At 38.4% G+C, this 72,089-nt stretch overlaps 2 protein-coding genes, 1 long non-coding RNA gene and 1 pseudogene across 3 annotated transcripts; 1 reads left to right on the forward strand and 3 right to left on the reverse strand.

Moving 5' to 3' along the window:
* The first annotated feature begins 17,990 nt into the window (after positions 1–17,990).
* On the forward strand, positions 17,991–18,158 carry LOC122003169 (annotated as a pseudogene).
* Positions 18,159–18,340: 182 nt separating this feature from the next.
* On the reverse strand, positions 18,341–24,641 carry LOC122000126 (guanosine nucleotide diphosphate dissociation inhibitor 2-like). The gene is made up of 13 exons (XM_042554655.1): positions 24,459–24,641; positions 22,680–22,742; positions 22,264–22,347; positions 21,784–21,891; positions 21,502–21,674; positions 20,262–20,373; positions 20,082–20,162; positions 19,946–20,008; positions 19,701–19,802; positions 19,453–19,577; positions 19,147–19,357; positions 18,994–19,068; positions 18,341–18,663 (listed from the first exon to the last, which is right to left on the reverse strand). The coding sequence occupies exons 1-13, from the start codon at positions 24,543–24,545 to the stop codon at positions 18,613–18,615; spliced, it is 1,335 nt and encodes a 444-aa protein (XP_042410589.1). The 5' UTR covers positions 24,546–24,641; the 3' UTR covers positions 18,341–18,612.
* Positions 24,642–36,728: 12,087 nt separating this feature from the next.
* LOC121999386 lies at positions 36,729–38,306 on the reverse strand. Its single transcript, XM_042554074.1, has 5 exons — positions 38,111–38,306; positions 37,935–38,016; positions 37,453–37,797; positions 37,207–37,314; positions 36,729–37,097 (listed from the first exon to the last, which is right to left on the reverse strand). The coding sequence occupies exons 3-5, from the start codon at positions 37,759–37,761 to the stop codon at positions 36,729–36,731; spliced, it is 786 nt and encodes a 261-aa protein (XP_042410008.1). The 5' UTR covers positions 37,762–37,797; positions 37,935–38,016; positions 38,111–38,306.
* A 678-nt stretch (positions 38,307–38,984) lies between these two features.
* On the reverse strand, positions 38,985–40,105 carry LOC122000127. The gene is made up of 3 exons (XR_006116960.1): positions 39,844–40,105; positions 39,151–39,359; positions 38,985–39,045 (listed from the first exon to the last, which is right to left on the reverse strand). It is a non-coding gene; the product is annotated as an uncharacterized LOC122000127 (long non-coding RNA).
* Positions 40,106–72,089: the final 31,984 nt, after the last annotated feature.

A 72,089-nucleotide genomic window follows, 5' to 3' on the forward strand; every position in this document is an offset into this window, starting at 1 on the left:
CTTTCCTTTTTATAACCATGATTTAAAAGAGAAGCTTTAATTTTAACCTTTCCTTTTTTGTAGTCATCTACAATGTTTAAAAGAGAGAGATTAATTTTAAAACTTTCCTTTTGTAGCCATCACAATAGGAAATTTAAAAGAGAGAGATTTTAATTATTATTAAAATTTTTATTTTTTGTCATGACCAAGTATTATAAAAGAGAGGTAGAGGGTGCCTTATAAGAGGTAGAAAAATTTCTCAAAAGCTCCTCTCTTTTCCTTGGTGGTTGGCACCCTTCTCTCTATTTTTTCCTTGCTTGTTCTCCTAGGGTCGGTCACTATTTTTAGCTATTCTTCTTCTCATCTTGCTTGGTGGCCGAAACCTTGCTTGGAGGGGAAGAACATAAGGGACGGCAGTTGCTTGGAGAAGAAGGAGAAGTGAAGGAAGTTTCCTATTTTGGCATTTTTTGGGTGGCCGAAACTTGTAGGTAAAGAAGAAGGTTTGGGTGGATTTCATCTTGGTAGATCGTCGCCCACATGACGTCCAAGAGGAGGAGAGGAATACAGCAGAAGATCAAGAGGTCTTTGTTTACAAAGAAAGGTATAACTAGTTCTTAATTCCGCAGCGAAACTAGTTTTTCTTTGTATGGATCCTGAAATACCAACACAAGAGGCTAGCGATTTCGTGTTTCATTTTTTTTATATTTTGATTTAGTGTTTTGATCTTGTGCTTCTATTGAGGTTTCTGTAGTTAAACCTAGGGTTACTGTAAAAAGTTTAAATATCCAATTTCTTTGAAAGGCTTTGTCTAGGAAGTGGTGGATGATCCCATACCCAAGAAAGCCAAGTGCCTCGCCATGTTTAACCTGGAAGCCAATCCTTGAAATAGATATTTAATTAACTTCTGTAACATGGGATGAACTTGGATTAATAATGTTAAATATCGTTTGTAATCTAAGTTTTAACTACTGAAGAACACATGGGTTGAACTTGAAGTAAAAAATGTTAAGTTCTGTTTCCAATTCAAGTTTAACTCATGAGGAACACATAGGTTGTTAGGAAAGTTCTGTGCTTGTATAAATTTTTGTAAAGGGGAAGCAGAATAGAATTCTGAGTAGTAACTAATAATTGGTATCAGAACTAGTTTTCTGCCTCCGTGTGTTTGGTTTTTAGTTAAATTATGTACGGTTCGTACATAAATTTAGGCAGGATAATAGTAGGATGTACAAATAGATTTACTCTGTGGTTGCAGGCATCCTAGTTCCTACTATTATGGCCCTATTATATTTGTGTGTGATTGGACCCTCCGGCATGTCGAGGGCATTTTATGTGTGTGCATGATTGTAATTATTAAATATAGCAGAAGATGTATTAGTTTTAGGATTTTACATTTTGTTCGATCTAGATTACATGTACATTCCCTTGTAGAGCATAGGATCGATAAATGTAAAATTTTATTTTTATCGCGGATCGTATCCTTGCGAGGTGTGGTGCTATTTGAGGACCAGAGGCGCGGTGGAAAAGGAAGTAAGATAGACACGACGACATGACCCGTTGGCGGTGGCTAGGGTTGATGGCACACGAGGACAGCTATGAATGAGGCCATAATAGTTGGAAAATTATTTTTCATATTTATTACCTTTTATGCTGTTTATATGTGTTGTGTGTGTATGCATGTTAAAATTCCTCGTATTAAATAAATAAGTGGGAGAGGAATTATTTAAATCTACGGTCTCCATTACTGGTTTATAAGTGATGCATTCAAACTTGCACGTTGCCTTTGAGTGCCTTCCTCCACATCGGATGAGTTTGTTTGTGGATCACTAGATCAAATTTCCTCTATGGATGATTATAGGAAATTATTTAGGTTTATGTAATCTTCTCCATCTGAAGCAACATAATCCTATTTAATGGACTAAGTATCAAGTAATAGTATACACTTAGGCGTATTTAATAGTATCCTCCCCATCAGAGTCACTGCTATTATTTGTGTGACCGAAGAAAAATCAACTATTAATTTTATTTGTCATAAAGTTATGTTGACAAGATAATAAAATTAATGGATAAAACCTCCTCATACAAATGTTTGAATTTGTATACGTCCACACTATCGTGGCATACAAAATTCATGGTGTTTAGAGGTGTTGGTGAATTTAAATAATATTGTTTGAGGAATCAATATTATTTTAAATTCTAAAGTTTTGACCAAATATTTTGTGATTCTTAGGAAGGCTTTCAATCCTCTTGCTGTTATATTGAAAGGAAACAAATTTACTGGTCCCAATTACATTGATTGGAAACAATTCTTGGGCATTGTCTTAACTGCTGAAAGTTACAAGTTCGTACTTCTTAATGTCTGTCCTAGCGTGCCTAATAGTGATTCTAATGAAGAGGAGATTGACAAGCATAGGAAATGGGTTAAGGCAGCTGAGATGGCGCGGTGTTACATTTTGGCTTCTATGTCAAATGTGCTGCAACATCAGCATTTGGCCCTACCCACTGCCTATGACATGATGCTCAATCTCAAGGAACTCTTTGGATACCAGAATCAGGCTACAAAGCAGGAGGCCATGAGAAACTTAATGACGACCACCATGACGGAGGGGACACCCTTAAGGGATCATATCCTCAATATGATAGCTCATTTAACGGGTTATCCTCGCAGAAACAAGAACAATGAAGGTATATTTTATTCATTAGTTGTTGAAATATATTTAGCGGTGTTATCTACCTGTACCTGGTGTGTAGATACGGGAGCCACTGATCATGTCTGCAATTCATTGCAGGGGTTCCAAGAAATCCGACAACTATATGAAGGGGAAATCACCGTCTACATGGCCAATGCTACAAAAGTGGCGGCTGTTGTAGTGGGAGATGTTTATTTGTCCTTTGATAGAAATAAAACATTGATTTTGAGAAATTGTCTTTATGTACCAAGTTTTAGAAAGAACTTGATTTAAGTTTCTAAACTATTTATGGATGGATATTCTGTTTCTTTTGATGATAAAGTAGTTGTCATGAAAAATAGGGTAGTTATCTATTCTGGTACATTGGTTGGCAATTTGTATACTCTAAATCCAATAACTCTCATGATGCGATAAATGGAAATTAATAACACATCTTCTAATTCTAATAAGAGAAAGCAGCCTTCGAAAATGAACCAAATATATCTTTGGCATCTAAGGCTTGGTCATGTTAACTTGAGAAGGATTCAAAGGCTAATAGTCGATGGACCATTAGGTTCATTGGTGGTGGAAGATTTTCCAACTTGCTAATCTTGCTTGGAAGGAAAAATGACCAAGAGACCTTTTAAGGCCAAGGGGTATAGAGCCAAAGATGTGTTGGAATTGGTTCATTCTGATTTGTGTGGACCTATGACTACCCAGGCGAGAGGTGGTTTCGAATATTTTGTCTCTTTTATAGACAACTATTCGAGATACGAGTACATTTACTTGATGCGCCGAAAGTCTGAGTGCTTTGATAAGTTCAAAGAATACAAGGCTGATGTGGAGAAACATCATGGTAAATTATCAAGACACTACGGTCTAATCATGGTGGCTAGTATCTCTTAGGAGAGTTTAGGAGTTACTTATCAGAGGCCGGGATTCAATCCCAACTGTCTGCACCTAGTATGCCCCAACAGAATGGTGTAGCGAAATGAAGGAATAGGATTCTTATGGAAATGGCTAGATCAATGATGAGTTATTCAGAATTACCAAATTCATTTTGGGGATATGCTCTTGAAACGATAGTGTACATTCTAAACTTGGTACCTTCTAAGTTAGTTGTAACGACCCGCCTTCTACTACTAGGCTATAAGGCGAATCGCTACAGTTGCTGCTGTACTAACTATGCGAAAAACTGATCTAATTTGAATTTTGTTCTAATCTAATTGCTGGGAACGCTGAAACTGAATGTTATACATGTACCTAATAATTGTACACATGCTAGGGAAGACAATCTATGCCTCCCGGATGACTTGCTAGCTGTAATTAAGCATTCCAATCGATCCATGGATCGATTGGGCTGTCGGATCGATCCAGGAATCGATCCAGCTCGACACTGGCACGGAAGGAGACTCTGGATCGGTCGGCTGACCGATCCATAGCTTCTGTATGTAGCTGGATCGGTCTACCGACCGATCCAGGAGCACCCTGATCGGTCGGCAGACCGATCCAGGTATGTCTGGATCGGTCGGCCGACCGATCCATACCTAAAACTCTCCTGGATCGCCACCGATCTCGTGACACCAACTCATTCCCGATCGGTCTGCAGACCGATCAGGAGTTTCTGATTTCGAATCGGAAACTCTGATTTCAGCACTGCTTCGTGCCAAAACCTCATACAACAACTACCTAATGCATAATAAACTATTCTAATAACATGTAGTAACAATTCTAAACTGGTTCATGGCATTTTACTCACTAAAACACATTTTAACAACTTAAAGTGCATGGAAGTATAGATTTCTAAAAGTTCTAATTGTTTAAACTTGCTAAGGTTCAAGAGTGCATAAAACATGAAAACTAGAACTAATAAATTGCAAAGTGCTAAAGTAAATGCTAGATCCCTAGAGGGTCTTTTATTCCAGTTCCTGCCACACACACCATCTTTGCATTGCCCTCCAGCTCCCTCTGCTAGTCCATTTTCCTTTTACCTGTATCTGCAGAATAAGGAAAATAGTATCTATAAGCTTAAAGCTTAGTAAGAAACCATCTACCTCACAAAAACATGCAACGATGCAAATATGATTTTAAATCATGCTGTATAAAACATATGCTGGATATACTGAATAAACTAGCATGGCATGGCATATAAGCATACAATCATGGCATATCTAAACCTGAACATAAAAACATGTATAACAACTGCACATAAAGTTATCATGCATATTCACAGGGAAAAAACTAAACTGGAGCATAATACTGAAACTGAGCTACGCTAATACTGAGCTACTGCTAGAGCTGTACTGAGTTCACGAACTAATTTGTGAAAGGTTGAAAACCGTATACATATAATAAGTGAAAATACTAAACATGCTGCTGAGGGGCCCGACAACTGTACGTGCTATGCGCGCATCTCTAACTAGACCCGGGGTTGCAAGTCCCGAATTTAGTAGAGCTACTAGGTTATCTAAACCTAGGGACCGACTATGGGAGCCCAGCCCAATGGATATCTAATCCAGTACAGTGCCAACTGAAAAGTAAAATACTGAGTATAGCTAAACTGTTCTAAATTGCTCTTTCTAGGTTATCTGAACCTAGAGGCTACTGTGGGAGCCCACCCATGGGACTGTAGTCCTACATAAGCTGAAATAAAACTAATTTGTTGTTTTAAATGCTTCTAGTGCATTTAATCAGTTAATTAAACTGTCTATTACTGAGTTAGACCTTTAATCGAGCACCTAGGATGCTCTAACTCTTCTCCTATTAGGAAGACCACCTCTAGGCACCCGACAACGTCTAACCTCCTATCTGAAGAGGGAAAACGTGTCCGGCCCGTCTAGAGGTGCTCAACTAAATCCCTAATCTGCGAAGAGAGTTAAAAACACCCTAGATATCGATAAAAAATCTGCATACATCCTAACTAAAGCATAAAAACTCAAACGGAAGCTATTATACTGCAGGTGAGGGGTTTCTTACCTCTTTTGCTAATTTTCTTACGGTTCCTTTCGCTAGAAATTCCGGTGGAGACGACTCCTCGACGATCTTCTCGCGTCTAAGCGTACCCTTCGCGAAGGAGAGCGTCCTCGTGTCGGAGTTATCGCCGGAAGGTGCTCCTAGGGCCCTAAGGGTGGAACCTTAGGCTCCTTGGTGGTTGGCGCCGAGAGAGGAAGGAGAAGAGGGGATCGGCGTGAGTTAGGGTGAGGAGAAGAAAGTTGCCGAACCAACACAAAATAAACCAAACCAACTTATGTTTTCCTATTTATACTAAATAATTAATTCGGCCAAACCAATTATAAATATAATTGATTCCCTTTCCTTTCAGCACGGCCCTGCTGGGTTCACTGGTTACTAACATTATCCCTAAACCATGGGTCTCGGGTTCGATTCCCGCCTAAGCTATTTTGCGGTTCTAATTATTTTTGCTGCTTCCGCTACTCGGAAAATTCCGGAAAAATATCTAAAAATTCCAGAAAAATCATAGAATATTTCTAAAAATAATTTGAGAATTTTCGGGCATTACATTAGTACCCTCTACTCCCACAGAATTATGGAATGTGCGTAAGCCAAATCTGAAGTATATTCAGATTTGGGGTAGTCCAGCACATGTGCTAAAGGGAGACACTGATAAGTTGGAATCAGATACAGAAGTTCGCTTGTTTATGGGTTATCCTAAAGGAATGAAAGTGGTTTATTTTATAGTCCTAAAGATCAGAAGGTCATTGTTAGCACCAATGCCCGATTTTTAGAAGAGGACTATGTAATGAACCACAAGCCCATGAGTAAAATTATTCTTGAAGAAATAAGAGAAGACACGTCTACCTTAGTACCAACGGTACAAGATGAGATACCACAAGAAATTACAACACATGTCACAAATGATGCACAATTACAAGCAGTGCCACGTCGTAGTGGGAGGGTTGTTCGGCAGCCTGATAGATTCATGTTTTTGGGAGAGTCTTCGGACTTGATTCCTGATAAACAAAACCTGATCCCTGCACATATGATGAAACACTCCAAGATAAAGATGCAGCATCTTGGCAAAGTGCAATGAACTCTGAAATAGAATCTATGTATTCTAATCAAGTCTGAGAGCTTGTAGAACCACCAAATGGTGTAAAAGCCATTGGGTGTAAATGGGTCTACAAAAGAAAAAGTGGGACATACGGGAAGGTGGAAACCTTTAAAGCAAGGCTTATTGCAAAAGGGTATACTCAAAAAGAGGGAATCGATTATGACGAAACATTTTCACTAGTAGCCATGCTTAAGTCTATCCAGATTATTTTACTATTGCCGCTTATATGGAGTATGAGATTTGGAAAATGGATGTCAAGACAACTTTCCTTAATGGAAGTATTGAAGAAAACATCCATATGAAGCAACCAGAGGGATTCATTGCGAATGGCAAAAAGCATCTTATATGTAAGCTCAATCGGTCTATTTATGGACTGAAGCAAGCTTTGAGATCTTGGAACATCTGGTTTAATGAAGTGATATAGTCTTATGGATTCATTCAGTGTCTGGATGAGTCTTGTGTATACAAGAAGAGTGACGGAAGCGTGGTGGTATTTCTTGTACTATACGTAGTTGACATTTTGCTCATTGGCAACAATGTCAAAGTATTGTCAGAAGTAAGGGTATGGTTGTCCAAACAGTTTGATATGAAGGACATGGGAGAGTGTGGACATATTCTTGGGATCAAAATAATAAGGGATCGCAAGAAATGTTGTGTTTATCCCAAGCTTCATACATCGATACTGTCCTAGCTCATTTTAGCATGCATAACTCCAAGAAAGGTTTTCTACCTTTTCGGCATGGAGTACCTTTATCTAAAGAGATATGTCCTAAAATATCAAAGGAGATAGAGGACATGAAAGCAGTTCCTTATGCTTCGGCTGTAGGAAGCCTAATGTATGCAATGCTATGTACGAGACCGAATATCTGTTTTGCCGTGGGCATGGTTAGCATATATCAAAATAATCCAGGACAAGGACGTTGGACTGTCGTAAAGCATATATTAAATTACCTTAGAAGGACTAGAGATTATATGCTGGATTACCAGGCAGATAATTTGCTCCGTGTGGGTTACATGGATTCCGACTTCTAATCAGATAGGGACAATAGTAAGTCAATCTCAGGTTATGTGTTTACTTTGGGAGGTAGAGCCATAGCATGGAGGAGTGTTAAGAAGAAATGCGTTTCAGACTCTACCATGAAAGCTGAGTATGTGGCAGCCTCTGAGGCAGCCAAAGAAGTTGTATGGCTCAGAAACTTCTTGATGGACTTAGATGTGATTCCAATAGAAAACTCGAAGGAACCATGAGCCTATAAGATAAATAAACCCATTGAGCGCAAGTACCACCTAATATGAGATATCGTAAAACGAGGAGAAGTTGTTGTCGCCAAGATTACATCAGCAGATAACCTGGATCATTTCACTTAGGCCTTTCAAACGAGAGCTTTTGATGGGCATGTTGAGGGGATGGGAATCAGATGTATAACAGCATATATGACAGCATAGTCTTTTAGTATAAGTGGGAGATTGTTAGGATGTATACTAAAAGCCTAACTTTTTGTATGAATATCACATTGGTCGAATGTCTCCATTTAGTTAAATGCAGTTGTCCATTTAATTTATATTATAGATAACATGGTGTGTGGTGTCACACAGAAGATCATGTTATCAGTTCTTATAAATTATAAATAGTAGCTCACAACCAAGATGAATTGGGGCAAATCATTGGAATGGTTGTAGTGTAATTTGGTACTAGTTTATCTTGACTATAAAAGTACACTAGTACACTATGTGTGTATTGAGTAGGACCATTTGAGGTTGTTCCTTTTATACTGACTGCGTAAAAGAACATAACCTCTGTTATTATGGATGTGTGTACTCTTAATCTCGATATAATAATAAGCACATACTTAGTATTTATTTCTTTAATTTATTAATAGGTGAGATTTATTCGTTAAATCAATAGGTCCGATAAGTTGAAAAATAATATTATTTATATAGTGTGTTGTTGATTATAGAAGGAAACTGTGTCCTAGTTATCTAGGTTGATGATGTCCCCTTGAAGAGCTTATAAGAATTGTCATGTAAACCCTGCAGGTGGATTTAGTCCGACATGACAATGAAGTTGAGTGGTACTACTCTTGGAGCTAGATATTAATTAAGTGAGTTGTTAGTAACTCATTTAATTAATAGCATTCAATATCTTAAACACAGGGAGATTAATGCATTCATGATAAGTAGGAGCTCATAATGTAATATGGGATTGGTGCGGTAGTTCAATAATAACTATTTAGTGGTATGAGTTATTATTGATGAATTTGAGTTGGGTTTTCAGGTCGAATACAGGAAGCTCAAGCTCATCGGGAGACCAAAAATAATTCCTCCTCTCGGTCCCTGTTGTAGCCTCTATAAAGCCTTGTATCCACAAAGTTCACTTCTTATCCAAGTAATGGGCTGAACACATCCTTGCTTGGTGCAAGGGGGCTGGCCAAGCATTAGCTTAGAGCACAGTAGTGGTCGGCCAAGCCTTTGCTTGGTGCCCAAGCAAGGGGCCGACCATAGCATGATAGAAAAGGAGATTTCATTTAAAATTAAATTTTGGTAAAATCCTTCCTTTTTTGAAGCCATCCACATGGTTTTAAAAGAGAGTTTTAAATTTTAAAATCTTTCCTTTTATAGCTATCTACAAAGGATTAAAAGAGAGATTTTAATTTTGTTAAAATCTTTCCTTTTTGTAGTTATCTATAATGTTTAAAAGAGATATTTCAATTTTGATAAGACTTTCCTTTTTATAACCATGATTTAAAAGAAAAGCTTTAATTTTAATCTTTCCTTTTTTGTAGCCATCTACAATGTTTAAAAGAGAGAGATTAATTTTAAAACTTTCCTAAAAGAGAGAGATTTTAATTATTATTAAAATTTTCTTTTTTGCCATGACCAAGGATTATAAAAAAGGGGTAGACGGTGCCTTACTAGAGGTAGAAAAATCTCTCAAAAGCTCCTCTCTTTTCCTTGGTGTTCGGCACCCTTCTCTCTATTTTTTCCTTGCTTGTTCTCCTAGGGCTGGTCACTATTTTTAGCTATTCTTCTTCTCATCTTGCTTGGTTGCCGAAACCTTGCTTGGAGGGGAAGAACATAAGGGCCGGTGGTTGCTTGGAGAAGAAGGAGAAGAGAAGGAAGTTTCCTATTTTGCCATTTTTTAGGTGGCCAAAACTTGTAGGTAAAGAAGAAGGTTTGGGTGGATTTTCATTTTGGTAGATCGTCGTCCACACGACATCCAAGAGGAGGAGAGGAATACAACAAAAGATCAAGAGGTCTTTGTTTACAAAGAAAGATATAACTAGTTCTTAATTCCGCAGCGAAGCTAGTTTTTCTTTGTATGAATCCTGAAATACCAACACAAGAGGCTAGCGATTTTGTGTTTCATTTTTTTTTTTTTGTGTTTCGATTTAGTGTTTGATCTTGTACTTCTATTGAGGTTTCTATAGTTAAACCTAGGGTTACTGTAAAAAAGTTTAAATATCCAATTTCTTTGAAAGGTTTTGTTTAGGAAGTGGTGGATGATCCCATACCCAAGAAAGTCGAGTGACTCGCCATGTTTAACTTGGAAGTCAATCCTTGAAATAGATATTTAATCAACTTTTATAACATGGGATGAACTTGGATTAATAATGTTAAATATCGTTTGCAATCCAAGTTTTAACTACTAAAGAATACATGAGTTGAACTTGAAGTAAAAATATTAAGTTCTGTTTCCAATTCAAGTTTAACTCATGAGGAACACATAGGTTATTTGGAAAGTTCTATGCTTGTACAAATTTTTGTACAGGGGAAGCATAACGAAATTCAGAGCAGTAACCAACAGAGACATAATGGGAAGATAAGTGAGGGAGAGTGATAATTGAAGAAAAAGGAGGAGAGATTTTGTGAGAAGAGGTACATCTTGAAAAGAGAAGGAGGAGGAAGAGGAAGAAGAAGAAGAAGAAGAAGAAGAAGAAGAAGAAGAAGAGGGATTATTATATTTGAATTTAGATTTGGGATTTATATCAAGATTTAGATCTTGGAGAAAGGGAGTCTAAGATCTAGATTTATGATGTAGATGAAGTAGGATTGAGGAGAAAAAGTATTGGAGAGAAGAAAGGGGTGGAGAAAGTGATTTTAAGGTGGTGGTGCGACGGACACGGCCTCAACACGGTCATGTCTTAAAGACATGATCCGGTCGAGGGTTTCTCCACATGGCTATGTCAATTGACATGGTCGGGCTCTTCTTCTTCTTAGCTGGATTCACACGGCCGTGTGAAGTCACACAGCTGCCCTCTTCTTTCTTGCTATTAGGTCAACACATCTATGGCAAATGACACAACCTAGTTCTTTCCCTTCTCTGCTAGGTTCACACGGCCGTGTGAGGTTATATAGCCACCTCTTTAAAGTGTGTAAGGGCTGAATTTTCTCCTATTTTAACTTTGTAAAAGTTGTACACAACCTGTAAACACAATTAAAAATAGCTAAGACTAAAGAGACAAAGTTGTAAACTGAACTAACTGAAAAGAACCCTTGGGTTGGCTCCTAAGAAGCGCTTATTTTAAGTCTTTAGCTCGACCCCGTCTCCATTGATAATAATTATACCCATGGAGGCATGACTTCCCCTCCTAGGGTTGGTGCTTCTAGCTATTCCTTCATCCTTGCCCTTACAGGGAAGATGTACTTCTCATTCTTGATTGGAGGTCTTCTCCTAATTCTTACCAGATCATGTACTACATTCAGCAACCTCCCATGAGGATGAAAGTTCCATTTCTCAATCTTGTGGGCATCTGCCCCATTATAATTGCTTAAAAGGGAAGAGACATGGTTAGAAGATTCAGATAAATCAAATTCTAACCTTTCCTTACCAATAACTAGAGATAGTTTATGATTTTTTACATCAATAATAGCTCCGGTAGTCGCAAGGAAGGGTCTTCCCAATTTTATTGTGATCTTGGGATCCTCCTCTATGTCTAAGACAACAAAATCGATGGATATAATATAACCATCCACCTCTACCAGCACATCTTCAATGATACCCATAAGGTACCTACATGAATGATCAACTAATTGAAGTGTCATAATAGTAAGTTTAAAGTTTTTATGACCTAGCTTATTACAAACAGAATATGGAATGAGGCTAACACTTGCCCCCAAACCACAAAAAACTCTATCTATAAATTCATTTCCTATAGTGCAAGGAATTGAGAAGCTTCCTAGATCTTGAAGTTTTGGGGGAGCAGTTTCCAAAAATAGAGCGTTGCACTCTTCCGTTAGTGCCACGGTCTCAAATTTTCCTTTTTTTTTTTCTTCTATTGGACATGATCTCCTTTAAAAATTTGGTGAACTTGGGTATTTGGTGAAGATAATCAATAAGAGAAACCTCAATACAAATCTCTTTGACCTTTTCTAAAATTCTACCAAACTCTTCGTCTTTCTTTGTCATAGCTAATCTTTATGGAAAAGGGAATGTTTGACTTTAGGGTGGTGGTGGAATAGTTTTTTCAACTTTCTTGGTAATCTCCTCATCATCCTGGATCTTAATTAGGTTAGGTGAGGGAGGAGAGAGCTCTTCTAAATTATCAATCCCTTTTGGAGCAATCACTTGAGGATCTCCCAAGATCCATCCGCTCTGAAGCTCTATTCTGTTGCAATGTTCAACTGGATTTACATCGGGCTTGCCCAGGAAAGCTCCTGGTACTCTTGAAGAAGATGAGGCTATCTGGATAATTTAACTATCTTGAATCTTTTGGTATTTTTAGTGTTATCCATTCTTTGAGTGAGTTGCTTAATTTCATTTTTCATTTCCTTTTGTTCAGTAAGAACTTCCTCAAGCATCTTTCCTATCCGAGATAGTTGATAGCCTTGTGATGGTTGTTATTAATAGCCTTGTTGTCTAGGTTGGTAACTTGGTCTTGCCCCTATAGATGGTCCTTGATCTTGATTGTTCCGATAAGAAAATTTTAGATCATTCTTCCATCCAGGGTTGTATGTGTTGGAGTACGGATTATTTTGTCTTTAATTATAACTTACTATTGCATCACATTACTCAAGTTGATCTATTTGTGTAGAGATGGGCCCCAAAGGATGAGTTTCTTGAGCATGGTCCGTACTTCCACACATGTCACATACACATACAATTGTACTGGTCGTACTAGTTCTCATATTCTCAAGCTTTTTAGTCAAAGCATTCAACTTTGCGGGCATAAGAGTAATTGCATCCATGTCAAACTTTTCTAATGCCTTGATAGGATTTCCAGAGAAGGAGCCTCCATATCTTTCAGATTCCCATTCATGATGGTTCTAAGCTACACTCTCTATAATATCTTCAGCCTCATCTAGACTTTTATTCATTAATGCCCCTCCAGCTGCAGAGTCAAGAGACACCTTTGTGTGTTAGTCGATGTTGTTATAAAAAGTGTGTAGAACTAACTACTTCTCAAGTCCATATGTGGGCATTGCCTAAGCATATTTTTGAATCTATCTCATACTTCAAATAATTATTCTAAATCTGACTATCTAAAGCTTGTTATAAGATTCCTCATGTGAGCAGTTTTATTGAGAGGATAGAACTTATTGAGGAATTATTGCTCACATTGTTCCCAAGATGTGATGCTATTAGCTGGTAAGGAATTAAGCCACTGCTTGGCTCTATCCCTTAGGGAAAACTTGAATAACAATAATCTTACTACTTCTGCTAGAACTCCATTCATTTTAATTGTACTACAAATTCCATAAAAAACTTCCAAGTGTTGGTTTTGGTCTTCATGTGGTTCACCTCCAAATTGATTTTGCTGAACCATTGTAATCACCGTAAGCTTAATCTCAAAATTATTGGCTTCAATAGGTGGTCTGGTATTGTTAGACCGAAGCCCACGTGCATAAGGTGTTGTGTAATCTTTAAGAGAGACTAGTTATAAGCACTAGTGATTTCTCACGGAGAATTAGCCAAACAATTGATGATTGAGTGTCACGTGCTAAGAGAAATAAGATCGAGAAGAGGAAAGAGAGAGAGAGAGAGAGAGAGAGAGAGAGAGACTTGATTTGGAAGATGTTATAGGGGATCAGTTTCATTGTGATATCTATCAATGTATAATGGTTCACCAATTGTCCATCCTCAATTTCCATGCACTAGTAGGAAGATAGATTCATTACCGGTTCTTTCCTGCAGTGGTCAAGCCGGAATATTATTTAGATTAATATGTCATGTTATTAAATAGAAATGATCCCTATGAAGTCCAGTAATAGGTAAACCTTGTCACTAGAGACCCTCGGTCAAAAATCACAAAAACACACTTATATTCAATACCCATAGAGATAGAGATGACAATTACGTACAATTCCCTTTCCTTGTGGAGAATTACTTCTCCTTTCAAGATAATGCCCTAGACGTTCCGAAACGGGCTACTCCTATTACTAGGGCCTCTGGGTCATACAATCTAGGACATTCCTTCTATGGGATCAATAATTCCATACAAACATTAAATCAAACATGAGAATTAAGTTCAAGTACAACACACTCACATAAGATCAAATAGATATGAGGCATGATAATGTCATATAGATAAAAAAAAATTGGTATATCCATGAGTTCTTACATTAATCCATATCACAATTACTCTCTAAATCTTAAAACAATAGATCTACTTCATGGCACAAAGGGAAGAATCTAAAGACATAAAAATTGAAAGCATCCAAACTCAACTAGAAGAGGAAGGGAAAAGAATGATTATCCGATTGTGTTGAGTGATGTTTGGATCCAATCCTTTGCTTCCGGAGTCGATAAGATGATGAATACGACCTTGGATCATCGAACGGAGAGCATAGAGAATGTAGATCATCACCAAGATAGATCTCCAGAAGGGAGAACCTTTCTCTCCTTGGAAAGGGGAAGAGATCCCCTTAAATAGTGCTGAGTACAGGCTTGGCACAGCCTGTGCCATGGTCGTGCGGCATACACACAGCCACGCTATGCTTGGCCTTTGGTCAGGTTGCATGGCCGTATGGATTCACACGGTCGTGTTCTACTTAGTCTCTAGATGATCTACACGGTCGTGTGGATTCACACGGCCACCGTCTACTCCTCCTCTGGAAGGTCACACGGTCATGTGGATCCATAGGGCTAGAGTCTTCTCCTTATCTGTTGGTTGGCACGGTCGTGTGGAATCACACGACCAGAGTCTTCTCCACCTTTGATAAGTGGCACGACCATGTGAACTTCACATGGCCAAGCTCGTTTGCTTTGCTTGTTCTCTGAATCGTCTATGAGTACTGTTTTCATACGAAAAGTGGCTCCTGTCAATAGAAAAATACACAAAGAGTAGATCTCCGACAAAGAAGAGTAATTATACTGAAAATATGATAAGAGGTGTAGAAATGCACAGATCAAGTGCAAATAAAGTACATGAATGTATGTCAAAGTATGCATAAAAGTGTATATAATCTACGTATATCAGCCTACTACCAATATCTGTTACCATATTACAAGACATGTGATAGCAACAGAAAGAATGATGGGCATTTGGGTAGACTTTTCTAACTGGTGATATAATGTTGCGGTGTCTAACTGATACTATGCTCATTGATTGTGCATTAATAGCAAAGAATCTCTTAGTATGATCCAAAAACCACTCCCATGCAGATCCACATTCAACTTCAGCGATTCTAAAGGTTACTGGAAGGACATTGTCATTAGCATCAATTGTTGTAGCTATCAACAATACACCCAGATACTTCCTTCTTAGATGTGTGGCATCAATTTCGATCAATTTGTGTAGATAAGACCTAAATACTCTTCGACAAACTCCAAAATCCCAAAAACAATGCTGAAACTAATTATCACCATTCCTTGTAGTGCCATATAGGTTTCAGGATCCTTGACTCTTAACTCACGCATATATAGTTGAAGATCTATATATGCTTAGTCATAATCTCCACTTTCTTCATCGCTTTCTCCCAAGCTATGTATGCTTTTCTATATAATATGGTCATTCCAAACCTAGGTTTTATATCTGATATAATCATAATTGGTTTGTACTGTTCATTAGTAATAAATTGCTCTTCAACAAAAGACACTACAAAGGAGAAAGAGCATGCTTGATGATCAGCACTTTCTCTAATAGTGTCACATTGGTGTTACTTTACATATTTTATAACAGTAAACTCTACATCTCCCCGGGCAACTACTCTCCATGTACATGGTTGATTGAAGTAGACTACTTTTACTTTATTTTTTCATGTGGCAACTGGGTTATATCTCCTATGTTTAACCATGCCATGTTTGATAAGTGCATTCTTGAACTCTTGTCGAGACAGAAACATCTAACACAAAATTCATGCTCATCTATTGCCTTTTCTTTTGGCCTTTGGAACAATCAAGAATTTAGAATATATAGATCATTGGCTATTAGGAACTCCTCCTCTAAATCACTATACTACTCTAGAGGAATTTCATATTGTTCAATCTGCATATTATTAGTTAAGAATTCTTATACATCTGTATTGAATTATAATTCCTCTCCGATTAAGGTATAATGCTCTTCCTCCTCACTCCAAGTAGGCTCAAAGTAATCAACAAGTGTTGTACAAGGATTCAGAACCTCATCTTCTAGAATACTTCTTCATTTAAATCAAATGTCAAATTGCTACTTGTATTTCTTTTTGTGTTCTTTATACCTCTATACTTAGAAAATGATGGAATATTTATTCTAGATGATTCTCCTACATTAGCTCCATGTCCCATGCAAGAATTTGCATCAAGTGTATTTCATATCTCAGATAGAATTTCTTCAGTAATATGATTGTCCCTTATAAATAAAATTACAAACTAATTTAGTAAACTTACAACTACATAATCAAGTGCTACTGTGCATACTAATTTATCAAATACCAAGTAACAATAGATATGGTGCACATATTATATTTTCATAATTTATTAGTGGTTGTGACACAATCCGACTGATAGACCTAGGGTTTTTATAATTTTACATACTTTTAACTACTAAAAAGGGTTGAGCGAGGAAAATGTATATATGGTGTAAAAGTAAAGTTTTAACCAAAGATCAGGTTGGACCTGATATGATCCCATATCAGGCCTGCATTGAAGCAAAACCTTCTCGTAATGTTGGACCACCACTGAGAACCCTAAATAAGCAATGGATAGCATAATTTAACTTCATGCACCACTCGAAACTCATAGCACATTAAATGGGTGTAATCAAACATGTTTAGGTCTATCAGTGGATTTTGGTCAAAATCTACTGATGGACCTAGAATAATTAGATTTATGCAAACTTTCAATCACTACGAAGGATTGAGCGAGAAAAAGGTAGATATGATATCAAATCAAAATTTTGATCAAGGAAGAAAGTGGGCCTGATATGATCATATATTAGGCCCAACGTGCTAATACCTACCATATCAACCTAATATGCATGAGCAAGGTCTAGTTGAAATTTAGCATCACAGTGGAGCACCTTGCAAACTGATTAAGTAATCATATTGCAGTTTAGTATCATATTGCATGTGTTGTTCAATATTTCTTCTCCACACATCCAATGACACCATAAACACGATTTTTGTCATCACCTTTTGCTACAAAACTATAGTTTTTTTATACATGACAACCCTATTTTACAGTAATAAATTTATACATACATCACTTAATCTTTATCTCTCTTCTTCTACTAATTGTACTCTTGCTAAAAATTTATCCTTCAACGCCGAGGTTCTTGATCGTTGTTATCCTTTGAACTTGTCTCTTAAAACTCTTACAACAATATCTCTAAACCCTAAATAGTCTTTTGCAATCCCGCGAAACAGCACGAGGAGGTGTGACAAGCGGAGGAGGTTCATGATCATTTCATGTTTATAAGACTAGGAAGAAGGATAGAGGGAAAGAGAGGGTAAGATCACGTGTATCTGAACCACAAAATGATTTTCAATTAAAAATGTAGTTTGGATTCTTAGAAAATGTTGAATAATAAGAGAAGGTTGGTGAGAGGGGTAAAAAAAGGAATTACATTTTTTATGTGCGCCTTTTGGTATAAACAGAACTATGATACGTCATTTGGTAAATACCATACTCAATGTAAGCCTTTTGGGAAAAAATCATTTACTTCATATTATCTTATTATTTTATTAAGAATATGAACCTTTATTAATATTAATTTTTCTTTTCACACTACAAATAATTTTAAGGCTTATTAATAATTTTTTTAATTATTTTTTATATAAAAAAATATGCATTCTCTTTAGTCTCATATCTTAGGAATGACAACACCGTGAGTAGAGAACTTTCAACGTTAGAAAGTATACCTTTCTTAGTCTTTTGACTAAGATCAAGTGTAGTGTTTGTTCTTATCAATTTAATATCTCATATAACAAATTAAATTAATTTTGTATGAGGGAGAGTTCGTTACAGTAGCTTGCTCTTAAGATTCTTGAGCATCGCTCTATTGCATAGGTTTGACGTACCCTTATGGGCCTAGGATACTAATTTATGCATATTTATATATTATATTAGACATACAACACGTGTGCACGATGACTAGTCTATATAAAACTTGCTATAGTTTTATTATAATAATCACCAAATCATGTTTGTTTCAATTCATTGAGATCGGCTAGAAGAACTATGTCAATACTAATTACTTTTGCCTCATTCGGTTAGTCCAATCAATCATTTCTTCCACCAAAAAAAGGTTCTCAAGAACTACAGCTCATACGACCAAAACCAGAAAGGAAATACGACAACTCATAAGATGCCTCGAAATTTTTAACAGATTGTACTATTCAAAGGAATTTATAGGTTCTAAAGCAAAAATGCTGCTTGACTTGAGCTGCATGAAGAAAATTCAAATTGATCTTGAGTGCCAAGTAGTAAGGCTCCGTAATGAAAACTGATCATGACTAAAATGTAGCATAGCACTTTATTCATTCTTCAGCAGCACTAGCAGCGTTTAAATCGACGCTGAGATCGAGAGTCTGTAGAGGAAGGAAAAAAGGATTCTAAGTACTTGTTCAATAGAACAATAATGAAACATATGAAAGACTTCAAAACACTGGATGGGTGGATTAAGACAAGATTATGCATCGAAAAGGAAACTATGCAATAATGAGCAATCTGCACAGACGTGTGTACCACTAGAATGCAACCTTTTTTTATATTACAGAGGATTCGCTGCCTATACAAGCAATTTATTTAGAAGAAATAGCAAAACTAAGGTAAGAACAAGTTCTCTGGTTAGTATGCCAAGCATCATGGGAGTGTATTGGGGAAATCAAAATTTATGAGCATGATTTTAAAAGTATTACCTTTCCAGTGATTGCAGTGTACATAGTAAGCACGTCCATCACAGTAGATTCGAAGTGGGTGGTTGGATCGTAACTCTACAGTTGATAGACTTGGTCAACCAACATGAATTAAGAATGTCTCACAGAACGAGGAATTGTGTCAAAACCACTTACAGTTGAGATGAAGCAATTATCAACTGATGGATCATTGGAAGGTTCATATCTATCGTAAGTCTCGAAGAATATCTCATCTATTGGTCCAAGAAGATCAATCCCAGGCTTTAGTTCCACCTCTGGCTTGTCAGTCTCAGCTTCTGTCAACACAAAGGCAATATACTTCCCTTTGGGGGCAACGTTGTGTGAGTAAGAACAGCAAAAAAGATACCTGTCCAGCCAAAAGAAATGGCAATCATGATAAGTCATGAAATAGCGAAAGTGGCCTGAAAGAAAAGAGAGCATCTAACAAAGATCCGTACTCACATGTCAGACTTGCGTCCAAGTTGTTTTTGTGGCAATATAACCTGCACCGAATGGGACTCATTGGTATTTGGAATTGGATGGCTCATAATAGCAATAGCCCTTGCAACCTTTCCCACCTTCTGAACCTGTCAATCAAAAGCCCACTTATAATGTTGCATGATTTGAACTTTTTTCCATGATTACAATTATGATGGATTTACCTCAACAAGGAATCAAGTGCTTTTCAACCTGAATTAAAGAAAATTTACCTTATTTGGCAAGTAGGAAGGATCACAAACAACTTTCTTGCATCGAGCTGTTTCTCCTTCTGAAGTCACACCACAAGCTTTCCCTTCGGAATCAAATTCAACCTGAAAACAGTACACTGAGCTATGACAAAAAAAAAAGTAGAATAATCCAGGCATGAAATGCTATAGCAATGAAGATAACGGCATCTACTTTTTATACGGATTTACATCAAAGCAATGACAATAATGAGAAGCAAAAATTATACCTTGCATTCAGGTTTATTCAGCATATATGTCCCACCATAAACAGCACTAAGACGTGCAAAAGCCTGTAATTTCAGAGAAATTTAAGGATTAATAGAAAAATCTTAAAAGAAAAAAAACCAAAGAGTTGTGACTAACCTGGGGTAGCTCTCCTAAACCATACAGAGGATATATGTAGGGTGAGCCTCCTTGAAAACGCAGAAGAGACTCAGCATACAACTAGTACAAATATATGTAAATTTGTCAGAAATTAATGGAGAAAGAAATAATATCTGACATAGAGAAATCCATAACAAGTTCAATTCAGCAAGCAATTACCTTCATCCTTTTCACAGTATCTAGTGCAGGTTCATTTAGATAACGATCATCCCTATGAAGGGCCAAAGCATGGCCAATGAAATCAACTGTGTTGTCATCCAAACCGTATTTTCTGAATAGCATAGAGAAGTTTGAGTTAGTTTTTAGCAAGCGGATTGGGTAGATTGTTATGATAAAAACCAGGAAAAATAAAGGTGTTAAGGCACCAACATGAAAGCCTTCTCTGATACAAAGAGCCAGTGAACCAATAATTTCTAAATCAGCAGAAATAATGATCAAGATAGCAGACCTAAATTTATTGGAAGACAGACCTATGTATTAAAATGAATATATTCTGAAAATAGTAAAGCACTAATGATCAGGAAACAGTCTAGTCATTAAAATTCCACCTTCCTACGAGACCGAATCTCTTAAATATCAGCTTCTCTCTTCAACTCAAGCACTTGGATCAGCTGCATGCATCCTGTCAAATAGCAAACGAAATTCCAAGTTCTTCCCTCAAGCATTACTCAAGCATTATTGGTGGGGAAGGAACTTTATATTTGTCAGCACAGTCCCAGTATTCCTAGTAATAGTACAAGAACCCACCTTCACTATTCTTTCTTCACTATTTGCAACTCCAAAAGCTGCTACTTTGATTGGAGAGTTGCCACTGGCACTGGTCATCGATGTTATTAGCATTATGCTACTTTCTAAGGTTTGTGTTTATGACACAAAAATTCAGTTTATTTTCATTCATAAGAAACCATATGTACTAGTACATAAAAATTTATGACAAGTACGATCCTTCTTGCCAAGAGAACCTAACATTTTAATATGTACTTTGAGAAGAAAGTATGTTGTATTCAGAAAAAGATTTTAAGATTGCCTTAAGGTCCTAAACCTCCTTATAATATGTACACACATATTGGATGAAGAAAATGTTGTTTAAAGATTTCAGAATCAGAATCTTGTCCAGTCTCATGTAAAAAAGAATATTCATGCGACCATCTAACATAAATCTATTTATGAGAAGATGCATATCTGAATAGAAGACTACTGAATCTGCATCCAATAAATGCTTAAATTACATTAAGCAAGGATATTTTTTTATCGAGTATCCTTAATATTATTATTAAATAGAGAAGATAGAAAGACTCTAGCTTGCTACGCAATTTGTGTTAGTTTTTACACAATACTCAGATAAAATTACAAGGAACTTTTTGGATGTAACTAATAGTCTAAAAGAATGGATACCCACGAGATCAGTTCTTTCGTTGTTACTCTTGTCAGGTTCAATCCTTCATGTGTTTTTGGATCACTCTCATTATAGTTTTGCACATAGATGAAGAATTTCCGAGCTCGGCGTTTTTCAAATAAGCCCATTAATGGTGATTTTAGTGCTTCCATATCATTGGCAGGAACCTTGTGAACCTATTACAATAGACAGGTGAAGAAATTACTAGGCCTAAGCATTCTGAGCTACCAAAAAATTTGACACAGTGCAACTTATTGAAAATAAATAAAGGAAGATGATCGATACCTTTCCTTTATTAAAGACGTAGCTTCCATCTACAGCTTTGAAAGACAGATATTTTGTAACATCAGTATGTATCAGTGTGCGTACTAAAGTACCATTAGCCATCATAAACTAATCAACCACAAAGAACACAAATTAGCATGAGAAGATTGAGATTTCTGGAGAGATACTTGTAAAGAGAAATTCATCAAACAGTCTAAAACATTCTATGTTTAAAAAAAAAATAGCCAAACATTTTTTTTATTATATTACAGATTGTTCAAATGCAAATTAATGGGACTAGAGACCTTGAAATTACTAGAAATGAAAAGAGATGAAAATCAAGAGGTCATATCAATACACATTTGAACGATTGTGATGTATTTATCATCATAGTAACACAGAACTTCCCTGTAATATCCAAACAAATGAATTTTTAAGCCAGCACTAAACTCTACAGTTATCAATAATACCAAAGCATTGGAAACAAACAACAAAGAGAACCTTTGGAATCATGTCAACATTGTAATCTCTACTGGGACCCAGACTTGATGGAGGCTTATCACTATCCCTGAACCTTTTCCATAGCTGCAAAAGAAAATGAAATTTTGGTAAGAAAAAGGAAATAATAGGTGTCTAATGATCGATTCTATTTCATCATGACTTATAACTTAAGTTGAGAATAAGCATGATCAAATGACAAAGAGTACATAGAATCTCTTATATAGAATTTTATTGCTCTGCAAGAAAGCCATTTTCATCTATCAGGGAATTGTAAGGCACGAGAGGCATGTAACTTCTTATTCACTAATACTTTCCAATAAGCATGAGTGCTGAGAAAAAAACATTTCCAACATATTTAAGCATCTCTAAGTGTTGTTTCGACTAAATGCCTATTTTTAGCAACTCCAAATTCTTACTTGGATGAGATTGAGTGAGCTTGACTCTCCTCCATAGTAATCATTCCTATCCATATGAAGAACCTAACACAATACATAAGTGAATTTCTTTTAGCAAAATGATAAAAAATGTTTCTAGCAAAATAATAAAATATCACTAACAAGAAAATAATAGAGTAGAGTTTTCACATATTTTTCCTTAAAAAGAAAAATCCATATACATACGCTAATAGTCTATCAATAGAAGCTACGATTTGTATTATCTGAATGAAATATTAAAAAGCCATCACTTATGCCAAAGGTTTCTTTTCATAACATCAGAGTTAGGAATTCTTAGGAATCAAATAATTGCACTTGTTAAACAAAAAACACTCTAGGAATAATCAAGTTTTTTACTCAGGATCTTCTTTTGTCATCTGATTTCAGATTTCTTAAGAACTAAAACACATGTCAATATATTAACTTTGATACTTATGAAACCAAAAGGGAAAAAGCCACATGATAAGTATTAGCTCAGTATAACCTCATTGAATCGGGTACAACTGCCACGAAGTGTATGAAAACTAACAAAAGGTTTGGGAAAGAATAAATTTTGCACAAGGGAAAATTCCCTCTATTTTTCCATAGATATTAAGGGAAAAAAAATTCAAAATCGTTGAACATATGATATAACGTGTGGAAAAAAAACACCTAGGCCATGCCTAGTGGAATGGACTACCATGACTTATTGCTTAAGAGAACTAGATTGTGGTCAATGGGTAGTATATTCCCATTTATTTGTTAAAAACAAGAACAAAGTTATCAACAAACTTCCCTTTAAGATGTCATAATAAACAATAAAAATCTCAATGTTATACCCGAAAGATTATCCCTATTTAAAGCACAACAAATCTAAGTGTAACATTCTCATGCATTTGCATCTAAGCAGAAACCTACTAAGAGGAATGAAAGAAGCTGGCATTTTAGAGAGACACACTTCCCTATGCCAACCCATCCCATTCGTTACACCCACCCAAATATTTCATTTTCAAGCCACATCCAAAAATGATAGAGAACTCATTAAAGAGTATGAAGGTTTGCAAAATTTGACAATATAAATGTCCAAAAAATGAGTCGAAGATCAGAATTCAAGTCAAAACAGAATATAATAACAATAACAACTCAAAAGTATTGAATAGTAAACAATTTATGCCAATAAAGGCTAGAATTAAATATGAAAAAATGTTCTTTGATTGCTCCAAAAGAAATAGAAAAATGACAATACTGAACTAACTGAACGTCTTTCCACTCCTTAGGAAATAATCAGGAAGCAATTGTGTTGAATGCAAGTGTTAGTATGACTAAGAAAGGAAGGAACAACACTGCGCCAAAATCACAATAACCTTGCCCTTTGCTACCAGGATCTAGTCCGATCAAAAAACCATTTTGCAAAGTTAAATTTCAAATTATGGTAACACTGGACATATTTTCTTCAAACATAAGACAAACAATATCCCTCGAAGGCATTCTTAAACAAGACTTCCAGATCAAACAGAAAGTATCCGATAAGAACATCTAGATCCAATCTTAAAGGTATATGCATTCAAAATAAAAGAAAGACAATTGTTTATTAGCGAATACGCAACATGAGTGCAAAAACTACAAAGATAACCACGATCGAAAACAGGAAATGCAAGGCAGAATTTTGATGACATAAACGGGTCGCTAGCGAGCAAATTAGCGCAACGATAATTATAAACACAAGATCCAACCGATCCCTGGAAAGACAATGACATCGGAGGGAGGGGGCAGAAAGGAGACCTTGAGGCGATCAACGGAGAGGAGGCCGCTGAGAATGCATTCCTTGAGTCCGGTTCCAAGGACGATTACGTCGTATTCCTCATCCATGGCGATGACAAGAGTGGGGCGGGTGATCTATCTCCGAGAGATGAATCAAGATCGACGAGACGGCGAGTTGCCAACGATAGCAGAGATCCTTCGCGGTTGGAGCAGGACCGATTCTTTAAAAGTGCCTGTATCCTACAGAACCCAGGGGTAAAATAGATATTTACTTTTTTAATATTTTACAAAAATAGTTGATTTATTAGGGCAATCGTCTTAAATGTTTGTGCTTTTATCTGATCTGAGAGCGGATCTCCTATTAATAAAAGGTGGATACATTTATTCTCAGCGTCTCCGTTAACTCGTTTCATTACTAACACGGAGGAACCTTTTGAGAGCGGATCTCCTGATCCATGAAAAAGTAGATTAGGAGATGGATCACTCTCAATTACGGTCAGATTGTAATTGTGATCCGGTCGCAATTGATTGTGATCCCTCTCTGGATTCATCGTTCCCACTAGGTTATAGTTTGGATTGGACCGGGTGACCGGAGGTCGCCCCCTGCTTAGTGCCCGACATCTTGGACACTAGCCCACTTCCAACAATCTCCGATCGCCCGCTCTGACACAAACTATAACTTATGGGATGGTGAATCCAAGAAAAGATCAAAACTAATTACAACCGGATCGCAGTTGCAATCTGACCATAATTGAGAATGGATCATCCTTGATCCACTTTTTTATGACTAAGAGATCTGGTCTCGATCAGCCTTTGTGAGAAAGCTCGTGTTAAATCCTTTCACATAGGGCTATTAACCAATTAAATAATGATAAAAAAAAGATCGATATATTATTAGATCACTTATATATATATATAAATTATTTATTTTAAAAAAAACTCTATACTGTTAAATATTTTAATAACAGAATGTGATGATTTTCAAATGCATAACACATTTAGAATAAGCAATTGTTTCAGTTCAAATTAAGTTAAACATGAACTTGACATTGAATCTAAAAAAGCTATGATAAATATAGGAGAAAATTACTTAGGCAATATAAATAAAGCAGCATGGGAAGTATATAAATAAAAGTTCCTAGAAGATAGTACTAGAATAGCAGCTCAAGAAAATAATATCCTAAATTTTTGTTATATTATACATCACCTACTAACAGCCAAAGATGCTAACATGGGTTTAGACCTAAGACAGCGAGAGGCAAAGCAAGAATTAGAGTAATTACAGCTTCTAAATTGGAATCAAATCAAACCATTTTGTAATGACTTTTTGGTTCTAAAAGCAATCTCTAGAAATTATTGCAACCCTAAATTAGAGGAAAGACTATTTAGTAAATTACCATATGATTTAGGAAAAGAAATCCATAAAGCATGGATAGACATGAAAGTACTTCCACAATATGATAACATAGGGATAAAAATACAACACATTATAGCAGTACTAAAAGAAAAATACCATACATACAAATATAAAAACAACTTAAAAACCAACATTATGATTTTTGTAGTAAAATTTATACTCCACAATAATATGGAGCCAATCAACATAAACAATACAAAAGAAAATGACGACAGCCTCGTAGACATATTATACAGCCACGACACAAGGGAAACCCAAAGAAAGTATATTTTATTCAAAAAAGTAAGGAAAGGAAGCCCTCCTTAAACAAGATAAATATGTAAGGAAATATAAACCTAAGAAAACATATGCAAACACCATTACATGTTTCGCTTGCCATAAGCCAGGACATCTTTCTCATCTTGTCTTACAAAGAGAAACCTTTACACAAGAGAAACCCAACTAATAAATAGTACAAACATGGATTTAGTAGAAATATAACCAGATGTCTTTGACACATCCTCAATATACTCAATAGTATCCATTGACGACTTGGAAGAAGTCTCATCTTCCTCAGATTATAAATTAATAAATTCTTTTTTACAACCACCAAGGCAAATTGACAAATATGGTTTCCCTAGAGATATATTACAAGAAGATTTAAATGACTTAGAGGAACAATGGGAAGATATCTATCAGCCAGTTTACATGATGCTCCGATAGACATTATCACATACCTTGGATACATACGTCGAATGTCCACACTAGTGAACTTTAAAATCAGGAATTACTAATATTCCTTGTTTTATCTGTGGTTACTACCCTTCTATGGACAAAAGAGGAAGGTGTACCTTGTGCAGACAATAATATTGCACACTTTTCCTAGAACAAAGTTTAGGTATTTCCATCCTATTACTTCAGGACCCCCAAGCAACCTACTTCTTGAAACAAGAATTGCAATTTTAGAAACTAGACTTAACAACTTAGAGGATGAAATAAAACTACTCCGACCAATGGCCCAGCCACCTAAGCCTCATCAAGCTGATAAAGGAAACGAGATAGTCATCTCTGAACCTCAATAGAACTTAGACATGGTCTTTATTAAAACACCTAGTGTTTGTAATACTGGTCACACCATGGACATTCATGTTTGCTGCTTGGTCAATATCCATGGCCATGGATTCACCCTTCATGCCTTTTTGGATAGTGGAGCTAACTTCATAATAGATGAAAATGCCCTTTTAGAAAATTTCCCTCCTACATTCATCAAAATTGCTACTCATCCAATGGTGAGTTCTTAGTTTGATGGTCAAATCCTAACCAATACAAAGTTTGTTACAAACCTACATCGTCATTTTAAACAATAACTATGACACTTTCAGTCTACCCTTATTGATAAAACCTTTACTACACTTTGATATCCACTTAATTCTTGGATTGAATTTTCTTGTCCAATTGGACCATGACCTTCTTCTCACTAAGAATTATGTCCATTTTCTCTCTACTCCTATTATATCCACTATTGTCTCCGACTATTCGACATCAATACAAAAGCATGGCATTGCCCCTCAAAATATTCCTGCTCCATTAGTATTACCTCCACCAAAAGTAGTACCGCCTAAGATACATAGTACCTCTCTATCCTAGAAAACAAACTGCCACTTGAAAGACCAAACTACTTGTAGAGGCTCTTGCCTAATATACAGGCATCCCATGTTCAATAACTTAGCTCTTCAAAATATCAAGAAAATAGCCTTATTGATAACTTATTGGATGAAGTACATAACAAAGATCTCTTTAGTGTTGGTGCAATATCCCTTTGGTCAAGGATGACCAGGTTGATTATGCTTGAGTTAGCTCAAGCTTGAGTCTTGATGTTTGGATTTCGATGTTTGACAATATATGGAGATTGCAAAAGTAATCGTCTGATTGAGGAGATTATTAGTGCAATTCCTCTCTATTCAATGCTTGACCAGTTTGATGTGAAGAAGACTCAAGTAGGCCAAGGTTGATCAGTTACTTGACTAGGAAAGTCTTAATTAGAGGTTAGGCAAAGACAAGTCCTGGTGAGTGAAGGCAGGAAGTTGAAAAATCCTAGTGAGTGAAGTCAGATAAAAGACCTAGTGAGTGAAGCTAGGCAGGTGAAAATCTCGTTGAGTGAAGCTAGGCAGTGGAAAAATCCTAGTGAGTGAAGCTTGGTGAAAGTCTTGGTGAGTGAAGCCATGCAGATGAAAAGTCCTAGTGAGTGAAGCTAGACAGATGCAAAGACCTGATGAGTAAAGGCAAGCACATGGAAATCCAAGTGGGTCAAAGTTGACCACACACTTGGTGTTGGGAAGTCCAAGTAGGTCAAAAGAGTGATCGGATACTTGGCACAAGGAAATCTAGATGGGTCAAGGGTGACCGGACATCTGGTGAAAGGAAGTCTAAGTGGGTCATGGAGGATCGGACACTTGGCACGAGATGGTAAGTCCAAGTGGGTCAACGTTGACCGGACACTTAGCACGAGGAGAAAAGTCCAAGTGGATCAAAAGATTGACCAAACACTTGGTGAAAAAGTCTTAGTAGGTCAAGGTTGATCAGATGTTAGGCACGAGAAGTCCCAACAGATTATGGTTGACTGAATGTTGGGTTTGGGAGCTCTAGGCTTGACTTGAGCAAGCTAGGGTTGGTCAACTTGATCAAGTGATCAAATTGGACCAAGCCCAATCGATCAGCTGATCGATTAGGCACAGTGCGGAAATAAACAGTAGCTCAATCGATCAGCCGATCGATTGGAAACTTAAATCACGATCACAGAATGTAGTTCAATCGATCGATTGATCAATTGGGCAGCGCCAATAGATCGATCGATCGATTGGGGGCTGGTTTTCTCACATGATCGTGAGAAAGTCTGAATCGATCGGTCGATTGATTCAAGAAGTTTCCAGCAGAGCAGAGAGGCGCTTTGAATTGATCAGCAAATCGATTCAAGCCTCCCCAATCGATTGGGATGTGACAGTTGTGAAGGAAGTGTCGAGTTTAAAGCCATCTTCCTCACAGCGATTCGGGAGATCTCCATAGTCTTCTCTCACGATTCTCACAAGTTATCACCACCAGTTCTTGAATCTTCTTGGAGTCAGGTGCTACTGCATTTCCAAGGTCAAGAGGCATTCTAAACATGAAGGAGAAGGAAGCTAGGATTTTCCATTGTAAATCTTATAAGATTTGTTATTGTATTAGCTTATACTTCTTTCTTCTTGTATTGAGAGGTTGTACAAGGCTTCTCTACCTTCGGTAGTTACTGAGAAGAAGTGTTTTTCTTAGTGGAGAGTGTGTCGTGTGTAGATCCTTGGATTAGTTACCTCTTCTTGAGGTGGATACCATGTAAATCTACGTATTAGCGTTGTGAGTCTTGTTTCGAGTTCTTTCAGCTGCATATCAACAACACCAAAGCAAGCAAATGAAGCGCGATGAGCTATTCACCCCCCCTGGTCTAGCTAAAAATTGACCTTAAGATTTGGTATTAGAGCGAGGTCACTTCACTGGAATCATGGCCAGAAAGGGCAATAAGCTAGAGGGAGAAGAAGTTAAAGTAAATTTCAACAAGTCAAAGACTTTATCAAAGGCTCAACTTCAAGATGGCATTCCGAGATGAACTCGGATTCGACAGAAGGATGCCTCCACCATTCACATCAATGACAAGCTTCGATTCTTGGAAATCAAGAATAAAAAATTTCTTCGTGATGGAGATAGAGAAGGGTTTGCTCTAATGGAAGGCTTTGAAACTTCAAGAGATTGAAAAGGTAAAATTCTCAAGAAAAGCAAATGGATCCAAGAGCAAATTCAAAGAAGCGAAGCCAATGACAAAGTAACCAAAATGTTGGTCAACATATTATCGAGCAACATTTTGAAGCAAATAGGAGAATTTGAAGATGCCAAGGAGCTATGGAGCAAGTTGGTTAAACTTCATGGAGAACCCTCCACTGTACCAAACTAAGAGAAATCCAAAGAGGGCAACTCATTCAAGCAAGACCAAGAGGAAGAGGACTCTGAAGTTGAGAGATGTTCAACTTCCGAAGAAGAATTCCAAGAAGCCTCATCTTCAAAGGAATGCAACTAAAAGAGCAAAGGGGGAGCATACTCTTTGTTTCATGTGCAAGAGGATGAAGATGAAGAGGCCTCCACCTCTAGGATCGAGGGGGAGCATCATTCACTAACACCAGAGCAAGAAGAGGCTTCCACCTCCGGGTCAAATGAAGAAGAAGAAGATGGGGTGCCACCTCCACAAATCAAGAAAAATCAAATAGAGGATCATGTGCCACCCCTACAAGCAAAGGTATAATAATTTTAATTATTAATAATAAAAATCATATCATTTGCCTTTAGTATAGGGAAAGAGGGCATTACAAAAGCAAATGCCCTAAGTTGACCGAGAAAAAGGGTCAAGTGGCACCAAAGGCTAAGGAGAAGCCTAAGGAGGTCAGTCCCGTGATAAAGAAGAGCAAGGAATACATTGTGTGTTCTTGTGTCATCAAAAAGGATATTATCGGAGTCAGTGTCCTAAGGGGAAGAATTTGCTCAAAGTCAAGGGGCGAAGCTCAAGTCAAGAGGGAGCACTCAAGAGCAAACCCAAGGTATCATTTATTGAGCATATTCCCTTAAGCAATGATAAAAAGCATGCTAGAAATGGTTTATATAATTTTAATGCTATTTATCATGAAAATAGGAAGCATGATAGAATTAGGGAAAATTATGTAGCTTATCATGCTAAAACCACTCAATCTAAGGCTAGAAAAATAGACAACGAATTAGGCAATAACTCTAAGGATTTTAGATATAGGACTAAAAATAGAAATGTTCATAGGAATCAAAGGAAATCAAAATCTAAGGATTTAAGGTTGGAAAATCAAATCTTAAGGTTAAGGCTTGATAAATTAGAAAAGACCCTAAAGAAAATAGAAAATATTCTTAAGGATCAAAATGAGCAAAACCTAGGTTAGATAAACAAGAGTCATCCTATGTGCATAGAGGTTTGGGATACAAACCCAAATCCAAGAAGGATGTCCCTTCTTTTCATAGGGTTCTATATAGTTATGGAACCAACTCTAGGACTAGGGGTCAAGTCAAACATACAAGGAAAGTTATCCTTAGAAGTATTTTTGTCAAGACCAATGTAACTAAGACTTCTAAGAAGTCAAAGAAAGTCACCAAGAAGGTCATAAGGGAAGCTATCCCTAGATTTGACCTAGAGGAAGTGACCAAGGCTTCTAAGAAGCTTTGAAAGGTTATTAGGAAGATATCTAGGGAAGTTATCCCTAGTGAATACCTAGAGCATCCAAGGAGCACTAATAGATTTTGGGTTCTAAGGAGCATATTCTCTATGCTCTAGATGAGTTTAGAGAGTGTCAACTCTAAATGGGTAGGGTGGTTAACCCAACCTTGATAAAGTTGACACTTGGAGGCATTTTCAAGATTTTTGTTAACCTTTAAAAATGAAAAGGATTAATTGATTACTCTTTAGAAAAGTAAAATGTGCCAAGTTTTGAGGAAGATGACTTAATTTTAATTGGCATAAGTAGGAAAGGCAAAAGAAATGCCAAGTTAGGTTTTGACATTTTTTAAGAAAATGAGGGCAATTAAGGATTAAATTTTAATTTAGCTAAGGATTTAAGATACTTAGATAGATAATCTTGGTATATTTTATTTATACTAATTGTCATAATTGTTTACTCATCATATGCCATGACATCATATTTTACATTCATGCTTACTATAAAAAATAAATAAAAAATACCATGTCATGTCATATATACATCAGGTAGTAAAAGTATGTCTTCTTTTGAAAATTACTCATTTTGATGTATGCCATAAAATCATCATGCATTATTTTAAATTCCTTATAATTAAGGACAATGACATTTACTAACAAGTGATATCCTAGGTAGATGTTCATAATTCCTAAAATGCCTAGATAGATATGCATGATCCTTAGTTTAGGGAAAAATCAAAATCTACATCTCACAAAGACTATAAGTTGACTTGTATGTATTTTAATACACATTATATACAAGTAAGATGTTAGGATGATGAACAAGACTCAAGATGTTGATTTAGTTCATCTATTTGAGTTTTGATTTCATCAAAACACATAGTTATGTGTGTTAGCTAGAGCCCTAGAGCCAATCATTTGATGATTGTATTTTGGACTTGTTGTATCATATTCTATATAAATAAAGACATTTAGTTTTTTGGTTATTATACTTACTTGTATTGGTGTCAAATAAACTAAGTATAATAACGTCCTTGAGTAGAAGGTTCTTACCTATATCAATCGATTGGTTGAATCGATAGTGAGATGATATAGGAAACACTACTCTTAATCATTCCTAGTCGAGTATTAACATTCAGGGACAATGTTAATGCAATAAGACTAGCATGTAGGTTAACTCGATGACTTGATCTCACAAGTCATGGATATAGAGATATCAAGTTGACACATGGGTATACATTAGAGAATGTATACTGAATGACCCGCCATGAGAAAGTATCATGGATCGTTATATGAGTGTCATATACTTTCTCATGTGGCTATTAGTCTGACTACTAGTCCTTAGACCTAAAGTCACCATGGATCCCTACATAAGGAGTTATGTACTTTGGTTTCGTCAAACGTCACCCGTAACTGGGTGGACTATAAAGGCGATTACTGGGTATGTAACGAATTATGCAGAGGGATGTGAGTGATGTAGATGGGATCTATCCCTCCTATATGACGGGAGTGACATCGATATTCTTGATAGAGTGAGACCACGAAGTGCATGACCATGCCCAAATGAGTCAATATGAGATATTGAGCTCATTTAATTGAGTGAGTCTACTTGGAGTTCAAGATTTAGATTGGTCAGAGGATGACACGGTCTATGCCTCACATTGATCAATCTAGATGTCTAGGATAGAATGACACTTGTCATATATTGTGAGGAGTCACAATTAGTAGTCACAAGGTGATGTTGGATCTCAACATTCTTGTAACTTGGGTAGTAATGATGTGTTGCTAGATACCGCTCATTACTTATGCTCCTAAATGGGTTTAGGGGCATTGCCAACGTTACAAGAACCTATAGGGTCACACACTAAGGACAATTAGATGGAGATTAGATTCATATGATGAACCAAGAGGATTAGATTCATTTGATGAATCAAATTGGATTAAGAGTAATCCAAATTGGGCTAACTTGAGTTGGACTCAAGTTGATTCATGTGTTCAATGAGTCTAATTTAGATTATGACTCATTGAATCAATTTAATTAAATGAATTAGATTCATTATATTAAATTGGCTTGAATTAAATGGTTGGATTAGATCAACCATGAGAGAGATTAAGTCAAGTTTGACTTGACTTGAGAGGAAGAGAAAGAGTCAGGTTTGACTTGACTTTTTGCCACATCATTAGTGAGTTGGCAAGATGTGAACCAATAATGATGCTCCACATCATCATGATTAATTAAGTGAGATGCCACCTCATGGAGGTTACAATTCTTCACTTTAATGGCTACACATTAATTGCACTTAATGCAAAATGGTAGTTACATTCTTTTGAATGTGGCCGACCACTATGGTGTGGTGTGGAATGAATTTTTCATTCATGTGTGCATTCAATCCATCTTCTTCCTCTCAAGCTCTCCCTCTCCCTCTTCTCCTCTCTTGCCGTGACCTATCAAGGTGCTAGCACACCTTCATTTAGGTCTTTCTCCACCTAATTAGTTCGTGTGGATACTTCTAGAGGAGTATCTATTTTGATACTCTTGAGATCCGGCACCGTTTGGACGAGCGGGAACACGAAGGGCTTCGCTTCAAAGGTATAACCCTTTTTCATATAGATCTAGGAGTAGATCTTGGGTAGAAACTCATATTCGTAGTTTTTGAAAATTTTCTTTGCACAGATCTGTTGGCTTTGGGGCTTTCGGGGTTTCCGCGACGCGAAAATGCGGTTTTCGCGGCCCGAAAAAATCCAACAGTGGTATCAGAGCCACGTGCGAAGACGAATACGAGTTTATTTTGTGTTTTATGAAAACTTTTCAGTTCTATAATATTCTGTAAATTTAGATTTTTATAATTTTTATGGGTAATTTTCTCGTAGAAGCGAAGCACAAGTGTTTCGGTGCTTGTAGGCTTCCGCTACCGGGAAGATTTTTCCAAAACGGCCAAGTTTCAACCCAAAACTTTTTGGGACAGCAGGCTAAGGCGCTGTTAGATCGCAATGGAACCCTCGTGATGGTTAGATCGGGGGTAGGGGCGTTGCCCCTGGCCCCGCAAGGGGATTCGTTCCGCGATTGCGCCCGAAAACCGTTAAACGGAACAGCCGGGAAATTGTACTCGTAAAAATTGTAAAAATTATAGAAAAATTACAGAAAATTATAGAAATATATAATTTTGAATTATATATTATTTTTGTGATAGTCATGGCCCAAAGACCCAATTCGATTGGATAATTCGTGTTGTAATTCATAATACGACCTGCGTGTCGTGTTGTGATGTGCGTGTTGTATTTTGTTTTTTTTTCGCGACCTGCGCGTCATGCCTTTCTCTTTTATTCTTGTTGTAAATTAGATTTAGACTCGAATGTAACTCTAGTTTCAAAATGTAATGTAAATTTTGAAGCGGTGGAAGGTCCACTCGAGACGGAGTTACGAGGAGGGCGCGAGCAACATGAGGTGGTCAAAGGAAGGAGCTTGAGAAGCTGTTGACCTTAGGTTGACCATCCGATCTTCTCATTGGATTGAGAAGATCGTAGTAGGGCCATGACATAATCACAAAATTATTTAATTAATTGCTTTTGTGTGTATGTGATGCATGCTAGTTAATTAAGTAATTAATTAGTGCCTAACGATTAGATTAGATCTAAGTCGTGCACATGATGCACCCTTCGATTACATTAGATCTATCGAGTATATGATACACATCATCGTTTAGATTAGATCTAAATTGCGTCAACTCGTAATGCCTACCATGCCGTGATACCTACCACTACCTCAATCGCATGTTGTTGTTGAATCTGCCAAAGCAGAGCAACACATACTATCTTGGTAGGGTACGGAGGGACAATTTTGGTCCCGCCTATCAACGCATGGGTGAGTACAACTCAATTAGATTGAGTAACTAGTGAACTCAATTGGATCGAGTTTAAGTATAGGCATTATCCAATGGTTGGTAGATAGGTCAAAATCACGTTTATATTAACTCTTGGACGTATTAGCCAAAGCTAACTCGAGTTTTAATATAAATGCGGATTTTGATCCTATAAACGAGAGTTGCATAGAGATGTAATTGGTAATCGTTACCTACCGATCATATTAAGTCTTGGGCGTATTAAACAAAGCTAACTCAAGGGCTAGTATGATGTGGATCTTGTCCCACATGAATTATATAATTCAGTGGGAGCATCATTTAGTTAAAGGCCTAATTAAATATTAAGAATATGATACTTATTTCTTCATTTATTTCTGTTGTAGATTACCATGACGTCGAATACGAACACCTTCTCCCTGCGATCTGTCCTCGAGAAGGACAAACTCAACGGAGCAAACTTCCTGGACTGGTACAGGAACCTGAGAATAGTTCTCACCCAAGAACGTAAACTGTATGTTCTAGAGCAGCCCATTCCGGAGGCTCGCTGACCGAGATGCTTTCAAGAAGCATCAAGATGACGCATTAGATGTATCTTGTCTAATGCTCGCGACCATGAACTCTGAGCTTCAAAAGCAACACGAGTTAATGGATGCTTACGATATGGTTGAACATCTTCGTCAACTATATCAAGGTCAAGCGAGGCATGAGAGATTTGAGATCTCAAGGGCACTATTTCAGTGTAAGATGTCAGACGGGGCTCCTGTAGGCCCATATATACTCAAAATGATTGGGTACATAGAGAACCTACAAAGGTTGGGGTTCCCACTTGGCCAAGAGCTGGCCACTGACCTGATCTTGCAATCCTTGCCGGATAGCTACAGTCAATTCGTTCTAAACTACAATATGAACAAGATTGACAAGCCACTGCCCGAACTGCTTAGTATGTTGCGAACTGCTGAGCTGAACCTTAAGAAGGCTAAGCCCAACACTGTTCTGATGGTTCAGAAACATAAGGGCAAGGGCAAGCCCAAAGGCAAGGGAAAGTCCCACTACAAGAAAACAAGGCTTCAGAGACGAAAAATTCCGTCTCTGATAGTCATTTTTCCGTCTCTAAAGAATATTTGAGACGGAATATTCCGTTTCCAATATCCGTTAGTGAATCCCCCGTGGCTAAATTTGATACGGAAATATTCCGTCTCAAATTTCATAAACAAATTAAAAATTTGTTTGTGAATCTGTTTTTATTTGACCAAATGAAATTAATTGAAAATATAAATTCTGTTTCTAATTTTGTTTTAAATCTGTCATTAGTCTGTCTCAAATTACCTAAAAAATATAATTTTAATTTGTTTATAAATTCATTTATAATTCGGTTTATAAATTCTGTCTCAAATTTTGTTTTAAACTCATTATTAATTTGTCTCAAATAACATATTAAATATAATTTTAATCTATTTATAAATCCGTTTATAATTTTATTTATAAATCTATATATAGCTTCATTTTTAAATTTATCATTAAATTTATATTATTATTTATATTTATCATCTACATGATACTTTTAATATGCACACATTTCAAATAAATTTAAAATTTTTAAAACAATTAATTTCTAATGCAAAAGTATCATAAAATTAATATTGAAATAAGTAAATATTCACATCATCTAAATACATTTAACCATTAATCAAAGATAACATCAATATTTAATCTTTATTTCGCTTATCACGGTGCTCACGGGGACCAGATCCTCCTGGATATAAATGATTTGTATATCCCGCTTCTTAAATCATTTTACGAACCATCTTTTTTAGATTTTCTTCTCTTTGCCTACTTTCCTCGATAAGTTGTTCTTCCCTCTGTCTATTTTCTTTGATAACGAGTTCCAATTTATTTTTGCTTTCAGTAATTTCTTCCTCCATCCTCTTGCTAATAGCACGCATGTCTTCAATTTCTTGAGATAATTCCTTGTTCTTCTCATGAGAGCACATTTCATTGGAATTTCCATTGTATGATCTTCTAAAATGTTGATTGCATCCAAATCCGTACACCCTCCCCTTACATGGGTCGCCCACCACATCACACCATGATTTGAGATTGAATGAAGGTCGAGTAGACTGATCATCAACATTTTGTCTCTCTTTATATTGTTCTTGTCCATATTACAAGAGCTTATATTAGTTTAACAAATATAAAAACCAACAAGTAAGAATTAATATAAGCTAATAGAAAATTAATGAATAATTAATTATGTTGACTTACACTAACTCGAGCTGATTTGTTATCCACAAACTCTCCAATACCTTGCTTTCTTTTATGCATTCGTTCAAAAACCTCAAATTCATCCACATTTCGTCCCAAATCTTTTTTCTACAATCATATATAATACATGTCAATATAAAATAAAACAAATGAGATACATTGAATTTATATCTAAATGTCAAATATATAATAAATTTATCGAATGTGTAAATTAATGGAATAAACATGTTAGAAAAGGAGAGTTACCATTCTCTCACGGTGTGATCCAAAAGAAATTGAATCCCCAGTATGCTTGGTAGCAGACTCATCCTTCGCTGTCATTTTATTCTTCCATGCAATTTCACATTTAATCTTGTGATCTTCTTTATTCCAATGAATTTTAACCAAGTCATTCCATATATTAGCTTCCATCCAATCAGGTCCTCTACCTATCATATCTAATATGTCTGGTTTCCTTCCTAAATCTTCTTGTGCAGATGATAATGCTACTTTCTTAGCCAAATGAATGGATGCCCTGTATCTCTCACTTGAATTTTCATTCCATACCTTTTTCATTTCTCTGTCGGTAAAATTATCTCAATTATATCTCAACTGCATCAAAACAAATAAATAATCAATGATTATATATAATATCATATGTGAATAAATAATCAATGGCTACTCTAATTAAAAAATGTATTAGTTACCTTAAAATTTTTCCAAAGTAAATCTTTAATATCATTAGGCACCTTTTTCCACGTTGGCCATACTCCTTTAATCACTCCTTTTATATCATTTGTAATTTCACGAGGAACCTCATTTTCGACAAATCTAAAGATAACAAAATTAAGAATATTATAACAACAAAATTAATTTAATACAAAAGTATCAAAACTTAATAAATTTAAAAGGTCATATGACTTACTTATTCATAACCACATTTATTTGAGTCCGTTCATCAATATTGGTTGGAATTTGAGACCCGTGATTAGGTCCTCTTCGTCGAACTACTGATGAACTATCTTCTTCGCATCTTGCATCATTAATCACGTTATCATCTGAAATTTGTCTTCCCACCTCATCCTATGACCAAGGAGAACCAGGAGAACATGAGTGGAGACAATGGACTTGTGATAGACTTTGCTGGTGAAGCAATTAACTCATACTTTCTCTACGATTGAATAACATCAAACAATCAGATAGATTGCGATAAATTAGAAGCATATTGCTGCATAACCATACCTTTGTTCCACACATGTTAATAGCGCCTCCAGATAAGCTTCCACTACCAACTATACTTTCACTGTCATTAACAAACATTCGCTCATCTAGCTAAGGATTGCATCTTCATAATCTTTCTCTAAGATAAATATACTTGACTTTAATGACTTTTCCTCCAAGAGGTTATCAAAATAAGTCAAGCCATCTATAACATAGAAATAACTATTATGACACAAATATTAGAAAGTGTATGAAGTAAAAGAGCAGTAAAGATGGCTTAAGACCTGTGTCGATATAAGCTAGACATTCATTCCTTGCATTTGAAGCTTCTTGTGGTTTTTTTTTCAATATGGCCACTATCAAGTTATTTGTCATTTCCATTACTCCTCGCAGTTTGCCCTCTGAGGCATCATATTTTCTAGCATAGAGAAGCTAAAAGGTTGACTCCCTTATCTGACCGTTTAGCTGAAAATGGAATGTCATATTAGCAATCACAACTAAGATGAGAAACAGTATACAAATAATTGACTCACAATACTGGAAACAAAAAAAAAGGTACAGGATGTAATTACCAAACATTGGTGAGTCTTGAATACTAAATTTCCTGATATGCTTGGGCTAATGGAGAATAAGTATAGCCTACATGGGAAAAAACAGTAATAAGGAGCTTTGGAAGTGAAGAAAATGTTTCTACAATAAAATACACTGGCATAGAAGTTTGAAATATATGTTCCACAGACTAACCAGTATAGAAACTAGTCCATTAGTACATGCCACAAGATCCTTGAAGCATCCAAGTGCATGTATGCAGAGAGCTAAAAATCATAGCCATCCAAATCGATGGTAGTCAGAAATATAACCCTTTTCACAAGCAGAAATTGTTGAATCATGACCATTGCTTGTATCAGTTTGCATGAATAACTCTTGGTATGATGGTTTATACTTTATAGTACCTGATCCATCTCATCATGATAAGTTTACTTGAGATTATATAGTTAACATACAATAATTACAACTATGACAATCTCAATCTAGAATTAGATTATATAAGAAACAAGAACATAAAAAATCAAGTTTTGTTACTGCTTCAATTGGATGACAACTTGTATGCACAGCAAGAAAACAACAATATTAAAACATTGTTATAATAATATCTTGTTGAAAAAACAATTTTATTAATAAAACAATAAATAAAAAAAACATGACCAAGGCCACGGCAGGGGAAAGACAGCAGCCAAGACAACCAAGGCAACCAATGTGGTGGCTGCGGTAGTGCCAAGGTAGCAACCAATTAGGTCGTGCAAGCGACTAGCTTCGTGTGCAACAGCCACCGCGCGATTAGGTCACACGAATGACCTCGATCGCATGAGTAGGAGACAACTGGTGTTGCGCGTTCTAGAACAGAGAAGAAGGCTGGAAAAGAAGCAAATGAGATACCTGAGCTTAAGCTTGTTCAGTGGATCGTAGAAAGAACGCCGGAGAAGAAGATCGTGTGCGCCTTAAGCCGGAGGGTTGTGCGTGCGTGATTTGGAGACAGAGAAGAAGATCGCTTGCCCCTTAAGTCAGAGCCATGCCTGTCTTAAAGCCGTGCTTGATTTGGGACCGGAGAAGAAGATCGCATGCAAGCCGGAGGAGAAATCGTGTGTGTGCAGCCGGAGAAGAAATCGTTCGTGTGCGCCGACGAAGTAGAAAACGTGAGTGCGAGATTTGGGAGAGAAACGCTCAAATAGGTTTAGGCTTTTTTATTATTTAAAATAAAATATATTTATAATTATTTAATAATTTATTTCTCATATTATATACTTTATAAACAGATTTATTTTCTGTTTATAACAACTTTAAACAGATTTACAAACAAAAATTAGTTTCGTATCAAATTTTGTTGCTAATTCGTATTTATTTTTGCTTATAAAAATTAATTTATAAATTTTGTTTCTAATTTATTTTAAAATCCGTTTTAAAATTTTTTTCTATATTATTTTTTTTAAGTTAAACGAAATAATATTTCCGTAGCAAATCTGTTTATAATTTATTAAAATTTAAAACAAATTTTTGTTCCGTTTTAAAATTCTGTTTCTGATACCCTGTTTTCTTGTAGTGTCCCAAGCCAAGGGCAAAGGTAAGGCACTGAAGCCTAAAGGAGGGGTCACCAAGGATGCTACCTACTTCCATTGTGGTCAGATTGGGCACTGGAAGAGGAATTGCTAGGTATACTTGGAGGATCTTAAGAAGAAGCGAAGTGAGACTTCCACTTCAAGTATATATGTTATAGAAGTCAATCTATCTATTTCTACATCATGGGTATTAGATACTGGATGTGCTTCTCACATTTGTACTGATGTGTAGGCACTGAGAAATAGCAGGGCATTGACCAAGGGCAAGGTGGACCTATGAGTAGGCAATGGAGCATGGGTTGCTGCTATTGATGTAGGGACTTACTTTCTATCTCTGCCCTCTGGGCTTGTACTAGAGTTAGTCGATTGTTGTTATGTGTCTGCATTAACTAAGAACATTATATCAGTTTCTTGTTTGGATAAGAAAGGTTTCTCGTTTACAATAAAGAACAAATGTTGTTCCGTCTATTTAAACGATATGTTCTATTGTAGTGCACCTATGATAAACGAACTCTATATTCTAGACCTTGAGGGCCCTATCTATAACATAAATACCAAGAGGTTCAAGTCAAATGACATGAACCAAACCTACCTCTGGCACTGTCGCTTAGGTCATATAAATGACAAGCGCTTATCCCAGCTCCATAAGGATGGTTTGTTGGACTCATTTGATTTTGAATCATATGAGATATGCGAGTCATGCCTACGAGGCAAGATGACCAAGACTCTCTTTAGTGGGCACAGCGAGAGAGCGACTGATTTGTTAGGACTTATACACAGTGATGTATGTGGCCCTTTCAATGTCGCTGCTAGAGATGGTTATAGGTACTTCATCACATTTACTAATGACTTCAGTAGATATGGTTATGTGTACTTGATGACACATAAGTCTGAATACTTTAAAAAGTTCAAAGAATTCAAGAATGAAGTACAGAACCAGCTTGGCAAGAGTATTAAGATATTTCGATCAGATCGAGGTGGAGAATACCTTAGCCATGAGTTTCGTGACTACCTAGCTGAGTGTGGGATTCTATCCCAACTCACTCCTCCTGGAACACCACAGTGGAATGGTGTATCCGAAAGGAGGAATCGTACCCTATTAGATATGGTACGATTTATGATGAGTCACACAGATCTTCCGACATACCTTTAGGGCTATGCTCTAGACACGGCAGCTTTTATACTCAACCGAGTTCCATCCAAGGCCGTGATAAAGACACCATATAGGATATGGACTGGGAGAGATGCTCAGGTGTCTTTCATGAGAATTTGGGGTTGTGAGGCTTACACTCGACGTCAAGTCTCAGACAAATTAGAACCCAAATCCGACAAGTGCTACTTTATTGGATATCCCAAGGAAACTAAGGGATATTACTTCTACATTCCCAGTCAGCACAAGATAGTTGTGGCAAAACTGGAGTCTTTCTAGAAAGGGACTTTGTTTCTAGAAAGACTAGTGGGAGTACATTCGATCTTGAAGAAGTTCAAGATGCGGATCCTAGCACTGAAGCCTCGATGGAAGTTGAACTGGAACCACAAAATGTTATGGATGATGTTGTTCAACAAAGAGTTGAGGAACAACAACCAGTTCAAGTAGACATACCTCTTCGTAGGTCTGATAGGGTACGTCGTTAGCCTGAGAGATACTCATTTCTCTTGTCTGACCATGATGACGTTGTGCTCATAGAGGATGAGCTTACCACCTATCAGGAAGCTGTGATAAGACCAGATTCCGAGAAATGGCTAGAAGCCATGAGATCCGAGATGGAATCCATGTACACCAACCAAGTATGGACTTTGGTTGATCCACCTGAAGGGGTAAAATCTATTGGGTGTAAGTTGGTCTTTAAGAGAAAGACTGACATGGATGGACTTATCTATAAGGGTTGCTTGGTAGCTAAAGGTTTCAAGCAGATTCATGGTATTGACTATGATGAAACCTTTTCTCCAGTAGCGATGTTTAAGTCCATTCGGATCATGCTTGCTATTGCAGCTTACCACGATTACGAGATCTGGCAGATGGACGTCAAAACCGTGTTTCTGAATGGAAACCTACTCAAGGATGTGTACATGACACAACCTGAGGGTTTTGTAGATCCAAAGCATACTAGCAGAGTATGCAAGCTGCATAGGTCCATTTATGGACTAAAGCAAGCTTCTCGGAGCTGGAATTTTCGATTCGATGATGTAATCAAATAGTTTGGTTTCATCAAGAACAAAGATGAGCCTTGTGTCTACAAGAAGGTTGTAGAGAACACAGTTGTCTTCCTCATATTGTATGTGGATGACATACTACTCATTGGGAAGGACATCCCTATACTTCAGTCTGTCAAGACCTGGCTAGGGAGTTGCTTCTCAATGAAGGACTTAGGTGAGGCATCCCGCATTCTAGGGATACAGATCTATAAAGATAGATCTAAGAGATTGCTTGGCCTATGTCAGAGTACATACATTGATAAGGTACTCCTACGGTTTGCTATGCAGAACTCCAAGAAGGGATTTCTGCCGATGTCACATGGCATGAGTCTTTCGAAGACTCAAGGTCCCTCTTCTAGAGAGGAGAGAGAACGCATGGATCAGATCCCTTATGCCTCAGCCATAGGATCGATCATGTACGCCATGCTATGTACTCGACCTGATGTCTCGTATGCTTTAAGCATGACGAGCAGATACCAGTCAGATCCAGGTGAAAGTCACTGGATAGCGGTCAAGAATATTCTTAAGTACTTAAGAAGGACTAAAGAATATTTCTTGATATATGGAGGCGATGATGAGCTAGCTGTAAAGGGTTACAGTGATGCTAGCTTCCAGACTGACCAGGATGACTATAGATCACAGTCAGGGTTCGTATTTTGCATTAATGGTGGTCTTTGTCGGTGGAAGAGTTCGAGCAGGATCTGATGGTGATTCTACAACAAGTGAGTACATTCTTGCATCGAGGCGAAAGGAGGCAGTTTGGATTCACAAGTTCATCATTGAACTTGGGGTGGTTCCTAGCATTGCTGACCCATTGAGCTCTATTGTGATAACAATGGAGCTATAGCACAGGCGAAGGAACCTCGCTCACACCAGCGGACCAAACACATACTACGGCGCTTCCATCTCATTCGAGAGATCATCGAGAGAGGAGATGTGAAGATTTACAGAGTACCTAGAAAGGCTAACATCGTAGATCCCTTGACCAAGGCTTTGGCACAGAGGAAGCATGATGGTCACACTAGGTCATTGGGGCTTAGAGCCTACACTGATTGGCACTAGTGCTAGTGAGAGATTGTTAGCTAGAGTCCTAGAGCCAATCATTTGATGATTGTATTTTGTACTTGTTGTATCATATTCTATATAAATAAAGGCATTTGATTTTTTGGTTATTATACTTACTTGTATTGGTGCCAAATAAACTAAGTATAATAACGTTCTTGAGTAGAAGGTTCTTACCTATATCAATCGATTGGTTGAATCGATAGTGAGATGATATAGGGAACACTACTCTTAATCATTCCTAGTCGAGTATTAACATTCAGGGACAATATTAATGTAATAAGACTAGCATGTAGGTCAACTCGATGACTTGATCTCACAAGTCATGGATATAGAGATATCAAGTTGACACATGGGTATACATTAGAGAATGTATACTGAATGACCCGCCATGAGAAAGTATCATGGATCGTTATATGAGTGTCATATACTTTCTCATGTGGCTATTAGTAAGACTACTAGTCCTTAGACCTGAAGTCACCATGGATCCCTACATAAGGAGTTATGTACTTTGGTTTCGTCAAACGTCACCCATAACTGGGTGGACTATAAAGGCGATTACTGGGTATGTAACGAATTATGCAGAGGGATGTGAGTGATGTAGATGGGATCTATCCCTCCTATATGACGGGAGTGACATCGATATTCTTGATAGAGTGAGACCACGAAGTGCATAGCCATGCCCAAATGAGTCAATATGAGATATTGAGCTCATTTGATTGAGTGAGTCTACTTGGAGTTCAAGATTTAGATTGGTCAGAGGATGACACGGTCTATGCCTCACATTGATCAATCTAGATGTCTAGGATAGAATGACACTTGTCATATATTGTGAGGAGTCACAAGGTGATGTTGGATCTCAACATTCTTGTAACTTGGGTAGTAATGATGTGTTGCTAGATACCACTCATTACTTATGCTCCTAAATGGGTTTAGGGGCATTGCCAACGTTACAAGAACCTATAGGGTCACACACTAAGGACAATTAGATGGAGATTAGGTTCATATGATGAACCAAGAGGATTAGATTCATTTGATGAATCAAATTGGATTAAGAGTAATCCAAATTGGGCTAACTTGAGTTGGACTCAAGTTGATTCATGTGTTCAATGAGTCTAATTTAGATTATGACTCATTGAATCAATTTAATTAAATGAATTAGATTCATTATATTAAATTGGCTTGAATTAAATGGTTGGATTAGATCAACCATGAGAGAGATTAAGTCAAGTTTGACTTGACTTGAGAGGAAGAGAAAGAGTCAAGTTTGACTTGACTTTTTGCCACATCATTAGTGAGTTGGCAAGATGTGAACCAATGATGATGCTCCACATCATCATGATTAATTAAGTGAGATGCCACCTCATGGAGGTTACAATTCTTCACTTTAATGGCTACACATTAATTGCACTTAATGTAAAATGGGAGTTACATTCTTTTGAATGTGGCCGGCCACTATGGTGTGGTGTGGAATGAATTTTTCATTCATGTGTGCATTCAATCCATCTTCTTCCTCTCAAGCTCTCCCTCTCCCTCTTCTCCTCTCTTGCCGTGACCTATCAAGGTGCTAGTACACCTTCATTTAGGTCTTTCTCCACCTAATTAGTTCGTGTGGATACTTCTAGAGGAGTATCTATTTTGATACTCTTGAGATTCGGCACCGTTTGGACGAGCGGGAACGCGAAGGGCTTCACTTCAAAGGTATAACCCTTTTTCATGTAGATCTAGGAGTAGATCTCGGGTAGAAACTCGTATTCGTAGTTTTTGAAATTTTTCTTTGCACAGATCCGTTGGCTTTGGGGCTTTCGGGGTTTTCGCGACGCGAAAATGTGATTTTTGCGGCCCGAAAAACCCAACAATGTGTACTCCAATCATTGGAAAAGGTAATGTACAAGTCATGTGCATTGAGCCTAAAGAACATGATTGGAAATTAGTTTTGAAAATCATTTGAAATATACTTTGGAAAACTTTGGTGAAGGTTATCTTTTGATAGTGATCATCATTGAAAAGTTACACACAAACTAGAAGAAAACATTGAAATTTTCAAGAGTTTTCAAGTTTATGTCAATCTTTAAAAATAGGAAGTATTTTCTTAGAAAACTATTTTTCCATTATAGTATATACCCTAAATGATATCTACAAGAAGTTTCATGATTTTTAGAATTTTGTAGAATTTTTAAGGTATTTCTAAATTTCGCTGAAATTGAATTTCAGGAAATTAGAGCTCCAATCGATCAACCAATCGATTAGAGTGTCTCAATCGATTGGGTGATCGATTGAGATAAGCTTTTCTCACAAGAAGAGGCTAACAGAATCGATCAGCCGATTGATTCACCGATGTTGAATTGATCGGGCAATTGATTCACATATTTTTTTGCGAACAAAAGCTTATGGGATCGATCATGCGATCGATTGAACAAGTGACAATCGATTGAATCACAATCCAATCGATTAAAAAAGGTGATTTTGGCTGGAAAAGCCTGATTTTAGCGCTTTAAGTCTTTTTTATTCCCTTTAACCACTCCTAAACCCTTGAATATATTTATATACATTTAATGGTAGTTTTCATACTGAAAACAAGGAGAAATGGTTAAAGAACACTAGGTTGAAGTATAGGTTGAGGCTTGAATTCAAATATTGATACTTGTACCTCCAAACTTTAAGTTTTGGGTTTCCTATAGATTTAGGGATTCCAACTCATTGTTGGTGCAATGACAAAAGTTCAAAGCATGCCTTTAGGGGGAGTTACTCTTTAAGGACATGAAAATTAATTTTTCAAACACCATGAAAGGTGATTAACCTTCGTTAGAGTAAATGCTCAAGGTTGAGTATTAAAAGACAATGGAGAGGGATATCTTCATTGTTGAGTTGTAGATGCTCTAGTATGAGCATATGAAGTGGATCAATGATCAAGGGTGAGCATTATGTACAATGAAGGGTATGGGACCTTCATTGTTGGAATGATGAATACTCTAGGATGAGCATTGTGAAGTGGTTAATACTCAAGGTTGAGCATTAGACACAATGACGGGTATGGGACCTTTATTGTGGTGTTGTAAATAAATAGTGAAGTTGTGAACAATGTATGAGTAACTCTTCATGGGAAGAGTTTTTGATGTGTATCAAAGGGGGAGAATGTAGGGTTTAAGTTAGACCTTCATTACCTAAAGAGGGAGTTTGCCCTCTAAGAAAGGAGGAGAATGAAGGAAACCCTCGTTTATAATTTGGCATGAAGGAGAAGTTGAGGCTATGGGATTAGTCTAACTTAAAAGTATTATCAAACATCAAAAAGGGGAAGATTGTTGGTGCAATATCCCTTAGTTCAAGGTTGACCAGGTTGACGAGGCTTGAGTTGGCTCAAGTTTGAGTCTTAATGTTTGGGCTTCAACGTTTGACAATATATGGAGATTGCAGAAACAATAGTCTGATTGGGGAGATTATTAGTGCAATTCCCTACTGGTCAATGTTTGACCAGTTTGATGTGAAGAAGAGTCAAGTAGGTCAAGGTTGACTAGTTACTTGTCTGGGAAAGTCCTAATTGGAGGTTAGGAAAAGACAAGTCCTGATAAGTGAAACCAGGAAGTTGGGAAATCCTAGTGAGTTAAGCCAGGTGAAAGACCTAGTGAGTGAAGCTAGGCAGGTGAAAGTCTCGGTGAGTGAAGTCGGGCAGTGGGAAAATTCTAGTGAGTGAAGCTAGGTGAAAGTCTTGGTGGGTGAAGCCAAGCAGATGGAAAGTCCTAGTGAGTGAAGCTAGGCAGATGCAAAGACCTGGTGAGTGAAGTCAGACATGTGGAAATCCAGGTGGGTCAAGGTTGACCAGACACCTGGTGTCGGTAAGTTCAAGTAGGTCAAAGGAGTAACCGGATACTTGGCACAAGGAAATCCAGATGGGTCAAGGGTGATCAGACATTTGGTGGAAGAAAGTCCAAGTGGGTCATGGAGGACCAGACACTTGGCATGAGGAGAAAAATCCAAGTGGGTCAAAGGATTGACCAGACACTTGGTGAAGAAATCCTAGCAGGTCAATGTTGACCAGATGCTAGGCACGAGGAGTCACAACAGGTTATGGTTGACTGAATGTTGGGTTTGGAAGCTCTAGACTTGACTTGGGCAAGTTAGGGTTGGTCAATTTGATCAAGTGATCAAATTTGACCATGCCCAATCGATTAGATGATCGATTGGGCATAGTGCTAAGATAAATAGCAGCCCAATCGATCAACTAATCGATTGGGAGCTTAAATCACGAGCACAGAATGCAACCCAATCGATCGGTCGATCGATTGAGCACCTCCAATCGATCGGTCGATCAATTGGGAGCTAATTTTCTCACGCGATCGTGAGAAAGCTTGAATTGATCAGTCGATCGATTCAGGCAATTTCCAGCAGAGCAAAGAGGTGCCCTGAATCGATCAGTAGATTGATTCAAGCCAACCCAATCGATTGGTCATTCGATTGGGATGTGACTGTTACGAAGGAAGTGTTGAGTTTAAAGTCATCTTCCTCACAACAACTCAGGAGATCTCCACAGTCTTCTCTCATGATTCTCACAGGTTATCACCGCCAGTTCTTGAAGCTTCTTGGAGTCAGGTGCTGTTGCATTTCTAAGGTCAAGAGACATTCTATACAAGAAGGAGAAGCAAGCTAAGATTTCGTCATTGTAAATCTTGTAAGATTTGTTATTGTATTAGCTTGTATTTCTTTCTTCCTGTATTGAGAGGTTGTACAAGGCTTCTCCGCCTTCAGTAGTTATCGAGAAGGAGTACTTTTCTTAGTGGAGAGTGCATCGTGTGTGGATCCTTGGATTAGTCACCTCTTCTTGAGGTGAATACCAAGTAAATCTATGTGTTAGCATTGTGAGTCTTGTTTCGAGTTCTTTCCGCTGCATATCAACAACACTAAAGCAAGCAAACGAAGGGCGACGAGCTATTCACCTTCTTCTAGCTACAAATTGACCCTAACATTTAGTTCTCTAGAAATCCCCAAACACTTTTGAGCACTAACAACATTACTCCAACTTATCTCAAAGCAAGAAAATTTAGATGATATAATTTCTAGACTAGAAAAGCAAGAAATTATAGGAGATAACCCCACTAAAAATTGGGATAGAGATAAGATATACTGTCACTTATCAATAATAAACACGGACTTAACAATAAAAGCACAAGATTTGCAATATACAAATTGAGAAATAGAAGAATGCAAAACTCACATTCAACAACTACTAAAACTTGGAGCTATCCAACATTCTACTTCCAGACATAGGTGTCTTACTTTCATAGTAAACAAATCAGCTGAACAAAAGAGAGTACAATCCCAAATGGTTTTCAATTATAAAAGACTTAATAACAATTGTCAAGAGAATGTATATAAAATTCTAGGCAAAAATCAGCAAATAATAAAATACAAGACTCAAAGTAGTATTCAAGTTTGACATGAAATCTGGATTCTGACAAGTAAAAATGCATCAAGACTCTATAAAATGGACTGCTTTCTCCATTCCAGAAGGACATTTTGAATGATTAGTGATGTCATTTGGTTTAAAAGTAGCACCATAAATATTTCAAAGAAAAATAGATAATATATTTAGAAATATATCCAATTGTACATGAGTATACATTGATGATGTATTAGTATTCTCCAAAACAAAAGAAGAACATTATGGACATTTACATCTTATCTTTAACTTATTTGAAACTCATGATTTAATTATCTCCTGAAGCAAAATGAAACTAGTTGTAAAATATACAGAATTCCTAGGAGCCAAAATTGGACAAGGGAAAATATCTCTATAACCATATATTACTACCAAAATCCAAAATTTTCCTGATAAGATGGAGGATACGAAAACCCTTAGATCTTTTTTAGGTCTTTTAAACTATGCTAGATAATATATAAAGGATATAAAAAAAATCAATAAACCTTTGTACAATAAAACATCACAAAGAGGATAAAAATATTTTAACCAACAAAATTTGTAACTGGTAAGACAAATAAAAGACATGGTAAAAACCTACCTAAATTAACACTACCACTTGATTCAGATTATCTGATTATAAAAACAGATGACTGTGAAACAGGATGGGGAGAAGTCCTCTATAGAAAATCCAATAAATATAATCCTAAAAACATAGAAGCACTATGTAGGTATGCTTCAGACCAATACAAAGAAAAAGGTCAGCTAACTTCTTTAGACTATGAAATTTTAGCTGTAATATACTGTCTTGATGCTTTTAGATTTTTTATTTGCAGCAAATGAGAGATCACAGTCAAAACAGAATGTGAGGCTATAGTAAAATATATCCAACAAATAAAGGGCCTTAGAAATGGTCTTAGTACAAAAAGATAGTTAAAATTTACAGATACCTATATTAACAAAGATTTAACCATCCAATGGGAACACATTAAGGGAAGTAACAATTCCTTAGCCAATAAATTATCTCAATTATTACATTAAACTTTTAGATACTTCTTTTAGACATGGATAAACAAAATAAAGTTAACACTTTTACAATGAAAATCATGAGATTCAGAAATTAAGAACTTTAACAATTCACTCATTATGAAGAACAATTTCATTTTATAGCTAGAGAAAAATTAGATCACATACAGACATGTCTTCTTGACAACATATGGAACATTCCAACAATTCATGGAGGAACTAAATATAAGATAGCTATAATCAATGCTATGACAAATTACTTCTAAACAACAATACTAAAACCAGCCGGAAAGTAGTTCTCCTGTTATGTAGCCTACTCAGGTTCTCAAGGAGGAGTATATTATGACTGGGAAGAAGTTACCATAACTATTCAAGGTTGTGCAACTCCCCCATTCTGAGGTTTCTACTCACTGGAAGATGCCTTTGCTTCAGCCAGATCAGTTATTGGGCCTAATTTCTTTATTAGTTCCTACTAAAAATAGGAGCAAACACACTTATGGAAACATAACAACCAAAGAAAGCTTAAGAAATAATTGAAAAGACATATGCACAAGCAATTACAACTTCTCCAACAATACAAAATCTCGGGTACATAGGTCCAATTGTTTAACATTGGGATAATTAAGAACCAATGGTACAACCACATCCACACAAAGATATTCAGAAGTAGTTTTGTTGGGCCTAACCAACACTATTCTAGATGAAATTTCTATATATATGAGACACCTGGTAGAAGACTCTACTTTACAAACCTTTGCTGAACTATGTGAAGCTTTAAAGATTTTACACCAAGAAAAGGTCCCAAAGGGGATGATAATTATTTATGAAGGAGAAAGTAGCTCCAAGGTTAAATGCCATAAACATACCAAAACTTGTGAAACTTTAGAAAAATATGGGTGTCAATGCAACCTCTTATATGTCTTCTGAAAAGTAAAAATAAACATGGGCACATATGAACCACCAACAATTTAAGGAAGAGTATTACTCCATTCCTTTTAATAGACTATGGTTTGATCTACAAACTGTGTACATGATCTAGACACCCTCCAGGACTTTCCAAAGAAACTTGGATAAATCATCTCTATAGCTCTAGAAGAAGAAGAAACATTTGTCATATGTACTTTTGAAAGTTCACTTCCATAATAGGTCCGCTTAAAAATAGAGCCTGCTAGGCATCTCATTAAAATAGACATTAACAAACTCAATGGCCGTCAACTAGAGTTTGATGACTATACTTCTAATTTTGACATCGATTTGGAAGCTTTCCCACCTTTACTAGACTAATTGAAACATTGGAGAGCTTCGGTTCAAGGATCAAAGTGATCATGGGATAAACTAGATGACCCAAATGAGTATCTTCTAGCAGGAGAGATATACACAGAGAAAATCTAATAGCCTAGAGACATGGGTACCAAATGTTGGGATCTAACGCGCCAAAGACGCGGAAACACAGCGGAAAAATTACTAGATCCTCTTATCCAGCAGATCCATGTGAAGGGAAGAAACATGTTCTGAAAATAATCAATGCTAAGCTACATGATAGGATTATACCTTTATTACGTGCCCTTCGCAATCCCGACAGCAACCTTTTCTTTGGATCCATATCTCAGTGCGTTCAAGCGTCCGTGCCTCTATGGTATCCACACGAACATATCCTTCGTTCATCGCAAGAATGAAGCCTTCGGAGAAGAACCATCTTCTTGTGCTAGCAAGAAGTATGGTTCAACCAAGCTTGAAGATTCGCCCAAGGAGGAAGGAGGAGGAAGAAGAGAGAAGCTCAAGAGACACCTTTTCTCATCTCAATGAAAAATAAATCTAAAAACCTATTTATATTCATCCAATGAATACCAAGGATTTTTATCTCTTTGTATTCCTCCTAATGGGTTGGAGTATTATATATTGGATTAACCATTAATCGAATAACCCAATAAGTCTAACCCATTGAGTCTAACCCATTGAGTTTAACCCATGAATCTAATGTGTCTAATTCGGATTGGACTCAATCCAATGAGTGGGTTTATTTGAGTCTAACTCAATTAGTAACCAAAAGGCCTAATCATGTTATGATTGGCTCTTAGTGCTAATTACTAACACCAAATTCTTTCTATTCTCTTTTATAACACAACATTGAACTTTACTTCAACAATACCAAAGGAAGGCTGACAGATAGACCACAAAACGACTGGCGAGTTCTGCTCTATCCTCCAAAACCTACCGAGCATCCTTATCCTGGTCGCAACGATATACAGCCCAAGAATAATATGCAAATACTTCTATAGCAGGACATGAGGCCGAAAGTCCTGCCCCAAGATCTCCAGCCCACTTCCAAGAAGCCTAAGGAACAAATTCTACTCACCCATTGGATACTGTCGGTGCAAAAAACCTTGCTAACATAATGGAACCATAGGGACCCAGCCTGTTGTCCTTCTCAACTCCACTACTCTTAGTGGAAAAGTCCTTCTCCGCTTTATAGCTACTCCTTCTCATCCACTACTCTTAGTGGAATCATCCTTCTCCACTTTACATCTACTCCTTCTCATCCTCAACTCTCATAGGAATCGTCCTTCTCTACTATTCCTTCTCTGCTCTATGCACTCATGAGAAAAGAAAATGGTTCCTTCTCCACTAAGGAACATCCTCCTCTCTCCCTCTTCTATAAAATCCCTCTCCAACCCTTTCTCAGTAGATTGCTCGCTCCGTTGAAGCAAGCATCAAGTGCTGGTGCAATATCCCTAGGTCAAGGTTGACCTGGTTTGACTAAGCTTGAGTTGGCTCAAGCTTGAGTCTTGATGTTTGAGTTTCGATGTTTGATAATATATAGAGATTGCAGATGCAATCGTCTGATTGGGGAGATTGTTGATACAATTCTCCTCTGATTAAGGATTGACCAGTTTGATGCGAAGAAGAGTTAAGTAGGTCAAGGTTGACCGGATATTTGACTGGGAAAGTCCTAACTGGATGTTAGGCAAGGGAAAATCCTGGTGAGTGAAGTCAGGTGAAAGACCTAGTGAGTGAAGCTAAATATTTGAAAAATCCTGGTGAGTAAAGCTAGGTGAAAGACCTAGTGAGTGAAGGTAGGCAGGTGAAAGTCCCTGTGAGTGAAGCCGGGTAGTGGGAAAATCCTAGTGAGTGAAGCCAGGTGAAAACCCTAGTGAGTGAAGTTAGGTGAAAGTCCTAGTGAGTGAAGCTAGGCAGATGGAAAGTTCTGGTGAGTGAAGCCAGGCAGATGAAAAGTCCTAGTGTGTGAAGCTAGACAGATGGAAAGACCTAGTGAGTGAAGCTAGGCACGTGGAGATCCAGGTGGGTCAAGGTTGACCGGGTACCTGGTGTTGGGAAGCCCAAGTAGGTCAAAGGATTGACCGAATACTTGGCACGAGAAAATCCAAATGGGTCAAGGGTGACTGGACATTTGGTAGAAGTCCAAGTGTGTCATAGAGGACCGGACACTTGGCACGAGATGGTAAGTCTAAGTGGATCAAGGTTGACCGGACACTTGGCATGAAGGGAAAAGTCCAAGTGGGTCAAAGGATTGACTGGACACTTGGAGAAGAAGTCCCAGCAGGTCAAGGTTGCCTGGATGCTAAGCACGAAGAGTCCCAACAGGTCACGGTTGACCAGATGTTGGGCTTGAGGCACCTTAGACTTGACTCGGGCAAGCTAGGGTTGATCAATTTGATTAAGTAATCAAATTGGACCGAGCCCAATCAATTAGCTGATCGATTGGGCACTGTGCTACGACAGATGGCAACCCAATCGATCAACCGATCGATTGGGAGGAATTGTCGCGGGCATAAAAACTTCTCCAATCGATCAGCCGGTCGATTGGGAGAAATTGTCACGGGCAGAGAAACTTCCCCAATCGATTAGCCGATCAATTGGGCTCCCCAATCGATTGGTCAATCGATTGGGGGCAGGTTTTCTCACGCGATCGTGAGAAAGCCAAAATTGATCGGTCAGCCGATCGATTCAGGCACTTTCCAGATAGCACAGAAGAGAGTTGAATCGATCAGCCGATTGATTTAGCGTCCCCAATCGACCAGTCGATCGATTGGGAGACGACCGTTGCGCAGGATAAAGCTTTAGTGAGCATTTTCCTTCGCAGTTCTCCCTCTCCACTTCTTACGATCACTCTTAGCTGTTTACACCAGTTCTTGAAGTCTTCTTGGAGCAAAGTGTTACTACACCTCTAAGATCAGGAGGCATTCCACACATGAAGAAGAAGCTAGGGTTAGTATTTCATGTTGTAAATCTTGTAAGGTTTTACTTGTATTTGCTTTCCTTTTCTCTCTTCTTGTACTGAGAGTTTGTACAAGGCTTCTCCGCCATTGGTAGTTAATGAAAAGGAGTGTTTTTATTAATGGAGTGTGTGTCACTTCAAATCCTTGGATTAGTCATCTCTTCTTGAGGTGGATACCAAGTAAATCCTTTGTGTTAGCATTGTAAGTTTGCTTCGAGTTCATTCCGCTGCAACAACATCATCATGAAGCGAGAAAACAAGCGTGATGAGCTATTCCCCCCCCCCCCCCCCCCTCCGCCCCCGCCCTCACCCCCACCCCCACCCCCACCCCCACCCCCACCCCCTCTAGCTACAAATCGACCCTAACAAGTGGTATCAAAGCAAGGGCGCTCTTCACCGGAATCATCGGCCGGAAGGGGCAATGAGCTAGAGGGAGAAGAAGTTGAAGCAAATTTTCAACAAGTCGAAGATTTCATCAAAGGCTCAACTTCAAATGGAATTCCAAGATAGACTTGGATTTGACACGAGGGTGCCTCCACCATTCACGATGATGAACTTCGATTCTTGGAAATCAAGGATCGAAAATTTTCTTATGATGGTCATAGAGCAATGGTTTGCTCTAATGGAAGGCATTGAAGCTCCAACAAATTCAAAAGACAAAATTCTTAAGAAGAGCAAATGGAGCAAGGAGCAAATTCAAAGGTGCGAGTCAAATGACAAGGTAACCAAGTTATTGGTTAGTCTATTGCTAAGCATAATCATTTGAAAAATTGGAGAATACAAGGACGCAAATGAACTTTGGAGCAAATTGGCTAAGCTTCATGAAAAACCCTCCACTGTACCAACTTAAGAGAAATCCAAAGAGGGCAACTCATTGGAGTAAGACCAAGAGAAGGAGGACTCCAAGGTTGAGAGGTGCTCAACATCAGAAGAAGAAGTCCAAGAAGCTTCATCCTCAATGGAGTATGATATGAGTTAGTTTTGTGGGTCCCTCGAGGAGGAAAGAAAAGGAGGAAGGATATATATACTTTAGAGGAAGTAAGCTAATATCGGCCGGGACATACCTTCAGGATGAAGGTAGGCTAATATCGGTCGGGACATACCCCGATAGGAGGTAAGCCTATATCGACCGAAATACGCCTCCCAGGAGGAAAATATATATACTTTAAAGGGAGTAGGCTAATATCGGCCGGGACATACCTTCAAGATGAAGGTGAGTTAATATCGGTTGGGACATACCCCGATAGGAGGTAAGCCTATATCGACCGAAATACGCCTCTCAGGAGGAAGATATATATACTTTAAAGGGAGTAGGCTAATATCGGCCGGGACATACCTTCAAGATGAAGGTAGGTTAATATCGGTTGGGACATATCCTAATAAGAGATAAGTCTATATCGACCGAAATATGCTTCCAGGGGGAAGATCGATACACCTTAAAGGAGGTAGGCTAATATCGGCCGATACATAAGAGCTAAGTCTATATCGATCGAAATATGCTTCCTAGGAGGAAAATCTATACACCTCAAAGGAGGTAGGCTAATATCGGCCGATACATAAGAGATAAGTCTATATCGACCGAAATATGCTTCCCAGGAGGAAGATCTATACACCTCAAAGGAGGTAGGCTAATATCGCTCGATACATAAGAAATAAGTCTATATCGACCGAAATATGCTTCCCAGGAGGAAGATCTATACACCTCAAAGGAGGTAGGCTTATATCGGCCGATACATAAGAGATAAGTCTATATCGACCGAAATATGCTTCTCAGGAGGAAGATCTATACACCTCAAAGGAGGTAGGCTAATATCGACCGATACATAAGAGATAAGTCTATATCGACCGAAATATGCTTCCCAGGAGGAAGATCTATACACCTCAAAGGAGGTAGGCTAATATCGGCTGATACATAAGAGATAAGTCTATATCGACCGAAATATGCTTCCCAGGAGGAAGATCTATACACCTCAAAGGAGGTAGGCTAATATCGACCGATACATAAGAGGTTAATATCAGCTAGAGCGACCAACACCTTGGAAAGATACTTGACAGAATATAGTCTATTACTAAATAAGATAAATAACATAAAAGGGTGTGAACAGGAGCCTCATGAGAAAAATAGAGATAAATATTTCAAATAGGACGAGTAATGAGAATATCTGCAATATATAACCACATGACAGGTATTCTATATTTCGGCGGGAAATATGCTTTCAGATTATTTTGCAGGTGCTAAACGACAAAGGAGGTACATCTGGGGTACAAGAAAGATTCCTTAAAAGTCATTTAATACAAGTACACAGCTGATGTCATCTCATAACAAACTCTAACAAACCGGGGTCCACTTTATGACTACGGAGGTTATATGAAGTGGTATAAAAAGGGGAATCCTCTCCGTTGGCAGGGTAAGTTCACATCATTGGGCACATTCATAACCCTAATTTTTCCAGCTACTGTTCATCATCTTATTCCTCCTTCTTCCACACCGAGAGAGATCACTGACTTGAGCGTCAGAGGGCCTAGCCAGGGATTCCCACCCCGGTCTTAGGTCACCGACGATAGTGTTGGTTGGTCTCTTGTGCGTTGAAAGTCTTGGAAGCTTCGGATCGGAGTTTCTTCTCTTCAGAGTTGGCGTTCTTCTTCGTCATCGGGTCTTCATATGAGGAAAATCTCCGGTGACTTTATTCTTTCCCGATCCGCTTTGGATTTCTCGGATCGGTATTCTGTAGACGTTATTCTCCATCGGCACAACATTATTCTTTATCAGCACGGTGGGTTTCTTTCTTCTGGATCTCTGTCTGGTCTAGCTTCTTAGACAGGATCAAATTTGGCGCCGTCTGTGGGAACTTTCACTTGAATCTGAGACTACATGATAGAAGAGGCCGGAAAATCAAACCTACTTACTATTAGCCGTGAGGACTTGGATTTTCTCATCAACTCTCACGTACAAAAAGCCTTGCAATAGCAGCAACAACAACTTCAAGCTCACACTGGAGCTACTCTGCCAACAGCTCATAATCCGACAATATCAACTACCGAGCATCGGAAAGGAAAGGAGTTAGAAGAAGAGGAACATGCGTATTTTCCTCCGACTGCTGTTTCTCCGACGAGATGTCCACGAGCCTTCCTTCGCACCCCTATGGAGCAGGGGGGTAGAAGGCCTGTGTTCCAAGAATCCTCTGGTGAATCACCCGATAAAGAAAAACGTAAGATCAAAATGATAACTAGTGATAGTTCACCAGAGAAAGTCATCTCTCCATTCTCTCAAAGTGTACTAGAGGATCCGCTCCCTAAGCGGTATCAAAATCTTCAGATCGGGGAATATACTGGAACAACAGATCCAGAAGATCATCTGTTGAAATTTGAGAACGTGGCGTTATTACAACAATTTTCTGATGGGGTGAAGTGTAGGATGTTTCTCACTACCCTCGGAGGAGCAGCACAACGCTGGTTCAAAAGGTTGCCGGAGAAGTCCATTAGAAAATTTAAGGACTTCAAGAAAGTCTTTCTACACCATTTCTCCAGCAACAAAAGGTATCATAAAACCCCTTGGAGTTTGTTTTCAATTAAGCAGGCATCTAAAGAGTCTATCCGAGCCTACATCAAAAGGTTCAATCAGGTAGCTATTGATGTACCTAATGCTACTACTGAGATATTAGTAAGCGCTTTCTCTCAAGGTTTAAATGATAATGATTTCTTTAAAGATTTGGTAAGAAATCCCCCTGTTAATTTTGATTCCTTGATTGAGCGGGCTACCGAGTTTATTAATGTAGAAGAAGCTCAAGCTGCTCGTAGGAAGGAAGGCGCTACCTCTTCTCCTACCCAGGTTAAGGAGAAAGTTCCGGCCTCCGTGCCTCCACCAAGAGGGCCCAGAGTAACTCATCCACCTCATCGACAACCAGAGTATCGTCCACAAGCTGTACAACACGTGGAGATACAACCAGAGGCACCGAGGAGATGGTGCACTTATCATAAAACTAGCAGTCATCATACTGAAGACTGTTTTGTTTTGAGAAATAAACGAGCTAATCGGGAGCGTTATCAGAGGCAGAATTATTATCGACAGCAGTACCCCAGGCAGCAAAGCCCACTCAAACTAGAATATCACCCGGTCAAACCTCGGCAAGAGGCAATACCAATCCCGGCCGGTACCGGCCAAGTATCAGAAAAAGCACCTGCTGAAGCTGCGATGACTCGGCAAGAAGAAAACAGAAGCAATGCTGCTCGAGGCAATATCAACATGATTGCAAGCAGACCCACTGATGGGGATTCTAATAGAGCCAGAAAAGCACATGCCCGAAGATTGGAGATTCATGCAGTAGGGTGCAACATGGAACGAGAGCTGGTCCTGAAATAAGTTTCGGGCCTAGAGATCTTGAGGGGGTAGAAATACCTCATGATGATGCCCTGATCATCAAAGCTGTGATAGCCAACTATGCCATTGCTCGTACCTTCATAGACACAGGCAGTTCCGTCAATATTATATTCAAGAAAGCTTTCGATCAGCTACAAATTGATCCAAGTGAACTTCAACAAATTGTTACTCCTCTGTATGGATTCACAGGCAATGAAGTACAACCTTTGGGTCAAATAAAGTTGTCCATTTCTCTGGGAGAAGAGCCTCTGATGAGAACCAGGAGATCTTATTTTATGGTTGTAGACGCTCCATCCTCTTATAATGTGATATTGGGTCGGCCTGCCTTAAACGAGTTTAGGGCGGTCGTTTCTACTTTTTGTCAGAAGATTAAATTTCCTGTGGATGATCAAGTTGGAGAGGTACGGGGCGATCAGAAGACAGCCCGAAAATGTTACGTAGAGATAATTCGAGATGAAGCTAACACCGCTCGAAAGATTCAAAGAATGGAGGTTAATGCCATTCGGGAAAAGCAGCCCGTCCTGGTTTATGAAGAGAAGGAAGAAGTTCAGATCCAGGCCGGTCGACCTGAAGCTACTACGTTTATTGCGACTGATCTTGATCCTGCTCTGAAGGCCGAATTAGTGCAATGCCTAAAGATGAATAATGATGTATTTGCCTGGACTCCCAAAGAAGTCTCGGGCCTTTCTCCTACCGTCATGGAGCATTCCCTGCATGTCTTCCCAGATGCCCGCCCGGTCATGCAAAGAAAAAGGAGTTTTAGTGCGAAACAAAACCAGATCATCAAAGAAGAAATAACCAAACTTATGGAGGCCGGATACATCAGGGAAGTACAATTTCCAAGCTGGTTGGCTAATGTAGTGTTAGTTTCTAAACCAGGAAACAAATGGTGAGTATGCATTGACTTTCGAGATCTCAATAAAGCTTGCCCGAAGGATTATTATCCATTGCCCAGGATCGATCAGTTGGTAGACTCCACTGCGGGATGCGAATACATCTCTATGCTAGACGCTTACCAGGGTTATCATCAGGTTCCCTTAGCTAAAGAAGATCAAGAAAAGGTCAGTTTTATAACATCTGAAGGTACTTATTGTTATAATGTTATGCCTTTCGGACTAAAAAATGCAGGAGCAACCTATCAAAGGCTTATGAATAAGGTATTCCAGAAGCAGATTGGTAGAAATATGGAAGTATATGTTGATGACATCTTAATTAAGTCTCTTCAAGCTGCTGATCTATGCAGGGATGTAGAAGAGACCTGCAAGACATTAAGGCAGTATGGGCTCAAGTTAAATCCGTGCAAATGCTTATTCGGAGCGAAAGGAGGGAAGTTCCTAGGATATGTGGTGTCTGAACGAGAGATAGAGGCCAACCTGAGCAAGGTCAAGGCGCTGCAGAATATGGAGCCACCGCGCAATATGAGAGAAGCTCAAAGGCTGACAGGCCGAATTACAGCCTTGTCTAGATTCATCTCTAGATCGACCGATCGTAGTTTTCATTTCTTTAAAATACTCAGAAAGGCCAATAAATTTCAGTGGAATGAAGAATGCGATAAGGCTTTCCAAGAACTGAAGGATTATTTGTCCACTCTCCCTGTATTGGCCAAACCTATAGTAGGAGAGACTCTTTGGGTATATTTGTCGGCTAATGAAAATGCTGTAGGCAATGTATTAGTCAGACAAGAAGGAAAGGAACAACAACCTGTATATTTTTCTAGCCATTTATTAAAAGGGGCTGAGTGTAGATATACTACACTAGAAAAATTAGCTTATGCTCTAGTATTGACTGCTCGGAGGTTGTGCCCATATTTCTTAGCACATGAGATTATTGTATTAACCAATAGCACTCTTGGACGGGTGCTACTCAACCCAGAGGCATCAGGTCGACTGATTAAATGGACAACCGAATTAGGGGAATATGATATTCAATATCAACCTCGTTCGGCCATCAAGGCATAAGCTTTAGCAGACTTCATCATAGAAGTTCAAGGCCCTGAGGAAGAAAACACCTGGAAGGTTTATGTAGATGGCTCTTCAACTAGACAAGGCAGCGGAATTGGTGTTCTGCTTATATCTCCAAGGGAGGACAGACTTCAACTCTCTATCAGATTGAATTATAGAGCTACTAACAATGAAGCAGAATATGAAGCCTTGATAGCAGGATTATAGGCCGCTCGGCATATAGGAGCCACTCGAGTCCTTATTTATTCTGATTCTCAATTGGCAGCTCAACAACTGTCAGGTAATTTTGAAATTAATAATGACAGACTTAAGTTATATGCTGAAGCATTTGATAAGTTGAAGTCCCAGTTTCAAGAAGTAAATATACAAAAAAGTTCCTAGATCTGAAAATCAAGTGACAGATGAACTGGCTAAGTTGGCCTCTGCTATAGTGCCATGGAGTCTAGATCGGCCCATAGAACAAACCCTGTTAATATCTTGTATTGAAAGACAGGCCGAAGCCGAAATTCGAGGTGATTGGAGAGCTCAAATCATATTGTATTTGCAGCAAGGTATTCTCCCCAGTGATATAGAACAGGCATGGGTATTCAAGAAAAGATCTGCTCAATACACTATGATAGGAGAGCAGTTATATAAAAGAGCTTTTTCTAGACCTTTGCTCAAATGTGTTGGCACAGAAGATATACAGTTTATTTTATAAGAAGTTCATCAAGGTTCATGTGGTAGTCATATAGGAGGGAGATCTTTGGCTCGCAAGATTCTACTAGCAGGATATTTCTGGCTTACTCTACATGAAGATGCTAACAAGATGGTAAGAACTTGTATTTCTTGTCAAAAATATTAGAATATCTCACATCATCCTAGACAGTTATTGAGAACCTCTATAGTTGCATGTCCCTTTGATCAGTGGGGCATGGACATAGTAGGTCCGTTTCCAATGGCAGCTGCACAAAGAAGGTTCTTTTTGGTAGTGGTGGATTATTTTTCCAAATGGATGGAGGCAGAACCACTTGCTCGAATTACTGAAGATGCAGTTATTAAATTATTATGGAAAAATATAATCTGCAGATTTGACATTCCTCATAAATTGGTCTCTAATAATGGAAGGCAATTCCAAGGGGATAGGATTTTAGACTGGTGCAACAGCTACGGCATTACTCAGGCCTTCACCTCTGTGGCTTATCCGTAAAGTAATGGTCAAGCAAAAGTAACCAATAGGGAAATCATAAGAGGTTTAAAGACCAAACTGGATCATGTTCGAGGTAGCTGGGTAGATGAATTACCCAGTGTCGTTTGGGCATATCAAACTACGCCTCGAGAGGCTACAGGAATCACTCCCTTTCAATTAGTTTATGGAGGAGAAGCAATAATTCCCATCGAGGTGGGAGTAGAATCCGACAGAAGACAATTATATGATGGGGACAATGAAGGTCGACGACTCATGGAGCTGGACTTGATAGAAGAGGTTAGAGATAAAACTGTTACTCGTCTTGTATCATATCGACAGGGGATGAGACAGAACTATAACAAAAGAGTCATCCCCAGATTTTTCCAAGTAGGGGATTTGGTATGGAAGCGAATTAAACCTGTCGGAGATGTCAGTAAGTTGGCACCACAATGGGGAGGGCATTACAAAGTGGTGGAAAAGCTCGCATCAGGCTCATATTATCTCCAAGATGCTGAAGGGAGAATCCTGGAGCGCCCTTGGAGTGCTAACCATTTACAGTCTTATCGAACTTGACTAGATCATACTATTTAAGGAGGTGTGTGGAGAAATGAATCACAATTATTTTGAAGTCCCTGGTGAACTGAGGACAAGTATACCTACAGTTTATGTACTTTACTCCTTTTTAATAAAAGCCAGGCAAGACAAATATCATCGCAGGAAATAAATATGGTTCATACAGATTGATAAATATCGAGAAAACCTTCATTTCCTATTTCAAGCAATCAACAGGGGAAAAATCCTAAAGGCCTATTCAGCTCCCCTCGAGAAAAGCCAAGAGACTTTAAAAACCATCACAAGGTTAGTACAAATATCATATTTTTGCATAGAAACAAGTCGACCGGAAAATCTTATGAAGTAACTCGGACGGGTCTTCATAATAGAAACCGGAGACTTTAAACCATCAGAGAACACAAATCGATCGGGAAATCCTATGAAGCAACTTGGAAGGGTCTTCATAAGAGGAACCGGAGACTCTAAACCATCAGAGAACACAAGTCGATCGGGAAATCCTATGAAGCAACTCGGACGGGTCTTCATAATAGGAATCAGAGACTTTAAACCATTAAAGAACACAAGTAGATCGGGAAATCCTATGAAGCAACTCGGACGGGTCTTCATAGGAGGAACCGGAGACTCTAAACCATCAGAGAACACAAGTCGATCGAGAAATCCTATGAAGCAACTCGGACGGGTCTTCATAGGAGGAACCGAAGACTCTAAACCATCAGAGATTACAAGTCGATCGGGAAATCCTATGAAGCAACTCGGACGGGTCTTCATAAGAGGAACTGGAGACTCTAAACCATCAGAGAACACAAGTCGATCGGGAAATCCTATGAAGCAACTCGGACGGGTCTTCATAACAGGAACCGGAGACTTTAAACCATTAAAGAACACAAGTCGATCAGGAAATCCTATGAAGCAACTCGGACGGGTCTTCATAGGAGGAACGAGAGACTCTAAACCATCAGAGAACACAAGTCGATCGGGAAATCCTATAAAGCAACTCGGACGGGTCTTCATAGGAGGAACTGAAGACTCTAAACCATCAGAGATTACAAGTCGATCAGGAAATCCTATGAAGCAACTCGGGCGGGTCTTCATAAGAGGAACTGGAGACTCTAAACCATCAGAGAACACAAGTCAATTGGGAAATCCTATGAAGCAACTCGGACGGGTCTTCATAACAGGAACCGGAGACTTTAAACCATTAAAGAACACAAGTCGATTGGGAAATCCTATGAAGCAACTCGGACGGGTCTTCATAGGAGGAATCGGAGACTCTAAACCATCAGAGAACACAAGTCGATCGGGAAATCCTATGAAGCAACTTGGATGGGTCTTCATAGGAGGAATCGAAGACTCTAAACCATCAGAGATTACAAGTCGATCAGGAAATCCTATGAAGCAACTCAGACGGGTCTTCATAACAGGAACCGGAGACTTTAAACCATTAAAGAACACAAGTCGATCGGGAAATCCTATGAAGCAACTCGGACGGGTGTTCATAGGAGGAACCGGAGACTCTAAACCATCAAAGAACACAAGTCGATCCGGAAATCCTATGAAGCAACTCAGACGGGTTTTCATAACAGGAACCGGAGACTTCAAACCATTAAAGAACACAAGTCGATCGGGAAATCCTATGAAGCAACTTGGGCGGGTCTTCATAGGAGGAACCGGAAACTCTAAACCATCAGAGAACACAAGTCGATCGGGAAATCCTATGAAGCAACTCGGACGGGTCTTCATAGGAGGAACCGGAGACTCTAAACCATCAGAGATTACAAGTCGATCGGGAAATCCTATGAAGCAACTCGGACGGGTCTTCATAGGAGAAACCGGAGACTCTAAACCATCAGAGATTACAAGTCAATCGGGAAATCCTATGAAGCAACTCGGATGAGTCTTCATAGGAGGAACCGGAGACTCTAAACCATCAGAGATTACAAGTCGATCGGGAAATTTTATGAAGTAACTCGGACAGGTCTTCCTAGGAGAAACCGGAGACTCTAAACCATCAGAGAACACAAGTCGATTGGGAAATCCTATGGAGCAACTCGGACGGGTCTTCATAGGACGAACCGGAGACTCTAAACCATCAGAGATTATAAGTCAATCGGGAAAACACATGAAGTAACTCGGACGGGTGTTCGTGGGAAGGGCCGGAGACTATAAACCATCGCAGAGCACAATCGAGAGAAAAATCTTATAATTTCCAAGCCTAATCGACTGGGGTTATACAGACATGAAGACATGATTCAAAAAGGGATGCTATGTATATATGATACTTTATTCGTTTGAAGACTATCTATCTAGAAGTTCTTATTTAAAATTCACTTGGAGTAATATATTCAGTTCAGAACTCAGGAATTTTATATACAGTTCTTTATCCAGAAATCAATTGAAATGATACATTCTTTTGGAATTATGAAGTACACCAGATGTTATCGGCAGAAGGATTCATCAGAACAAGGCTTAACTTCATGAGATGAGCAAGGAATTCTCGAATAAAGTTTATATTTAATATTCACAAGCATTTCAAAAGGGGTATTCTCAAACCAGCATAATAAAGAAGCAAGTAAGTATCAAGAATTTCTTATATACTAGAAGTACTTGATTACCAAGCTTTAATTGTACTTCTTTATCAGTTCTTATATTACAAGCTTTTTATGAATAATTTCCTTAAACATTCGGAAAAGGACCTTTCAAATCTGCGGGCAGTTCTTCGTTAAGCCTGCGGCGATTTATGAAAAAAAGGGGAGGTTCGTTGGGTAGATAACCACCCTCTCTTAATTGTTGAAGAACTCCCGATACAGAATGATTCAGAGCACCCACTATCCTACGGACAAATTCTTGGGCAAATGCTGAAGACTTTAAATAGGCCTACCGCCACTCTTCCCACTGACTCTTTTCTTGCTCCTTATAATTTTCGAAATCAGCTTGCAGTTTTGTGTTTTGTTCTTTTAAAACATCCTTCTCTGATTTAAGCTGTTCCAATTCCTTCTGGAGCAGTGATAATTCAACATCTTGAGCTCTCCTCTGCTCTTGTTCCTGTAGGAGAATGAAATCATGAGAGGCTAAGTCCTGAGCTTGGTCAGAAAGACAGGCATTATGAAGCTTCTCTACTTTCTCTAAAATAAGACTTTTTTGAGAAGCATCTGAGAGAGCTTTCTCTTTTAAAGCAATCTCTAGTCGAAGACCAGAATGTAGTCGATCCACCTGTAACTCTAGAGTTCTTCGGGCAAGCTCTTTATCTTTCAATAATTGTTGACACTCCTCCAATTCTTGTTTCAAGGTCCCCAACTGTTGATCTTGCAGGGCCACTTTCTCTTGCAATTGAGCCCAGTCGATATTAGAAGCAGGAGAGGTAGCCCTCAACGTTTCCAATTGAGCTTTTAATTTTTGGTTCTCCTGATCCTTAGCTGTAAGTAGCTGGTCGATATGTAAACTTGAGGCAAGGAACTAAACAAAAGGATAATATAGTTAGGAATGAGGATACAAAGGTAATAACCTATAACTAGAAATACTTACAACCATTGCTTGACGACTATGACGATCAGCTCGGTGTGGAAGACTAAGGCCTCTTAGTTGTTCACAACCTTGCATCCAAGATTCGGCTAATAAACCTTGTAATTGCAGAGAACCATTGCTAGACGGACTAGAGGGTTGGCCCAATTGAGAAGGTAAACCCGCAGCCTGTCTAAATAAAGGACTGGGAACGGAAGAAGCCGGAGGCGAAGAAGAAGAGGATGTAATAGAAGGGAAAGGGATAGTAGAAACAAGAGAAACAGGGGAAGAACTAGATGGAATAGAAGGTAATAGTGTAGGAGGTGTTGTTGCAATTGTGGGAACACTAACGGCTGAAGGATTGACACTTGGAGAGGATCTCCGGCAAGGCGTCCGTTTTGCTCAAGGCCTATAAGCCATGGGAGGCAAGGCCAAGGCCAAAGATGCAGAGGACCCAGAAGGGATAATGACCATCTCATAAGTAGAAGCAGAGGGAGCTGAAATAATAGAAGAAGAAGGGATAAGTAGACCGGGTCTCATCATCCTAAGAGCAGGATTAGAGATAATATGGGTTGGAGTTATCGGTGCCTTACCTCTCTCGAGAGAAATAGGTACCGGGACAAGAGGAGCTTGCACAAAAGTGCCAAAGAAATCACTAAAGCGAGAAGCCTCAGTAAGATTTGTCTTTTTAACCAAGGTAACAAAAGGCTCTTCTTCTTCCTCTTCAATGAGTGCGACAGCCTCTGCCCGCCGTTCTTCTTCAGACAGTAAACCCAAGGTAGAAAAATTATGATTCGATCGGCGATTGCATAGCCATTCTTCTCCAAGATTATTTACAAAAGACTTGGTAATGGCAGAATTCTTGTACATGAAGGCTGGGAGAAAAACATCAGCTGAAATACAAAAATTGAATACCGTTATAAAAGAGATGTATTAATCAATAAATATGGATTGAGATCTTTTTACATACCAAAAGATCCATCCAAAGGGGTGTCAATTTTTCCTATTCTGAAAGGAAACATTAAACCCTCCACAATTAGATGTGGCAAACTGAATTTTGCTCCCCTCAGTTTAGGTAGAGCAGAAGCAACCGAGGGATCGTCAAGAAGATTTTGGGTGCTAGGAAGTGGAGGTAAGTCATGTATCCATTGAATAGGAAACGGAGGGGGAGAAGGGAGACGCATATAGAAAAATTTATGATACCATTCCCCCTGAGGAGGAATGCGGTTGAACAAAATAGCCTTAGGACGAGATTAGAATTTAAAGATACCAACATCCACGCAACGAGGAATGAACAAGTGATGTAAAAGACGTGGAGACAAGGGGAAATCCAACAGTTTAGATACCCCAATAAAACCCATAAGAATAGAAAAGGATTGAGGGACAAACTGGTTGAGTGGGATATTAAAATAACGGCTGACATTACAGAAAAAAGGGTGAAGAGGAAAGCGAAAGCCCTGAAGGACTTGATCTCTGAAGATAGAGATACACTCTAAGGGAGGAAGATGTGGACCCTCATGAGGAGCGGGATGGATGATATAAGAAGGAAAACCATAGGTTGCCTGTAAGTCCACTTCTTCTGTATCTATGAGGTTAGAAGAACATGAGAGAAACCACGCAGGAGGAGAAGCCGCCATATGAAGAAACGATCAGAGAAAGAGGAGTCAAGGAAGAAGACGAGAGATGGAGGAAAGCAGGAGAAAACTTCGTAAACCCTTGTCTCTCTTCTGGCCTTGTGCTAAAACCCCCAAACAGAAACAGCAGAAGGAAAAAGGAGAGTAAAAAGGTACTTAGAATGCCAATCGTCATAAATGAGTAATAGCATTAAAGACTAAAATCAAGGGAAAAAAATAAAGTTAAGTAATCTACCTTGGAAAATGTGTGGAGTTTCCCTAGAAGTAATTCTTAAGAAAACCTAACAAGTACAGAGAAGAATTAGTACAATAATTATAAATTTAGGGTGTGGTCGTAATAAAATAAAAGTTGAGCACCAGATATTAGTTAAACAAACAAGACTTGGTTAGAAGATACTGGATACAATCTGCAAATATGAAACGGACGGTCCTAATGGATCGACCGAGACAAACAGCGAACTAGTATGTTGACCAAAAAGCTTATCATAATGAGTCAAATAATATACACTATAATAAAACCCTATGAGACTAGATTAATACGTGGAAAGGACATATGAACATATAGGGGTAAATTGGTCAAATAAAATAAATTGACCAATATTAAGGACATCATGATAGAGCTGTGTCAAATCGGGCGAGCCATAACTGCATTATAGAATATCGGGCGATATTTATCAATCTTGATATATATCGTCCGGGCATAAGGAAACGATCTAAGACATGATAATCTGTTGGGAGAGATCGTATGGTGGCAAGCCGATCAACATTGGACACATTTATATAAAACAGATAACTATCATGAGAAAGAGTGAAGTTGATAACAAAAGGAGAATAAGCAGCGTTATGTGAAATCGTCATTACAAAGTTTTAGCCCGCTTCTTTACAAGAGTGTGAATTCAAGTCAGAGTCAACTTAGGGTACAGATCAAGGAGTTTATTCTCAATCAATCGATGTCGATTTAAGAAATTAGGAGGAGGGTCACGAGATAAGTAACTCTCTTCTCTTAATTGCTGAATTGCCCCTTGAGCTCCTGCAGTAAAGGCTGACAAGATGGACTTCACAATCGACCTGTTGAATTCAGGAGACTCTATCATGGCAGTGGCCCGCTCCCTTTAACGAACATCTTCGTCACCCTTGTAAACCACCAGAGCCATCTGAGAAGTCTTCAATTCAGCTTCTTTTGCAGAAACTTCGGTCTTGATTGAGTTCATTGAGGTGTTCAAGGAAGTTATTTCATCTACCTTCAGCTGCAGCGCTTTGAGTTTCTCAGCTAGTTCTGCTTCATAATTACCCTTTAATTCGCCAAGTTTAGAAGTCAACTCTTGGTTAAGGTCAGTAGCCGATTTAAATTTCATCTGAAGACTTTCAATTTGTGCTTCGAGTTGTTTCTTGGCAGCAGCAGAAAACGCAGCAGAAGATAACTCAGCAACCTCTTGTTTTAGCTTATCATTTTCAGATCTCAACTTCTTATTCTCAGTGTATAAGTTGTGCGGTAGTCGAGAAAAGCCCATATTTTCTATCCATCGCTGGAAGTACAACAGAAAACCATAAGATAATAGTTGAGAAATAGAAAATAGGCGTTAACAAGCATATACCTGATTCTCCTTATGAGAGAAGCGATCAATTGCCTCAGGAATAGAGAGCTCTTCAAAAAGGGGACGAACTTCATCCCAAGAATTGGCAAAAGAACCTCCTAATAATATGGGGAGAACAGGAATGGCGGAGGAACCAGCCGAGAAGGAAGAAGTAGGAATAGAAGGGGGAGCAAAGACTAAGTAAGAAGAAGATGAGGAAGGTAAAGATCCAGAAGTTGGTATAGATAGAGGAAAAGTAAAAGAAACATCCCCAGAGGCGTTGGCACTGGAGAAAGGCGAGGCAAGAAAATTAAGAGAAAGATAAAGCTCCGCCAGCGTCGGCTCATCAGAAGGAAGGTCAGCCGAAGCAAAGCCTTCTAAAACCAACTCATCAGCAGGAAGAATGAGCCTCCTTTTTGAAGGAGGAGCCCTGGTTAGTTTACACCCTGGACGCTTGCCCGTGGAAATTTTAATTATCAATTTACTGGGGCTATCAGGAGATGTGAGTTCGATAACGGGGAGAGTAGTAGAGGAAGAAACACCAGCAGCTGCTGGAGAAGTAACAGTGGGTACAGGATTGGGAAGGATCTCTGCAGAGGGAGGCAGGAAAAAGGTGAGGCAGGAAAATTAAGAGAACGATAAAGCTCCGCCAGCGTCGGCTCATCAGAAGGAAGGTCAGCCGAAGCAAAGCCTTCTGAAACCAACTCATCAGCAGGAAGAATGAACCTCCTTTTTGAAGGAGGAGCCCTGGTTAGTTTACACCCTGGACGCTTGCCCGTGGAAATTTTAATTATCAATTTACTAGGGCTATCAGGAGATGTGAGTTCGATAACGGGGAGAGTAGTAGAGGAAGAAACAGCAGCAGCTGCTGGAGAAGTAACAGTGGGTACAGGATTGGGAAGGATCTCTGCAGAGGGAGGCAGGAAAAAGGCGAGGCAGGAAAATTAAGAGAAAGATAAAGCTCCGCCAGCGTCGGCTCATCAGAAGGAAGGTCAGCCAAAGCAAAGCCTTCTGAAACCAACTCATCAGCAGGAAGAATGAGCCTCCTTTTTGAAGGAGGAGCCCTGGTTAGTTTACACCCTGGACGCTTGCCCGTGGAAATTTTAATTATCAATTTACTGGGGCTATCAGGAGATGTGAGTTCGATAACGGGGAGAGTAGTAGAGGAAGAAACAGCAACAGCTGCTGGAGAAGTAACAGTGGGTACAAGATTGGGAAGGATCTCTGCAGAGGGATCTCCAGGAGCTTCAAGAGCTTTAAGAGCACCCGAAGAACTGGGTACTTCAACTAAAGGAGCTGGTTCTTCAATTGGGGGTGGAAGAACAAGAGCAGCTAGAAGTTCGGCCTCCTTAGCGCGAAGTATGTCCTCTTCCACACGTAGTTCTTCGTCATTCAAAGCGTCATAGAAGCTATCCACTACATAGAGAAGAGAAATAGTTTAGTTATTTAAAAACAAGAAGAAAGAAATAAGGTGAGTATCAGGTCTGACAGGGCATAAGCCAAATAAGTACAGGAGATCAATTCGTAGCCACTTAAGAATAGAAAGTCGATGATTTAACAATTTCTCACAATAAATAGGGAAAGAAGGATGAAGATGAAACTCCTTGACGTCGGGCAAGGGGGGCAAGAAAGATTTCCAAGCATGAGACCAAGGAATAGGTCCTGGAAACCTTAAGAAGAAAAAACGAGATTTCCAAGCTTTGAGAGACGACGACATATCTCCAAAAAGGACCATTTTAGTTCGCTACTGGAATAAGAAGACACCAGGTTCCGAGCACTTGGGATAAGAAAACATGAAGAAATTTTGAGGAGTAGGAGGAATATCCCGTAGACGAAACAACATGTAAGTACCGCATAGATAACGAAATGCATTAGGGGCGAACTGCTGCAAAGGAATATCAAAGTACTGACTTATTTCAATCAAGAAAGGAGGAATGGGGAACCTTAAGCCCCCTATCAACTGGTCCTTGAAAAAAGTCACGCAGTTATCAGGGGGACGATGAGGTCGATCATTCAGTGTTGGGATTATGATGCTATATTCCCTAGGAATTTCATATTGATGACGGATGGATAACCTAGCATTCTTATCAAAGGAAGAAGACATATGGACATACCAAGGAGCAATTGCTTCCGTAGCCATGGACAAAAGTATAGGCTAGTGAAGTAACAGATTACTTACTGAAGACAAGAAAAGAGATCGTCAAGAAACGGTGAGCCCGGGATATGATTGAAGGAAGCAACAAGAAAAGAACTCTAGATAAGAAAAAAGAAAGGACAAAGTTTAAAAGGAGACGAAGGGTTTAGGGTTTGAAAAGCACACAACTGTCGTCAGATCAAAACATTGGTATCTCGGCAGACGCTGGGGATTGCAATAGAAAGGCAAAAGGCCTACGTGACGTGGCGGTCAGAAAAAGTATATGTCATACCATCATAAAAACATCCATAGCGGATGTGATAGGTCGGATCATGCTGGGGTTGGTAGCGTCTCGGGGTATGCTCCTAACATTCTCTCACCCGAAGAAGAGCCAATCACTAGCTAGGAAGCTTCGAAAGAAGACGTGAATAACTGGGTATAATAAAATAAAAAGGACTGAACTTTTGACTAAACCCAGGCTAAAGATAAAAACATTTAAGGACAGAGATTTAGGAGAATAACCAATTTTAAATTAATATCCTTATAAAATACAAACTAGTATTTATCAGAGTAATTTTATATCAATATAACTGTGATTATGCTAGATAAGTATAGTGTTGACTTTGATCAATGAGACAATATTGGTTGGTATAACATTAGTTATAATGTGAAGATGTTCCGACAGTTAAAATAGCCTTAGCTATAAGAAATGACA

This window comes from Zingiber officinale, chromosome 7A (assembly GCF_018446385.1).
Source record: "Zingiber officinale cultivar Zhangliang chromosome 7A, Zo_v1.1, whole genome shotgun sequence".
In the NCBI taxonomy this organism is placed as follows: Eukaryota; Viridiplantae; Streptophyta; class Magnoliopsida; order Zingiberales; family Zingiberaceae; genus Zingiber; species Zingiber officinale.

Excerpts from the sequence above, each read along its gene's own strand:
- LOC122000126 (XM_042554655.1), bottom strand. The coding sequence starts at position 24,545 with ATGGATGAGGAATACGACGTAATCGTCCTTGGAACCGGACTCAAGGAA. Across the intron at positions 22,743-24,458 it reads TCTCCGTTGATCGCCTCAAG|GTTCTTCATATGGATAGGAA; the intron begins GTCTCCTTTCTG and ends GTATTGTGTTAG. Across the intron at positions 19,578-19,700 it reads CTTCCTACTTGCCAAATAAG|GTTCAGAAGGTGGGAAAGGT; the intron begins GTAAATTTTCTT and ends TTTGATTGACAG.
- LOC121999386 (XM_042554074.1), bottom strand. The coding sequence starts at position 37,761 with ATGAAAAAGGTATGGAATGAAAATTCAAGTGAGAGATACAGGGCATCC. Across the intron at positions 37,315-37,452 it reads GATCACACCGTGAGAGAATG|AAAAAAGATTTGGGACGAAA; the intron begins GTAACTCTCCTT and ends ATATGATTGTAG. Across the intron at positions 37,098-37,206 it reads ACAAATCAGCTCGAGTTAGT|GAACAATATAAAGAGAGACA; the intron begins GTAAGTCAACAT and ends TAATATGGACAA.